This window comes from Solea senegalensis, linkage group LG17 (genome assembly GCF_019176455.1).
Source record: "Solea senegalensis isolate Sse05_10M linkage group LG17, IFAPA_SoseM_1, whole genome shotgun sequence".
In the NCBI taxonomy this organism is placed as follows: domain Eukaryota; kingdom Metazoa; phylum Chordata; class Actinopteri; order Pleuronectiformes; family Soleidae; genus Solea; species Solea senegalensis.
This window is the reverse complement of record NC_058037.1, coordinates 20,673,802-20,745,890: the sequence shown is the minus strand read 5'-3', so window position 1 is coordinate 20,745,890 and position 72,089 is coordinate 20,673,802. Positions and strand designations below refer to the sequence as shown.

At 40.9% G+C, this 72,089-nt stretch overlaps 4 protein-coding genes and 2 long non-coding RNA genes across 6 annotated transcripts in view; 2 read left to right on the top strand and 4 right to left on the bottom strand.

Annotated features, from left to right (window-relative positions):
• Positions 1 to 5,587, bottom strand: part of LOC122784477 (NLR family CARD domain-containing protein 3-like) — an 8,592-nt gene extending 3,005 nt beyond the window's left edge. The window contains exons 1-6 of the mRNA XM_044049774.1: positions 5,511 to 5,587; positions 4,838 to 4,966; positions 4,496 to 4,627; positions 4,342 to 4,420; positions 742 to 2,816; positions 472 to 645 (exon numbers count right to left, since the gene is read on the bottom strand). Coding sequence (XP_043905709.1) covers positions 472 to 645; positions 742 to 2,816; positions 4,342 to 4,420; positions 4,496 to 4,627; positions 4,838 to 4,966; positions 5,511 to 5,587 — 2,666 coding nt within the window. The remainder of the gene's footprint in view (positions 1 to 471; positions 646 to 741; positions 2,817 to 4,341; positions 4,421 to 4,495; positions 4,628 to 4,837; positions 4,967 to 5,510) is intronic.
• Positions 1 to 13,359, bottom strand: part of LOC122784333 (NACHT, LRR and PYD domains-containing protein 12-like) — a 100,622-nt gene extending 87,263 nt beyond the window's left edge. Inside the window, exons 1-3 of the mRNA XM_044049567.1 lie at positions 13,159 to 13,359; positions 8,089 to 8,181; positions 7,894 to 8,007 (exon numbers count right to left, since the gene is read on the bottom strand). Of these exons, the coding sequence (XP_043905502.1) occupies positions 7,894 to 8,007; positions 8,089 to 8,165 (191 nt within the window). The 5' untranslated portion in view covers positions 8,166 to 8,181; positions 13,159 to 13,359. The remainder of the gene's footprint in view (positions 1 to 7,893; positions 8,008 to 8,088; positions 8,182 to 13,158) is intronic.
• A 21,419-nt stretch (positions 13,360 to 34,778) lies between these two features.
• Positions 34,779 to 35,253, top strand: LOC122784385. The gene is made up of 3 exons (XR_006362171.1): positions 34,779 to 34,833; positions 34,930 to 34,987; positions 35,085 to 35,253. It is a non-coding gene; the product is annotated as an uncharacterized LOC122784385 (long non-coding RNA).
• Positions 35,254 to 38,770: 3,517 nt separating this feature from the next.
• On the top strand, positions 38,771 to 39,591 carry LOC122784387. The gene is made up of 2 exons (XR_006362173.1): positions 38,771 to 39,366; positions 39,493 to 39,591. It is a non-coding gene; the product is annotated as an uncharacterized LOC122784387 (long non-coding RNA).
• A 6,960-nt stretch (positions 39,592 to 46,551) lies between these two features.
• LOC122784543 (stonustoxin subunit alpha-like) lies at positions 46,552 to 47,784 on the bottom strand. Its single transcript, XM_044049846.1, is given in 2 exon segments — positions 46,552 to 46,581; positions 47,206 to 47,784. Coding segments are annotated over 2 exon segments (525 nt in total). The 5' UTR covers positions 47,701 to 47,784.
• Positions 47,785 to 50,633: 2,849 nt separating this feature from the next.
• LOC122784343 (NLR family CARD domain-containing protein 3-like) lies at positions 50,634 to 71,778 on the bottom strand (the record flags this gene model as incomplete). The annotated part of the gene is made up of 9 exons (XM_044049581.1): positions 71,575 to 71,778; positions 66,537 to 66,632; positions 66,182 to 66,271; positions 65,987 to 66,100; positions 62,483 to 62,611; positions 61,987 to 62,065; positions 58,397 to 60,471; positions 58,127 to 58,300; positions 50,634 to 50,700 (listed from the first exon to the last, which is right to left on the bottom strand). Coding segments are annotated over exons 3-9 (2,715 nt in total), but the record flags the coding sequence as incomplete, so codon positions are not given.
• Between the last annotated feature and the right edge of the window lie 311 nt (positions 71,779 to 72,089).

Below are 72,089 nucleotides of genomic sequence, written 5' to 3'. Positions count from 1 at the left end.
GGCTTATATAAGGGTCTGTCTAATTTGAAATCTCACTCTACTTCATATATTAAAATAAAATGGGAGAAGGAAGGAGGGATAAATATATCTGAGGAAGAATGGACAACAATTTGGAGGTATCAATGGAGATGTACCAGCTCACAGAAGTGGAGGGAATTTGGATGGAAAAGCTTGATTAGGTACTTTATTACACCTTCTCAGAAGTCTCACTATGATGATAATTCCCCTGTCTGCTGGAGGAACTGTGGAAATCTAACTTGTACATAGTTGCTAATGTGTGTTTTTCCTTTTTTCATTGTTTTTTTTTTGTCTAGGCATTTAGAGCAGACAACAGATGTGAGATGTATGCATGTATGTTTTGCCGGATGTGAATGTCTGTTTCTGAATGTCAATAAAAAATAAATTATAAAAAAATAAAATAATAATAATAATCAGAGTAGAATTATCCATATAAATCAGCTGAGCACCAACCTGAGAGTCTCCAGAGAACAGTGAGGACTCTTCAGTCCATCACACAGCAGCTTCACTCCTGAATCCTGCAGGTCATTGTTACTCAGGTCCACGTGTCTCAGACTAGAGGACACAGAGCTGAGGACTGAGGACAGAGCTTCACAACTTCTCTCTGAGAGTTTACAGCCACTCAGTCTGAGGAAGAAGACAGTGATGAACAAAAGGTTAAACATGTTTGTCTTGTGCTCTTTAGAATATGTCTTATTAATATTTATATACTGATCCACGTACAGAGCTTTGGTGGAGACTTTGACCACCGGCAGCAGCTTCAGAAGAGCCTCCTCTGAAGCAGAGTATTTCTTCAGGTCAAACTCTTCCAGATCTTTTCCTGATGACAGTAAGATGAAGACCAGAGCTGACCACTGAGCAGGAGACAGTGTCTCTGTGGACAAGCGTCCTGATCTCAGGAACCATTGGATCTCCCCCACAAGAGAACGATGGTTCAGTTCATTCAGACAGTGGAACAGGTTGATGCTTCTCTCTGCTGACAGATTCTCACTGATCTTCTTCTTGATGTACTCAACTGTTTCCTGATTGGTCTGTGAACCACTTCCTGTTTGTGTCAGTAGACCTCTTAAGAGCTTCTGATTGGTCTCCAGTGAAAGACCCAGGAGGAAGCGGAGGGACAAGTCCAGGTGTCCATTTGGACTCAGTAAGGCCTCTTCCACAGCACTCTGGTGCAGATGATTCAGTTCAGGTTTGTTTGTTTGTATGGACTGCTGGCTCGTTGTTGGTTCTTCTGACAACAGATTTGTTCCAGAGGTGATGAAGGTCAGATGAACATGAAGAGCAGCCAGAAACTCCTGAACACTCAGATGGACAAAGCAGAAGACCTTGTCCTGGTACAGGCCTCTCTCCTCTTTAAAGATCTGAGTGAAGACTCCTGAGTAAACTGAAGCTGCTGTGATATCGATGCCACACTCTGTCAGGTCTGATTCATAGAAGATCAGGTTTCCTTTCTGCAGCTGCTCAAAAGCCAGTTTCCCCAGAGACTCAAACATCTTCTTGTTCACTGGACTCCAGTGTGGATCCGTCTCAGCTCCTCCATCATATTTGACCTTCTTCACTTTGGACTGAACCACTAGGAAGTGGATGTACATCTCAGTCAGGGTCTTGGGCAGTTCTCCTCCATCTCTGGTTTTCAGCATGTTCTCCAGAACTGTTGCAGTGATCCAGCAGAAGACTGGGATGTGGCACATGATGTGGAGGCTTCGTGATGTCTGGATGTGGGAGATGATCCTCCTGGCCTGCTCCTTATCTCTGAACCTCTTCCTGAAGTAGTCCTCCTTCTGTGGGTCCGTGAACCCTCTGACCTCTGTCACCATGTCCACACAGTCAGGAGGGATCTGACTGGCTGCTGCAGGTCGTGTGGTTATCCAGAAGCGAGCAGAGGGAAGCAGTTTCCCCCTGATGAGGTTTGTCAGCAGCACGTCCACTGAGGTGGACACTGTGACGTCAGTCAGGATCTCACTGTTGTGGAAGTCCAGAGGAAGTCGACACTCATCCAGACCATCAAAGATGAAGACCACCTTAAAGTCTTCAAACCTGCAGATTCCTGCTTCTTTGGTTTCAGTGAAGAAGTGATGGATGAGTTCCACCAAACTGAACTTCTTCTCTTTCAGCACATTCAGCTCTCTGAAGGTGAAGGGAAACATGAACTGTGCGTCCTGGTTGCTTTTGTCTTCAGCCCAGTCCAGAGTGAACTTCTGTGTTAACACTGTTTTCCCAATGCCAGCCACGCCCTTTGTCATCACTCTTCTAATTGGTCCGCCTCTTCCAGCTGAGGCTTTAAAGATGTCTTCTTGTCTGATGGATGTTTCTGGTCTGTCTGATTTCCAGGAAGCTTTTTCAATCTGTCTGACCTCATGTTCTTCATTGACCTCTCCAGTCTCTCCCTCTGTGATGTAAAGCTCTGTGAAGATCTCATTCAGAAGGGTGGAGTTTCCTGCTTTAGCCACACCCTCAAACAAACACTGGAACTTCTTCTTCAGGTTTAATTTGAGTTCACGTCGACAAGCTGGAGCTCTGATTTCTGACAGAACACAAGAAAATAAATCAGTGAGTGGATCATTGAGAAAATAAGATGTTCTTCCTTTCACATTAAAAGTCCTCTTACTGTCAGCTAGCTTCTCCTGCTTCATCCTCCTTAAGAAGTCCTCTGTGATCTTCAGAAAGGCCTCTCTGCTGCTCCTCTGCTCCTCATCCTCCCTCTGACTCTCTGAGACTTCTGTGTGATCTGTATCCAGAACCTTGTGGATCTTCTTCAGCTCGTTCTTCACAAAGCAGATGATGTTCTCCTCCAGCAGCTGGAACAGAACATGTGAAGTTTAACCTCAGATGGTCAGTGACAGAGTTAAGTCCTGCAGGTCCACAGAGCAGCATCCAGACTGTCAGGACCAGGAGCCTCATGTATAAAAGAGTGCGCAGCTTTCATACTAAAAGACGGCGTACGCACAACATTTATAAAATACGTACGCAAAGAAAATCTCAGATTAATAAAACTGTGCATACGCCAAGTCCTGCGCACCTTTTCTTTATACATACCATCAAACGTGAAACTGAGCGGAGATGAATGAGGAACACACCACGCCCACCCACAAATGAATATACAAATGACTCTAAAACTCCTTCGTCCTGAAGAAAAAGGACAACTGTGGCAGCAAAGAAAGAGGGAAATAAAAGAAAAAGAAGGAAAGTGCACGATCAACTCGTCAATTTATGATGTATAAATCTGTAAAAATAGATTATTTTGGTCTGTTTTTTTTAGAATTAGTTATAAACACAAAGGACCTAAATGTCAGGGTCACAGCGACTGCTCTCATATTAATATTGATGCTTAAAAAACTGGCTGTGCATTGATAGTTGATCCTGTGCATGTTTTTTTCTGGTGTAACATGTATGTTTAGACATGACTGATCCATGTGAGCTGAATTTACAGATTATTTCAACAATCTATAAGTGTCACACGTCATCATCTACAGACATTACGCACAAAATAAGCAGACAGAGTTCACGGAGTTACTCCATGTAACCATTCATTACTGTCACTGATTGTGTTGTGGATGCTGCGCCTTTCTCTTCCGATGAAAGGCGCAGCGGTGGCGGAATAACTTTTTCGTAGTTATTTCGCTATCGTGTGGATTAAAATGGGATAAAGAAAATGTTCTACTCAACGTTCAAGTCCCGTTTTCTTGCAACAAATGTGTCTGTTACTTTATTTTGAGTTTAAAACATTATAGACTGACGTGTGTTCATGTGTTCATGTGTTCATGTCAGCAGCTGTGTTTACATCACTGTGTTACATAAAGAAAATATTCATCTGTGGAAAATTAATTTCAGTAATTTGCTCAAAGTAAATAAGTGAGTCTCCCTCTCTCACACACTCACACACACACACACACACACACACAGGTCTGTAGTGTGTGTGTGTGTGCTCACAGGATCAGTTTCGTCTTCAGTGTCCTCTCTGATGTTATCCACATATGTTCAAACGTACGTGGTGTATCAGTATTGTTTGTCACAGAAAATTCATGTTTGTCACTGTAGACACATTAATAATATTATTTTCAAACACTGTGATAAGTTTCAGAGCTTAATATTGCAGCGTCTCCACCTGACAAGAGTTTGCGGAGCTCTCGGCAAATTCTCACGGCAGCTCGAGAGTTTGCGCTGCGATGCGCAAACTTCCACGCCAAGTACATTTTTATACATGCCGTCTGTGCGTGAAAGCAAGCGTACGCCGTCTTTTTGTGCGTACGCACGGTTTATACATGAGGCCCCAGGACTCTGCTTCAGTATTAACAGTAGTGTCATGTTTGTACATTTACACACCTTAAATATGGAGTCCAGGTCTGCTCCATGCTGCTGGACAGACTGACCACTGAGAACCTCTGTCCTCTGCTGATCAACTCTGAGGAGAAAAGATTCAGTGTCATTTACTAAACAATCATTTGTTTCTACCAGGTTTTCAATGTGCTGCACCTACGATTCTTCTTCAGCCAAGTTCACATGACATGAGTTTGACAGGTTGAAGACAAAAGTCCCTGAAGGACAGTCTCTAGTGTTTGTTATGTGTGAAGTCTCAAAGACACAGTCAGAGAGGCTTGTCCATGAGTCCCTGACCAATCACAGACTCTGACTAGATTTACTGCTGGAAACGTGTTCAGAGACGAGGACAGGCTGAAGACGTTTAGTGGAGACAGAAAAACAACATTGGTCCACCAAAGAGAAGAAGAGTGTTTTTCTGGATTCAACATGTTTTGGACTAGACAGGCTCCCCCTGGTGGAGGATCATGTAAGTGTGTGTTACTATGTGTGAAATTCTTACATCAGTTCACCATGTTTTTGTCCATCCTTGAAGCTAATAAGACGATCTATAGACAAGTCACTCTTCATGGACACACAGCTGGGTCCAGGTCCAGGTCCGGCAGAGTCTGGTCCCTGTTGATGGATCGTTCTACAAACACACGACATGACATGTAAATACAACATCTGCTGTGATTGATCTCATTAAGGTTGGACAATAACACTAATGAAGATAACAAAGAAATCATAGCAGAAAGATTTAATGAATTCTTTGTCAATGTGGGGCCGAATCTGGCAAAGGACATTCCTGACTCACTCCTTCACTGGGACCACTTTGATAAGGACAGAGACACAAACCCCAGCACAATGTTTCTCACCCCAGTGACGGACAGAGAGATTAGACACCTGGTCAACAAATGCGTAGCAAGAACATCCACGGATGTTGATGACCTCGACATGAAGCTAATTAAGAAAGTAATAGTTAAAATCGTTTCACCTCTAACATACATCTGCAACCTGTCATTTCAAACAGGAACATTTCCCACCAAAATTAAAGTGGCGAAAGTAGTGCCATTGTTCAAGAAAGGGGACATACAGAAATGTACTAACTACAGACCAGTCTCAATACTACCACAACTGTCAAAAATTCTGGAGAAACTATTTAACGATAGGCTAGACAACTTCATTAACACAACCTGCTATACGACAGCCAATATGGATTCAGAAGAAACCACTTGACGGCGCGAGCTTTAACTGAGTCTGTGGAAACCATTACTGATGCTGTTGACCAGAAATGACATTCAATAGGAATATTCATAGACCTGAAAAAAGCATTTGACACCATCAATTATGATATTTTGATAGCTAAACTGGAGAGATATGGTATTAGAGGCATAGCACTGGAATGGGTCAAGAGTTATCTTCACAACGGATCTCAATATGTTAAGATGGGCGATAACACACATTGACTTGCTTGGACATAGTTTGTGGAGTCCCACAGGGGTCACTGCTGGGTCCAAAACTGTTTATACTATACATTAATGACATATGCAAGGTATCCAATATTCTGAAATTAATACTATTCGCAGATGACACTAATATTTTCTGTTCGGGGGATGACTTGAACCAATTAGTGGAAACAGTCAATAATGAAATGGCCAAGCTGCATGTGTGGTTTAATATAAATAAACTATCACTAAATTTAGAGAAAACTAAATATATGCTGTATGGGGAAAAAGGCCGTAAGACTAGTATTAACATACAAGTTAATGGACATCAAAATAAAAACATCATAATACAAAAGACTGTGGAAACTTTCCACATGGAAAGTCTCAGTCTCCGTCTCCCTCCCGCCCTCCTATGTTTGTCATTGGTTGGCTTCAGCTGTCGATCCACAGCAAGCATGAAATAAGGTTTGTGGTTGGCTGGCCGCAGTGGTGCATTCAAGTGCAATCGTACAAATGAAGGTTACTGTGACCGCCAGAGCTGTACATGCAGGGCGAGCGCGGGGGAAAATCTATATTGTTTATATCGTTGCTTTTTCGATATGAATATCTTGAATGTTCATATTTCGATATCGATACGATAACACCAGACACTTAAAAGGTAAGCTGGCCAGGAGTGTGTCCATACTTTGGAGGGCACAAAAACTATTAAACCAGAAGGCACTATACTTGTTGTACTGTGCACTAGTCTCTCCACACCTGCAATACTGTGTCTGGGGACACACTTACAAAACCACTACCTATCCCCTGTTTATACTCCAGAAAAGAGCCTTGAGAATTCTACAATATGCCAGTTACAGAGAACATACAAATCAACTATTTATCAAATCAAAAATACTTAAATTCTATGACTTAATAAAATACCGCACAGTACAGATGATTTACAGGGCTGCCAACAGAAACCTCTCTCACAATCTACAGATATTATTCCTGAACAGAGGGGAGGGACACAATCTAAGAGGCAACATGATGTTCAGGTAGAGAAGGGTAAGAACTACATTAAAATCCTTTACTGTATCGGTCACGGGGGTCAGACAGTGGAATAATCTGGACGAGGAGATGAAAAAATCAGCAAAACGGAGTGTATTTAAAAAGAAGTATGTGGAGATGACTATTAAACAATACTGAATGACCCAGGAAGAAAGTATGACAAACGTCAGGGACAGAAATCTGTAGACACCGTGTGGGAACGGCAGTGGAAGCAAATGTAACCAAACAAAAACAAGAAGTGAATGTACCCAAACAACAGCTGACATTCGGAAACACAAATGTCAACACATGAGAAGTATTTAGCTGACCCTGTGAATCGAGTCACAATGGAGAATCAATTGATCCAAGATGGAACTGCTAAGCTCGTCACTGAATGTGATCGACAAAGTGTTCTCAACAAGAAGTGCAGGTTCTAGTGAACCTAGTTGCCCAGATGGGACCTTCATGGCTGGCTACAATCGGGACGGGATGGGAGTCTGATTGACTCTCTAGAGCTAGACTACTACATCTCTGAGTGCTACCTGATGCTGAAACATGTTTGTCAAAATGTCCTAAGAAAAAGAATATTTATGTATTGTATGATGAAAATATGTATTCTGTGGATAATGGGGGCGGGACTAGATAAGCTTTTGCTTCTCCCGCTTTCCCTTTCGGTTATGTGTATTGTGTGATGAGTGATCTAACTGACATGACCGAAATATATAAATAAATTAATTAATGATCTACAGTATCAGGAGACACAAGGAAAACAGGTTTGTGTCAGAAATGGTTGAGTGTGACCCAGATGGTGCCAAACACTACACTGATTAACACATTTAAGACTTCCACATCTTCAGTCAGATCACTTTACCCAAACCCAAGCATGTGAGCCAGAACTGTTCCACAATTCTTCAACATTTCTTATTTTTTCATGGGTCCAGATCTGAGATTAAATGGGGACGGTTCTGTTTGGGACTTGGGTCCAGAATGTCTTGGGTCTGCATGGGTCTGGGTCTGAATTCTCAAATATTAGGTGTCTCTGGTGCTACATGGTGGATCATTTGAGTTGTTGACCTGTGAAGACCTCCACCCTCCATCATCTGACCTCTGTTCTTGTTTGAAGTTCAAAGGTTCATACATGGACCGGTCACTCTTCATGGACACACAGCTGGGTCCAGGTCCAGGTCTGGGAGAGTCTGGTCTCTGTTGATGGATCCTCCTACAAACACATGATGTGTAAATAAAACACTGAGCTGCGACATGGAGACGAGTCACATGATCCATGAGATCCTCATCTCACCTCTGACCCTCATGTTCCTCACACAGAGTGGTTTTAGAGGGCGGAGCTTCCTCTTCACTGGCCTTGATCTGATTCATAGCAGAGCGCCACCTGCTGGGAGAATAAAACTCGCTCATTACAAGTTCTGCTAACATGGGTGGACCACATTGACCTAATGTGGGCCGGTCAGCAAGAAGACTTTTTTTAACCACAGAATTGGCCGACATGACCCTCATTGGCTGACTGAACAATCGGCACAGCCCATTGGTTTATGCTAATAATGGACTGTCGGTCACTCAGTTACTGGTTCATTTCAAAGAGCCGTTAAAAAGATTTGACTCGTTCGTGAACGTCACAGCTCGACTTACAACTCACTCAAGACGCTGTTTGCATCACACTTTACAGCCCTTCACTGCAGGTGAGTCCACTGGTTTAACAGAAGAGCCCGCCCTCTGGTGGTCAGGTAAGAAGCTGCCCAATAGATAGATACATATGTATGTTAAACATCTGGACTTTGCTGAACGTCTGTGAAGTGATTCTGCTGCTGAACAGCGAACAAAACACAGACCAAAGTTTTCTAAAGTGTTATCTGAAGGAAATGTGATGAATGTGATCAAATAACTGCTCTGATCTGAACTTTACACTCAACTCCATCAACTGCAGTCAAATATTAACAGAATCAGATCTTATCACTGAACAATGATCTCGACACATAAACTTATACAGTTCTAACTCTAATCGACTCGACTCAGTTTAGTATCAGCCATGTTGTTTTCCATGACTTCATAGCGCAGCCTTTTTCAAATTGGGGGACGTGGAGACTCTCCAGGGGGGGCGCAAGTTCTGTTTTTTTTTTAAGTCCTAACTAAAGTTTAGCAGGCGGAACTTTTGGTCTCGCTGTAAGCTGGACTCATTTAAGTTACGTACCACAACAAAACCTACACTGGTGACAAGGTTTGGATAATAGAGAAGTTTCTGAGGGACAAAAAGAAAACTGTGCATCTAACAACAAGCCAACGTCAGCCGAACAGAACAATGACAGCATTTGTATTGTTGAAACAAAAAAATTAATTGCACAGCAAATGATTGATATTTGTAAAATATTCTTTGTTATCCAAATGTATTTATTGTTTTAAAAATGACGCTATTATAGTTATAATTGCACATTTCATATTTTTATTTGAAAATTGCTTTCTCACAAAGCAATATTGAGTTTATTTGTATCGCTAAAGCAAAAATGTCGCGGGGCCCCCGGGAAATTTCTCCCCTCCAAAGGGGGGCCCAACAGAAAAAGTTTGGGAACCACTGTCATAGTGCCTCCTCAAAGTGGGCGGAGTCATCACAGGAAGCCTGCGTGATACTATACTATAACATTTGTGTTTGTGGTTAAAGGAGGTTTTTGCTCGATCGACGCATCCCTCAGTTAGCACAACAGAACCAAAACCCGAGCACGCTCTGATCAACAACAGACCAGCAAAACCAAACAACTCTCCTCCACTACCTGGCTGACAGTCATCTTTTTCTGACTCTGCCCCCTGCTGGCAGCGTAAAACATAGTTAAATAACAGTCTTTTGTAACAGAATCTGTAAAATAGACTATAATTACTATTCAGGTGTTACACTAACACCCGATACAAAGGTGGCACTGGAATGTTAAGGCGATTTAGGATTTAAGGCAGGGGTGTCAAACTCAAATACAGAGTGGTAAATATCAAAATAAACCTTTTCCACAGGCTAATAATACATTTGAAAATAAAATAACAATAATGAATGAATCAAACATTCAAGCCTTGAAGTAGCAAGAGAAAGTGCATGAATGAAACGTTAATTATTGCTCAGTTTGCTACACTGATTTGTTTTAACACTGAATATGGAACAAGCAACGCTTATATAACTTAATAGTGCAAAATCAACTTTCAAAAAAACAAACGAAAAAACATCAATGGCATATTAAATAAAATTTAGATCAAAAATTGAATGCCTCTTTTCTATTTGCAGCCTTCTGAGGTAAATATCAACATTAACTTTTTCCACATGCTAATAAATTTGAAAATAAAATAACAAAACAATGCGCCAAAACAACAGCAGATCATTTTGGGATTTGTAGTATTAGCGGTGCCGCTGTATAATACCGGCGGGCCAGCTCTAATGTTAATTTGATATTGCCTCAAGGGCCAAATTAAATTACACGGCAGGCCAAATTTGGCCCGTGGGCCAGAGTTTGACACCCATGATTTAAGGAGTCGTTTGAAGATGGAGTGACAGATTCAGAAATGTCCTCCACGCTGCAGCGGGTCTTCACTTCCGTCTTCAGTTGTGTGGACACAGACGTCTGATGATTGTTTTTGCTGCCAAGGTTTTATAGAACAGTGAATAAAGACTGGGATTTGTAAAGTTTCAGGAATTTATTTGAAATTTTGCCATTTCTTTGAAAAATCTTGGAGAAACTGGTTTACAAAAGAATCCTTGAACACTGTAGAGTATTGAGCTGAAAGGATCAGCCAGTAAAAATCTGGACACTGGTACTGTTCATAAGTGGATTTGGAACTATGTTCATTTTCTGGTGGTGTCCAGAAAACAACATTGGGTTTTTAGATAACTGGCAAAACTTCTGGGGGAAACCTGGTCTCATGAGGAGAGACGGCGTCCATCCCACTTTGGATGGAGCAGCTCTCTTATCTAGCAGCTTAGGACATTTTATTAGAAACCCATGACAATCCAGAGGTGAGACCAGGACACAGAGTTGCAGTCTTTCATGCTTCTCTGTGCTTCTTTTCGAGCAGTCACCTATTAAAAACCCCATAGAGACTGTGTCTGTCCCTCGACCTACTAAAGTAAAAACTAAAGTAAATAAAGTAAATAAACCAATAACAAACAGAAGAGGAGTTAGACATTCTAACTTAATAAAGATTAATACCAACAATAAAATAGAGTCAAATAATACCACTTTCAAATGTGGACTATTAAATATAAGTTCTCTCTCCTCAAAATCTGTTTTAATAAATGATCTCATTTCTGACAATTGTATTGATTTATTCTGTGTAACTGAAACTTGGTTACATGAAGATGATTACGTCAGTCTAAATGAGTCAACTCCACCCACTCATGCTAATACCCATATTCCTAGAAGCTCAGGCCGAGGAGGAGGAGTAGCAGCCATTTTTAATACTAGATTATTAATCAATCCCAAGCCCAAACCAGGATATTCATCGTTCAAAAGCCTTATTCTTAATCTATCTCATCCTAGTTGTAAATCACAGAAACCAATGATGATAGTCACAGTTTATCGTCCACCTGCACCTTATTCAGAGTTCCTATCAGAGTTCTCTGAGTTCTTATCTGAGTTGGTGCTTAAAACAGATCAAATCATAATTGTAGGGGATTTCAACATCCATGTAGATGTTGACCATGATAGTCTTAGCTGCGCATTTAACTCGCTGTTGGAATCAATAGGTTTTATTCAACACGTTAATAAACCAACTCATTGCCTTAATCACACCCTCGACCTTGTTTTAACTTATGGTATTGATATTGATAACTTAAACATAGTTCCTCAAAACCCTCTCCTTACTGATCATTATTTACTCACATTTAACTGTACAATAATGAACTACAATAACATAAATAAGAAATACTGTCTGATAATAATATGAATACATTCAAAGAGACAGTGCAACCTTTATTTAACTCGGTGCCATATGTCAGTACATCTGAAGGTACCTTTTGTGATTTTACTCCCGCCCTCATAGATAACCTTGTTGATAGTACAGCAGCCTCACTGCGTACTACATTAGATTGTGTTGCCCCTCTGAAAAAGAAAGTGGTGAACTGGCGTTCCAGTGACCTAGAGGAACTTCATATAGCCTGGAAAGATGGTTTTGTAGCTTACAAAAAGCCCTACACAAAGCTAGAGTTGCCTATTATTCTTCTCTAATTGAAGAAAATAAGAATAATCATAGATTTCTTTTCAGCACTGTAGCCAGGCTGACACAGAGCCACAGCTCCACTGAACCATCTATTCCTTTAACACTGAGCAGTGATGACTTTATCAACGTCTTTGTGAATAAAATAACATCAATTAGAGAAAAAATGGATCATCTCCTCCCTCATATTGGGACTGACTCATCTTCTAGCACAAGAGCTTTAGAAGCACCAGGTGCACAGTTAGACAGTTTCTCCCCTATAGATCTCCCTGAGTTAACATCATTAGTTTCATCATCTAAGCCATCAACCTGTCAGTTAGATCCTATCCCCACCAAACTGTTTAAAGATGTGTTTCCTTTAACAACTCTATATTAACTCAAATTAATCTATCCTTATTAACTGGATATGTGCCCCAAACGTTTAAAGTAGCAGTTATTAAACCCCTTCTCAAAAAAGCGACCCTTGACCCAGATATTTTAGCTAATTACCAACCTATATCTAATCTTCCCTTTGTCTCTAAAATCTTAGAAAAGGCAGTTGCTAATCAATGATGTGAATATTTGTGCATTAATGGCCAGTTTGAAGATTTTCAGTCAGGTTTTAGATTAAACCATAGCACAGAAACAGCACTAGTTAAAGTTAGTAACTCAGATAATGGTCTAGTTTCTTTACTTGTCCTGTTAGATCTTAGTGCTGCATTTGACACCATTGATCATAATATTCTACTGCAGAGATTGGAGCAGACTCTTGGTATCACAGGTGCTGCCCTCTGCTGGTTTAAATCATACTTATCTGATAGATTCTAGTTTGTTCGTGTTAATGATAAAACCTCACGACAAACAACAGTGAGCACTGATTCCAGTGTGTAATATCACATGTCAACCAGCAGATGTCAGCATTTATACTGTGTCAGCAGAGCTGCTTCAAAAGGGTTGGGCCTTCTTCACGTTCAGAGGAACCAGGACATGTTCACATCCCATAATAAGACAAGTTTGCAGTATTACACCAGACATTTAAGCCTCTCAGTGTCACTACAGGGTCAATTCATTCTGTGTAAAAACCTCAGTCACTGAACAAGAGTCAGTGACGTGAGATTCATGAGCTTCACAGTAAAAACATCACGTCCACTCAAAGTCACGTGTGATGAGATGAGTTTAGTTTCGTTACCTTGTGAAAGCAGGAAATGATCGTCATGAAGCTGCTGAACGTCTGTGAAGTGATTCTGCTGCTGAACAGGAAACAAACCACAGACCAAAGTTTTCTCAAGTCTCATCTGAAGGAAATGTGATGAATGTGATCAAATAACTGCTCTGATCTCAACTTTACTCTAATCGACTCGACTCAGTTTAGTATCAGCATGTTGTTTTCATAGCGCCTCCTCAAAGTGGGCAGAGTCATCACAGCAAGCCTGACGTGGTTTTCTATGGAAGACTAGTAAAGGATTGTCTCCTTAATGAACCTGTTTTGCCAGTTTCCAGCAACATTTGTAGACCGTCAAGGGTGCACACTTGCTGCTCCTACATAATCATCCTGTTAACATTTCTCACTCGTTTCCATTACTCCCTTTAAATGAAATTCTTGATCCCCTAATTTCCTTAGATTATTTTTCATCACCTCTGTATTTGCCTCATATGCCCTACACCTCAAAAGTACATGTTCCACAGATTCCTCCTCTTCCTGACACCTCTCACTCAGTCATGTCTGATGTTTCCCTGCCAATTTAAGGGATTTATTCAGTGCACAGTGCCCTAGCCTCAACCTCATTATCACAACCTCCTCTCTCCTGTGTCCCATACCTACCCTATTGACCCAAACACTGTTCTGTATTTGATATAAATGCCTCCCTCTACCCTGAACATGTGCAAATGGTCAGCTGGAGACTTACAAGCATTGCTGTGGTCAAAATATATTCTAGCCAATTTAGCATTGGTATAGTGAGCTCTATGGAGCACTTTACATTGTAAAAGGCCATGTCTAGCGCATATGGATGAGGAGTGGACCAGTTTTAAAACGCTTCTCCACTGGTCGTCATCTATGCCCACCCCTAATTCCTGCTCCCACACACCCTTAAGTGATGCTGTGGGGACTGGACACAAGAGGCCGATTCTATTATAGATGGTGGAAATCAGTCTTTTCTGATCAGCATCAAGGCAGAGAAATTGGTCAATTTCCGCTTCAGGGGGGCGGTTCGGAAAGTGTGGAAACTGCTTTTGGATAAAGTGTCGTACTTGGAGGAATCTAAAAAAGTGGCTATTGGGCAGATTGTACTTAGCTGACAAGGACATGAAAGACGAAAAGGTGTCCCTCGTACAAATCAATAAGTGTTTTGAGGCCTTTGTTCGATCATGTGCGAAAAGTGGGGTCAGAGCAGGAGGGGAGAAATGAGTGATTATTCAAGATTGGAGTACGGGCCGAAGCCCTAAGCAGACCGTATTGTTTCCTCAACTGAAGCCAAGACCTAATTGTGTTGGTAACGACCGGGTTGTGCGATACGTTGTGAACACATATGGACAGCTGTGAGCAAATCACACAGAGTGTAGAGAGCAGTGGGATGATGACATTTCAGTGTGAGCCCAAGGTGGGCAGGTATCATCTAATCTAAGGAAATTAGGGGATCAAGAATTTCATTTAAAAGGAGTAATGGAAACGAGTGAGGAATGTTAACAGGATGATTATGTAGGAGCAGCAAGTGTGCACCCTTGACGGTCTACAAATGTTGCTGGAAACTGGCAAAACAGGTTCATTAAGGAGACATTATCACAACCTCCTCTCTCCTGTGTCCCATACCTACCCTATTGACCCTAACACTGTTCTGTATTTGATATAAATGCCTCCCTCTACCCTCTCTATTCCACCTCTCTTGCCACATGTGGTTGTTTTCCCCCAGATGACACTCTTAACCTCAGCCTTACTAACACTCACTTCCATTTCCACTCTTTCTTTCCTTAATGCCCTCTTTGCCAATTTATCTGCCCTCTCATTCCCCCTCACTCCTACATGCGCTGGTACCCACATAAATCCAACCTGACGTCCTCTGTTCATTACTCTAGTAATTGACTGCAATATTTCATACAACATGTCCTGTCAGCTATTAGAATGAAATGAATTCATGCTCCACAGAACTGACGAGGAATCTGAGCAAATCAGTAGCCTGTTGTGTCTGGCCTCTTCCACCCATCTTAGAGCTACCAACACTGCCAGCATCTCCACCGTGTAGACCCCCAACATATTCGATGTTCTCCTAATTAGCCCAATCCTGCTCTCTGGCACTGCCACCCCAAATCCTGTCACTCCTGTTTCAGGTTCCCTAGCCCCATCTGTATACATCAGCACCAAGTCTCCATACTCTCCCATTACATGACGTTCAAACGCACCTACCAAATCTATTTGACCCTTTCCTTTTCATTTCTAACAGATGCCAGTCTATTTTCGGGCCCTCAAGCATCCATAATGGTGTTGCTGGACTACAGACTATTGTGGGGCTTATTCTGACCGCTAAGACTCCCAGTTCATTTGCCAATTCCTTTCCTACTCTCCCTCTGATTTTCCCTCTGACTCTTCCCATTCTCCCAGCACTCCTGCAGTACCACTTTCATCGGGTCAGAATCATTGTGTCCCTTCAAATTCGCCCAGTAATTTCCACTGAGAACTGGCATCCCCAGTCATAGCCCCACTCCACCACCTCATCAATAGCCCCTTGTACTTTGCCCACAACATATGCCACATTCCTTCCTCTTTTCCACAAGGCCCCATCACCCACAAAGAGTGACCTACCTATCTCCTCTGGTACTTTTGAGAAGACGTCATTGATCATTAGTGTAAAGAGTAAAGGGCTAATCACATTCCCTTGAGGGGTCCCATTCTCTACTTAATCCAGTTGTACACCCTTCCTCTTATACCCATCTTGCACAGCTTGATTAATAATCCTTCCTTCCACATCATATCATATGCTTTCTCAATATCAAAAAACACTGCCACTACTGCTTCTTTATTTGCCTGTGCCTTTCTTATCTCTGTCTCTAGCCTTATCACTGCATCCATTGTGTTTCTTCCTTTTCTAAAACCACTTTGATCATTTGCCAGCATTTCTGGTTTTTCAAGATCATATGTTAATCTTTCTGTTATAAGAAAATATTGTTCTTGTCACTACTGTCTGTGCCTTCTTATATTGGACTAGCTGCTGCACACGATGGGTTCTTTTGAGTTGTTTAAATTCTCTGTTTCTTTTTTTAACAGCTTGACGACATTCTTCTGTCCACCACGGTACCAGTTTCCTATTTATCTTGCTCTTACTCTGGGGGATGGCTCCCTCTGCTGGCCTTAAAATTCCTGAGGTTATGTTCTCATTTATCTCCTCTATATCTCCTGAAACATCCACTCTTGTCAGTTCTTCCTCACTCATCTCCTGAAACAGATCCCATTTTGCCTTAGCGTATACCCACTTTGGGATTTGTCCACTCGCACTTACTTCCATTCTCTCTCCTACCGAACATGTCACTGGGTAGTGGTCACTACCTACAGTCGAATCCGCACAGACTTCCCAACTACTAACGCCCGCAATGACACTTGACACTAGTGTTACATCTAATGCAGACTCATTACCTGTAGCTGTGTTCACCCTCGTTCCTCTCTCATCATTAATACATACCAAGTTCCTTTCATCCATCAACTCTTCAACTACTTTCACATTTGAATTAGTTTGTATTCACACACACACACACTGAGCTATGGGCATTGAAATCTGCACACCATATTATTTTTTTTATATCTGACTAATTTATTATAACCACCTTCTCCTATTTCTCCCACACTTCCACCACTATATACTCCTGATCCTCCCCCTTTTCCAGCACCCTATATGGAATACCTTGCTTAATGAATGTGGCACACCCCCCCTTTCCTTATCACTGTATATCCATGTACCACAAAGTCTATCCTTGGTTTTAGCCATGTTTCTTGCACACATACTATATCTGGTCTTATCGCCATTTCCTTGATAAATTGCTTAAACTCCTGTCCATTCGCCAGCAAGCTCCTCGCATTCCATTGTAAAAGAATTACCATGATCAATATCAACCCACACATGTTGCATCCTGGCTCGACTGATTTGTGAGCTTCTCCCTCACTTCTTCCCATGTCAGTCCCACTAATCCCAAATGGTTCACTGCTGCTTTAACGATGAGCTGGATTTGAACACTTTTTGATTTCACTTCGGCTGTACTATTGATCACTCCTGTTATGAACCTCACTAAGTCTCTTTTAGACTTAGACTTAGACTTAGACTTCCTTTTATTGTCATTGCACAGAAAACACAATGATCTTCTCCGCTGATCTCACCACCCTCTGCAGAGACTTCCAGTCGGAGGCCTTGCAGCTCCCAGACCAGATGGAGATGCCACTGGTCAGCAGGCTCTCGATGGTCCCTCTATAGAAGGTGGAGAGAATGGGAGGGGGGAGAGACACCCTTCTCATCCGTCGCAGGAAGTGTAGGCGCTGCTGGGCTTTCTTCACCAGGGAGGTGGTGTGAAGTGTCCAGCTGAGGTTATCTGTGATGTGAACTCCCAAGAACTTGGTACTGGACAACCTCCACCGCCATTGATGAGAAGTGGTGTATGGCTGGGACGGGATCTTCTGAAGTCGACGATGATCTCTTTTGTCTTGTCAACATTCAGGAGCAGGTTGTTCACCCTGCACCAGTCCACCAGATGTCGCACTTCCTCTCTGTAGGCCAGTTCGTTGTTGTCCTGAATGAGGCCCACAACTGTTGTGTCGTCCGCATATTTCAGGATGTGGTTGGTGTTGTACCTGGGATGACAGTCGTGGGTCATCAGGGTGAACAGCAGGGGACTCAGGATGCAGCCCTGTGGGGAACCGGTGCTCAGGGAGATGACACTTGAGGTATTGTTACCCACACGGACAGACTGGGTTCTGTCGGTGAGGAAGTCCAGCAGCCAGTTGCACAGGGGGGTGTTGGGACCCAGGGGGCCCAATTTGTGTACCAGGTCCTGGGGGATGATCGTGTTGAATGCTGAGCTGAAGTCCAGAAACAGCATCCGCACGTGGGTGTTCTTGTCCTCCAGGTGCTCCAGGCTCAGATGGAGAGCAGTGGAGATGGCGTCCTCAGTGGAGCGGTTAGGTTGGTACGCAAACTGGAGCGGGTAGTATGATAGAGGCAGTATGGAAATTATGTGGTCCTTAACCACCCGCTCGAAGCACTTCATGATAGTTGTTGTTAGTGCAACAGGGCGAAAGTCATTAAGGCATGTGATGGTTGGTTTCTTGGGCACTGGGATGATCGTGGCAGACTTTAAGTCTGTGAGCACGCAGGCCAGCTGGTCTGCGCACCAGCTGGTTTTCTTCACATACAGTACATCCTGTCATCTGCTCTTAGTTGTGTTACTTGCATTTCCACAGCTCTTTGCTCATTTCTATCTTGATTCTGTGTTCTTGATACACTCACAGCTTCTGCATCGGTGATTCTTCTCTCAATTCTTATTTTTTGGATATTCGTTTCCCTTCTCATAGTCTCACAGCCACGATATGCTACACTATGAGCTCCCCCACAGCTGCAGCATTTAGGCTGCACCCCTTCCGCACTTCCCATACTCATGGTCACCCCCACAACTTGCACACCTCCTCTTCTCTTTGCAGTTCTTGGCTATATGTCCAACTCACAAACCCCAGGAACACTCTCTTGGGCACATTCTCGCCTTCAAACTCAATCATCACTGTTTCACTATCTTTTTTCACTCCATCTCTTGTCGTCTTTAGCCTTTGCGCTTCCTTTACTTTTCCACCTTTGATGCTTTTCTTTAACTCCTCCATTCTTACATTCATAGGCACTCCCATTATTACTCCTTTGCACCCTCTTCCATTTTGTGTTCCCACCCTTCTGGTGCTGACCACCTTGTTGTTCCCTATCTCTTTTAAACTTAATGCTTTATCAGTTTGTTCTTGACTATTACACCTCACCAACAGATTGCCATCACTTAGTACCTTTGCATATTGTATTTCTCCTATTTTACTGGTCAGATTTGTTGTCAGCGTGAATGGATTTATATTCTTATTTTTTTCCTGTCCCTTTTCATCAAACCTTATTATAGCAATACACTTCTCCTGTCTCACCGTTTGTGTTTGCTCAAGCCCCACTTCTTCACTCTCATTATGCTCATCACCGTCCCTTCTTAATCTCTTCTTCCCTTTTGCTTGGCTGCGTTGGTTCATACCCTTATATCCTCTCCACTCTCCCTCATTGTCCCCCTCTTCGGTATCGCTCCGTCCTACACTGAGGGTGCCGGAGCCTGCCGCTGAAGGAGCTGCCAAGCCCCTCCACAGTCAGGTGCAGTGGGTGGAGTGTGTTCTCCCCAGCAAACCACAGCATAGTGGATGGCAGAGGCCACCACAGAGTCATAGAAAGTCCGGAATAGAGGTCTGCTCACTCCGAAGGACCTCAGTCTCCTCAGGAGGTGGAGGCGATGTCCTTTGTGCAAACTTGTTCTTTGATGGAGACGTGCGCGTGGTCGCACCATCTCTCGTTAATAAACACCGCCACTCCTCCGCCTCTCCTCTTCCCAGCCAAATTCCGGTCCGCACATACCGTCTTAAACCCCTCCAGGTAAACGACCGAGTCTGGTGTCATCTCCGTCAGCCAGGTCTCCGTGAAGCAAAGCAGGCTGCTCTCCCTGAAGTCCCTCTGGTGCCGGGTCAGCGAAGCGAGCTTGTCTGTTTTGTTCATGAGGGAGCGGACGTTTCCCATGATGATAGATGGGATAAAAGGACGGAACCTACATTTCCTCTCCTGTTTCCTCCGACCAGCTCTGCAGCCCCGTCTCTTCCTCTTTAAAACCGTTGGAATCGTCCATTCCTCGTTGAGAGAGAGAGCGGTGTTGCGCAACACCAACAGCTGATCCCTGGTGTAAACATTGGATCAGCTGAGCGTGTCTGCCGACGGAGTTCCCAAAAGTGCAGAGAAGAGCATTAAACAGAATGCAAAAGTAATAACAGTGGTCTCATTGTGCGCGTGGTGGCAGCAGGATTCGACCATTTTAAGGAAAAAGCGTGAAACACGCCAGAAAAAAGGAGAAAAAAGGAGAAAAAGTAAAAAAGAACGGAGAGCCATTGTAAGCAGCAGCTGCTCGGGCAGCACCATCTTGAAATCCCTTTGGGACATATTTTGGCTTTATTTTCATCTGGGTTGTTTGTTATAGTAATCATGCTTGTGTTCATTTATTGTGATTTTTGGATAATTGATGTCTGGATGGGAGGGGCAGAGGACCTATATAAAGAGCGGTCTACCTCCCACTCGAGCAGTGTATATTGGGTTACAGAGGAGGTAACACACCTATTTTCCCTCACAACTGAATTCAATTATTTTGATTGAGACTTGTATAGGGTTTTTTTTGGACAGTTTTTGGGACAATTTTCATATTTCTTTTGATTTTCACCTGTAAATATTTTTCACGGTATGCATCTTGGGTTGGACAAATAAAAAGGGAAACAACATCTGTCGACTACGCCATCATCTTTGGGTCTATTGAGGAGTTGCAGCAGAACCCCATGACACATCTGAGAAATCCATTCATTTGACTGAAGATGGCAGCATTGTTGTTCTGTGTTAACGTCTGTTCTGTTAATGTTTGACTCCAGTTGATGCAGAGATAAGAGCTGACACTTGGTTTCCTGTTCAAAGCAGCAGTCATTTTGTGCTCAAATCAAATGTAGCAAAATAAACAAACAAAAACAACCATGTGGATATTAACGCTCTCTCACTTGCACATGAACAAGAAGTTGTCTGTTGACGTCTTCTTCATGTGTTGTTTGGGTAACTCTGTGCTAACACCCGATACAAAGGTGGCACTGGAATGTTAAGGCGATTTAGGATTTAAGGAGTTGTTTGAAGATGGAGTGACAGATTCAGAAATGTCCTCCACGCTGCAGCAGGTCTTCACTTTGGTCTTCGGTTGTGTGGACACAGAAGTCTGATGATTGTTTTTGCTGCCAAGGTTTTATAGAATGGTGAATAAAGACTGAGATTTGTAAAGTTTCAGGAATTTATTTGAATTACATAAACCTCGGAGAACACAGGCAACATCAAGACAGGCAAATACACAACCTGACGCTACCTCCAATTCTGACGCTCAGTCGTCCAACTCTCTCTGGAATAACGTGCTCTCAGTTGCATCATTATCTGTAGCCGTGTTTCCATCATGGTACAGCTCAGTCTGGTACAGTACGGTATGGTTTGGAACAGTAAAGCCCTGGGTCAGGCTTGGGTTTCCAGTACTTTTTACTCGGTAGGCGGGGTGTGTGATGTGCCAACAACAATGGAGGACATCCTTTTTGCTGTTTTCTGTTGCTGACTTTCGTGGGTCAAGCTCCACCTGTACCATACCATTACTCCCCCAGGGGAAGGGTACCGAGAGAGGTAATGGTTGGGACCGGTTACTTTGGTACTATTACACTCGGTGGAAACACACCACGTTTTGGTTTACACCAGGCTCTGATTGGCTTCTTACTGTCAAGAAGTGAACACACTGTTTTGCTATTGGAGCTCAGTCTGTACAATAACATGTTCTAACAACTGGTCTTTCCATTAGCAATGGCTCTATGTTAGCAATAAATATGAATTACTAATGCTAAAGACTGACCAAGGATTAGGAATGTTCTAAAATGAGCGTAAAAATGCAGCTGAATCAAGTTGCAACAGTTATCAAGACTTTAATAGAAGACACTGATTAAACAGTGTCAGCGTTTCACTGCTGACACAGAGACACTGAACCGAACCACACCCTAAAGCCAGGGTACAGTAGGTCAGAGAATTTGAAGTTGAAGGTGTAAAGGTGGATAGGTGAGCCGTCAGAGACTCTGCGGAAGGACAAGGTACCAGCGAGACAGTCCACATACACTCCTACTCTGTGAGAGATGGAGGGCGAGCAGATGCTAGTCTCTTTGTTGTCGTGCCACACAGAGTAAAAGTCGTCACAGCAGCTCAGACACCAGGACTGATCCTTTCCTCCAAACCTGCAGGCTTTCCTGTATCCTTTCTTTCTGATTCCTCTCAGGGTCACTGCTACGTCGACTCGTCCGTACCACTCAACCTCCCAGTGACAGCGACCATTCAGGCCATTTCTCCACAGCAGCTGACAGAAGACGTCGAACCTCTCTGGATCGTCGAGGTACAGCCGCGGCTTGGTCAACAGATCCACCTTCCTGTGGCAGTTTGGACAGTCTGAGGTTTTTATGCGTTGACTTTGGGTCCAGTGTGAGTTCACAGGAAACTGAAGCAGTTTTTCATCAAACATAATGGTTTCTGTTGATGTTGCCTACCTTGGATTCGGGAGCCTGGCCCAATAACCTCAGATCTGACCACCTCTCATCCACGTTTACGTCAGTGACACAAAGTGACCACACGAGGCAGCAGTGGCCCAGCAGCTCCTGTGTCCCCATGAGCTAAAATCACTGATTTTCTCTGTGGACTTTGGTGTGGGAGAGTGAGTGCTTTACAAAATTTTCAGTTTCCTCTCAACAAAAAAACCCCAGCTGGAAATAAAGTAAGTGTTAGAGCCATAGAAAATATAAGGCTTATGTTTGCATTTTTTGTGCTTAATTAGTTAATACCTATTTTGCTTTAATTTATAATAATTAATCATAACTGATATTTTGTTTTATTTTCATACAATTAATGTTTATTCAGTTAGATTTCTATCACAAACTGGTACTGCAGTAAATGAGCCATGCCTGTCGGCATCTCTGCATTAATTAAGTTATCTGAGCAGGAGCGACAATTTTCTGACCGTAGCTGTCATTTAGGCATTAAAAAACGTATTTTACGTTACCGACTCTTTACCGATGCATCTCAGAGAGTCTTTCTTTCCTGGAACTTTCCTGGCAGTTATATACTTTGCCATCCTTCTAAGGATTGCATTCCTCTCCTCATCTGTCCAGGGTCTTGTGGACACTTTTGGAGTAACTAGAAATAAGAGATAGATCAGAATATAGGAAAATCAGTTGATAAGTTGAGTGTTTTTTTCGGTTCTGGTCAGCGTCTGCTAAATGACATGTAATGTAATGAACAAAACATGAAATCTGAATGCTTCGGATTCAGATTCAGTCATGATTGGTTGCCACGTTGTTAGTAAAGAAATATTAATCTGATGAGATAATTTGCCATTTTTTTTCTTACATGTTTTTAACTCATTTCTGGTGTCTTTCCGATATCATTCTTTCAGTTGCTCAAAAGGATGGCATGACCTATGTGTGGTTGCTTGGTGCTTCTAGGACCTTGGGCATGATGGCGTGTGTACGGTCCCGACTACTGTATAGTGTACAGGCATGGGAACTTTCTAGCAACGAGCTCCAGAAGTTGAATACTGTGTGGAATGGTTTCCTACGTAAGATGATGGCTGGCGGCTATGCACGCAAGAATGACCCAGCAACCCTTGTCGATGGCGAAATAGATTGGGCGTTTAAGATCTCGAACAGTAACCTGTATGCACTGACCCAATCACAACCAATTGAAAACTTCGCCATGTACAGTCCTTGAGATACGTAGCCCATATATGCCGAATGATGCAATTCAGAAGAAAGTATTGTTTGACAAACGGAGGTCGTGGAGAAAAATAGAAGAAACACTTGGGGTCAGCAAACAACAGGCCCTTAAGACAATGATGATTAAGAAAGACTTCGAGCGGATGTTGGAGATCAGGTTTCCGCCGCTCTCCAAGCAGCCGTGCCCGAGGGCCGATCGCGTGCCAGATGGGAAACACTGATGATGATGATGCTTCTAGGACCTCATACTCATACATACTTGATAATGGTGGTGAGCGGCAGGCTGTCTCTGACATTGGTTTTGTAGACACACTGAGGATGGAAGTCTTGGAGCTTTTGAGGGGCATCTCATCGTCACTGTAAGGTGGCTTTGAAGAGTGGTGGTAGTTTTCGCCAGAACCACTGAAGTCAGATTCCTCTACCTCTACAAAGATCAATCATTTTGCTCTATGTTGCATCTACAGTAGGAGGTTAAGTCCAACGGATGAGACAGTTTCTCCTTGGAGGGGACAAAGTCATTTATTAGTTAGTTTGTTGTTGTTTTTTACCTTGTAGACATCTGTTACATGTGATGAATGTGGTTATCTGGCATAGAGAGTGCTCACTGTGGTTGATTTAGTTCACGGAAGAGATTCAGATGTCGTGTGAAGTGTGAATAAAAACTAAATACAGTGATTTGCCAATCATTTGACTTATATTCAATTGAATATACTTCAAAGAAGATATTAAGTGTTCGAATTTGATGACTGCAACACTTTCAAAAAAAATTAGGACAGGGGCAACAAAAGACTGGTAAATTTAAAGGAATGCTCAAGAACACCTGTTTGGAACATTCCACAGGTGAAGTGGAAACAGGTGAGTGTCATGATTGGGTATAAAAGGACCATCAGTCGTTCACAAACAAGGAGGGGGTGAGGTTCACCACTTATGAACAACTGTGAGAGCAAATAGTCCATTAGTTAAAGAAAAACCTTTCTCAATGTATAATTACAAACAATTTAGGGATTGATCATCTACAGTTCATAGTATCATCAAAAAATTCATTCATGTAATCAGACCTAAAGCGTCTTCAGTCATGTAATTAGACCTAAAGCGTCTTCAGTCATGTAATCAGACCTAAAGCATCTTCAGTCATGTAATTAGACCTAAAGCGTCTTCAGTCATGTAATCAGACCTAAAGCGCCTTCAGTCATGTAATCAGACATAAAGCGCTTCAGTCATGTAATCAGACCTTCAAATCTCAGTCATGTAATCAGACCTAAATCGTCTTCAGTCATGTAATCAGACCTAAAGCCGCCTTTCAGTTTCAGTCATGTAATCAGACCTAAAGCCGCCTTCAGTCATGTAATCAGACCTCTTCAAGTCATGTAACGACCTGCGCCTTCAGTCATGTAATCAGACCTAAATCGCCTTCAGTCATGTAATCAGACCCAAAGCCGCCTTCAGTCATGCAATCAGACCTAAAGCCGCCTTTAGTCATGCAATCAGACCAAAGCCGCCAGTCATGCACCTAAAGCCGCCTTCAGTCATGTAATCAGACCTATAGCCGCCTTCAGTCATAATCAGACCTAAAGCGTCTTCAGTCATGTAATCAGACCCAAAGCTGCCTTTCAGTCATGTAATCAGACCTAAAGCCGCCTTCAGTCATGTAATCAGACCAAAGCCGCCTTCAGTCATGTAATCAGACCTATAGCGCCTTCAGTCATGTAATCAGACCTAAAGCCGCCTTCAGTCATGTAATCAGATCTAAATCGCCTTCAGTCATGTAATCAGACCCGCCTATCATCAGCACTTCTTCAGTCATGTAATCAGACCTAAAGCGTCTTCAGTCATGTAATCAGACCTAAAGCGTCTTCAGTCATATGATAAATTAAAAAATTGAGTCTTTGATATTTGATTATTAAATATTCATGAAAAGGTAAATCTGAAAAGGTGTCATGACATGCTGGTCAAAGAAGGACATTCAGCCTGACTTATATTTGGAACAGAAAATCCCCACATGCAATTTTATTGCAAAATATAAGCTTTATGTACATTTAAAAACATGGACCTTGAGGAGAGTGGGTAAACTCGGACTGGACTCCATAAACTACAGGTCTTTTTTTCCCTCATGTTTTAAAACTGTATTGGTGATTTGTGCTATTACATTTGTATACACTGTACTTTTATTTTTTAGTTGTCACTTTCTGACTAGCAACAGTACTTTCCAGTTGCAAATATGAAAAGAAGAAAAACAGAATTTAATTCAAAATTGTGGGTGACAACAATAAAAACAGGCTGTCACAGCAACAGCAAAAAACAAAGACACTGCCTGTGAACAGGGAGAACATGTACACTCAGCACAGAAAGGAAAAGAAACAGCAATTGCCATGCCTTTAAAAGGCAAGCTTTTTCTTTACTTTAGCAATTTCATTATAGACATAGTATTTGACATCTTTCCATGTCCTCTTGTTGAGGACCGGAGACTCTTTACAGATGCACAGCTGACAGTCTTTGCTGGTACCTTCCTTTGAGCAACAAACTGTCCCATCCTTCGAAGCACCACAGTCCTCTCCTCAGCAGTCCAGGCTCTCTTTCTGGACACTTGTGGAGCATCTAGAAATCAAAAATAGATCAGAATATAGAATGGATAACTAATACTTTATGGAACACAACTCACAAAATAAATAAATAAAAACTATTTCAATTGAGTTGAGTGTTTTCTTACAAATGTTGGATATAATGATAAAGATTCTATGATCTAGCAAGTCCTTTAAAGAAAAACTGCAACTTAATTGTTGAGTTTGTGAGTAAGAAAGTAAACCTATTTTCTTTGAAATAATTTGGGGGAATATTATCTAATTGACTTCAAGAGAAGTTCAGTGTCTCTGGGAGTTTCTTTCTGTCTCAGTCCCATGCACAGTTTGCGAGTGAAGTACAGAAATAAATATCAGCCTGTTGCGTGTTATTTGCTCATCGATATAGCCCATTTTCCATTTAAAACACTGTGATAGCATACTCTGGTTTTGTCAGGGGGGACAGAGCAGAGGGCAGATTTAATGTATAAATAACTGGCTCTGTTTCAAAGACCAGTTTGTACTGATTTAATGACTTTTGGATAACTAGTGTCTCCTTCAGTGTCTTCTGAGAACGTCCAGATATTCTTTAGCTTGTTGAGACAAAAATGAGACATACCATCATCATCATGATGTTTCTTACGTTGCTTGACAGCTGATATTGTTGATGCGATGTGTTGCTCTTCTCCGTCTGAGTGTTCAGAACACTTAGGTATATATCTGGACTCACCTCCATCTTCATCACATTCTTCAACATCAGCACCACACCCATCATCATCATCGTCATCTGCAGGCTTCTTGACCCTCTTGGGTTTTGTGGTGTCTTTTCCATCTTTGAAAAGATACATCAAGGCTGTTAAACATTGGTTTCAAGTCTCACATCCTACTTAGACAATCATTATGCTTTCTTTAAGAAAATAAAACATTTGCATTTTTTCTTACTGTTGACCACAATGTCAGGATCATCACCAGCATCACGTGTGCGATTAGTTTTGACTCTTTTGCGGCTGTGAGCAGGTGGGTTTGTGGTGGATGTGCATGACAGATCTTCATCTGACAGGACAACATATGTTACTACAAACATATCTACATGTATGTTAAACATGTTTTAAAATGTTTTGTGTTTAACTGGCTAGATATGTGGATTTTTTTTGAAGAGCTAAAACATAAACACACATAAACAAGATATTTTGAGCTGAGTGCAAATCTTATTTTCATGCTAGATTCAAGCTTGGTGTAAAGAGCATTTTTAGGGTTCGAGCACAAGGTACTTAGAACCCTATTGAAATGCAAAGAATTTGTAATATTATTATTATTTTCTCTCCTGAACATGTCCGTAAAAGATGACCTCCATACAAGAAGTGGAACACCCCAAACAGGAAGTAAAGTCTAACATTTTCCGATCAACACGAAACTTGAGATGTGAGACAGGGGAACTTCCCTGAACACATTTACGGACACGCCTTTAACCCATCAGGAAGTGCCCTCTAAACTTGCCATACATTTCCCGATTCCCTCCAAAGTTGAAATGACATGCGCGGGGATGCAGCTGAAAATAACTAGTACCACATTTTTCTTAACATTTGGATAAATGTTGCCCACTTCTCATGTTCAGAGTGCCAGGACTTACCCATATCATCATGATGCCTTTGTGTTCAAGCATTCATCGGTAGATCCCCATCTGATTAGAAAGTATATATTAGTACCATCGATCTTATACATTATTAAGATGATAAAGTTTGACACATGAATGGACACCACTGTGATTGACAGCTGGTATCATTCAGAAGGAGCCTGGTTGCAGGTCCTGTGTCTAACTTATAATTGCAAATTAACAACATGGCACTGAACAAATCATGACTCTTAAGGATTCAGATGGTTGATATCATTATTGGTTGCCACTTTCTTAGTGCAGAAATATTAGTTTAAGGAGATCATTTGACTTTAATTAGAATTAAATACTTTATCTTAATGAACTTTAACCAAAGCAAACCACAAAATCTGATCTCCTGTGTACTTATCTTTCACAAGACGATTTTTTAGCACTTTAGCACAAGAATACTTAGGTGTGATGGCTGATGATCCCTTCCTTCTTGATGCTCCAGCCCCAGTATTAAGTAAATAATTGCACGTACGTGTTGGTCATTCTGTTACACTAGGTTATAGTTAATCCCTTTTTAAGTGTGTACAGTGTGATTTGAGATAAACTTAGCTGGAAAAATATCTTCTTCTCTTCATTCTTGTGTCCTGATGATACACATTTTTTACTGCTACACAGGAAATTCTTGAGAGTATTTTTCCCAGAGTAACTATTATTTTCCTCTCATTTTGGTGCACAATTTTACCAGAAGCCAATAGAGTGGGATTGAAGTAACAGAGCAAATTCTATTGAAGTAAAACAAACCACGGCCACCAATTTTCTGAGTTGAGTTGAGTTTCAGCCGCCATGACACTCGCGCTCAATCGCGGTCATCACAGACTTTAGAGGAGCTGAAAATACTACGCTCTTGGAGGTCGAATCAATAGAATGCGAGTTAAGTTCATTATTTTTTGCTTCATTTAATGTGATGGTTGAAAATTCAACTCAGTGCATTATCGGGGTTTAATGTCATATTGAATGTCATATTAAATGTCATATTGTAGCTTGGGCTAACACCACTTTTATCTATCAACGGATATATGGTTAAAGTATAAGACAGTGTAGGTTTCGTGAGCAATTGTGTTAGCAAGAGAGCAGCCGGTGCAACACGTGTATTTGACTCATGAACAGAATGCCTAAATTGGCGCTGGCCATCACTTGATGCAGCTGACTGTACAACCAGTGTGTCTTACTTTGAACAAATAACAGCCTTTAATAGATGGATGAATCGTGTATTAACGGGAGAGTGGCGGTTATGTGAGCAATTGTGTTAGCAAGAGAGCAGCAAGTGCAACAGTAGTGCGTGTGTTTGACTCTTAGCAGAAAGCCTTAACTGGCACCGACCCATGCTTGTCACTTCCGAAGCAGTTTGTGTGGACAACTAAAGTGTTTGACTCGGTTTAGCGGTAAGGCGATGGTCTATCAGCGCGGGTTTCGTGAGCTCTTGTGTTAGTGAGAATGGAGGTGTAACACATGTATTTGACTCTAAACAGAATGCCTTAATTTGCATGGAAATTTTTTTTTGCTGTATCTTAAATGGAAAGCCTTGTCTTAATGTGGGCAGATAGCCCTTTGTTGTGAGGTGGATAGCATGGAGCTGCACTTTTGGTAGGTCAATGTCGCATGTGTTGAGACTTTTTCCATTTATTACTCTGATCAGAACAATTCACTCTTTACTGCTAAAATCACTGCACATAATAAGTCATGTGTCATCTAGTTGACTGAGGTTTGAAAGTAGAATAAAGTCTACAATCATCAACATCAAGTGTCCATTGTGATAACTGGTGTGTGTGTGTGTGTGTGACTGAAAACATTTGGTTACTGGCAAGCCAAAAAACAAGAGGCATGTGTGATCTGTGACGGATTGGTGGTGTTAGTGAAGCAAGCTAGTATTATGGTAATTTATACAGTCATATGTTTATAAATACCAAACAGTTGGTATTTGTCAGTTGTCATTGATGCTTTCTTGTGCTTGTTGTTAAATGTTTACAGTAATTTTATAACAGTATTATGAATAGAGTAACCTCATCACGAGTTGAGGGACCCTAGTTCCCTTATTTAATTCATAATGATCCTCATGAATTTGTAATGTTAAAGATGGCTTTTACTAATCTGCTACCTGCAGAGGAAACTGAACTGTACAAATTCCATATTCTATTGGATCATTTACGTCTCCCCTCTGCTCGCCATATTGCACTTTCCTACGCCCATTACCCACAACCTTTCACCAAGGCGCTGGCAGCCTTAGAGCGTCAGTATGGTCAGCCACATCAACTGGCCCTAACAGAGATCCAGACCCTATTAAACCTCCCAAAATTAGCTTGTGGAGATGCTGAAGGGTTACAAAACTTTGCCGTTAGAGTAAGGTCATTGGTTGGCATGTTACAATCCCTAAAATCAAGAGAAGGTGATGCAGAACTGGCCTGTGCTTCACATGTGCAGCAACTGTTGAGTAAACTCCCAGTAGAGCTAGTTTCCAACTTTGCTAGACACACCCGCTCAGCCTCTTCCAATACTCACTACAACCTGGTGGACTTTTCTGCATGGCTGGAAGGAGAGTCAGAATGTCAGGCAGTAGTGGCACAAGCTAACAGCCTTCAAATCAGTGGTCCCCAAATTCAAAGGAGAGATGCAGGTCAAAAATTCAAATCCCCATCGGCTACCATTTTTCACAGTGCTGAACGGAGGTCACCACGAGGACAAGCTGCATCAGGATATCAGCCACAACCCCAAACGAGGTATCCTTGTGCATACTGTCAGTCAACCTCCCATTACCTCACAAACTGTGAAAGCTTGAAAGATCTGAGCACCGACAAAGTGACAAAATGGTTGAAGGAACAAAACAGATGCTGGAGATGTGGGAGGACCCACAAAGCAGCGGATTGCACCCTGAGGAAACCTTGCCCCAAATGTAATGGCCGACACCTAGGTGTATTACATGATGTAAATAAAGCCCAAACAGCATCAAAGGTGCTGTATGTGAACCCACAGAGTATGTCACCCAAAGTACTACTAAAAATAGTTAAAGTGAGACTTTTCCACAGAAATAGGACATTTGATACATATGCCATCTTAGATGATGGTTCAGAACGTACAATGTTGTTACCAGGTGCTGCTAAGTATCTTGGTTTGGAGGGAGAGCCAGAAACCCTTGAGCTGCGCACAGTGAGACAGCAGACAGAGACCCTAGAAGGCAGAACAGTAAACCTCAAACTATCTGCTGCCTCATGCCCTGAGAGAAAATTTTCGATTGACAGGGCTTTCACCGCCGACACAATCATGTTTGTTGAGCAGAGTTATCCAATTGAGAAACTCAAGCAACGCTACCAACATTTACGTGACCTCCCACTTACATCTTTCTCTAAAGTTCAGCCACACATCCTCATTGGATCAGACAACCCATTCCTCATCACACCGATGGAGAGAATCCAATATGGTCCGAGGGGAGCACCTGCTGCAGTGAGAACAAGGCTTGGATGGGCCCTACAAGGACCTACTTCTCTTGGTGAGTCATACGATTCCACCCAATGCCTATTCACATCACAAGCTAACCCTTATGCTGAGCTAATGTAGAGAAACTATGGCAGGTAGACACCCTTCCCTTCAGAAATGAAAAGTTAATCACTAGATCAAAACAAGATCAAGAAGCCATGGACCTCTTGAATGCAAAGACCAGACGATTACACATAGGAGGAACTCAACGTTATGCAACCCCTTTGCTGAGGAAGAAAAATGCACCACAACTGACTGCCCCATTTGAATCAGTGATGCCACTTCTACGCCGATCAGAGCGCAAACTTGAGAAAAACCCTAAATTGGCCGATATCTACAATAATGAGATCAACAAACTGAAGGAGACCGGTTATGTTGCAGAGCTTGATGCTGGACAGATTACAGGGTCACAAGAATCATGGTATATTCCCCATCACTTGGTAGAGCATAATGGTAAACACCGTGTTGTATTCAACTGTTCTTTTACATATGAAGACCAAACACTAAATGACCAGCTCCTCCCTGGCCCGACATTAGGTCCATCACTACTTGGTGTACTACTGCGTTTCCGCCAACATAGAGTTGCTATGACCGGAGACATTAAAGGAATGTTCCACCAAGTAAGACTCTTACCAGAGGACAAACCACTTCTCAGGTTTTTGTGGCGTGACATGAAACGGAAAGAAAACCCAACAGTATATGAATGGCAAGTCCGCCCATTCGGTACAGCATGTAGCCCCTGCTGCGCGACATATGCCGTCCAAAGACATGTGCAGGAGCACAGTAAAGGGAACGAGGAGGTGGTTGAAACTGTTCTCAAATCATTCTATGTAGATAACTGCCTTAGATCACTTCCCTGCCCCAACAAAGCAAAAGAGCTCCTCCTGAAAATAAGGGCCCTGTTTTCCACTGGTGGATTCGAAATTAGGCAGTGGGCAAGCAACTTTCCATCTGTTGTTGAACACCTACCAGCAGCTGCCAGATCAGACAGTGCTGAGCTCTGGCTGACCCAGAACCGGGTAGATCCTGTAGAGGGTGCGCTCGGACTCAGCTGGCATTGTGTTTTTGACACCTTGGGCTATAGGCACAGACCTGTCTCCTACCAAACTCTAACCATGAGAAATGTGTATAAAGTGCTGGCCTCACAATATGACCCGTTGGGCTACATTACCCCATTTACCACCAGAGCCAAAGTTCTGCTCCAGCAGCTCTGGGTAAATAACAAGCAATGGGATCAGCCAATACCTAAAAGTGACTTACAACATGCCTGGGATGAGTGGGAGAGTGAACTTCCAAATCTGGCCCACATCTCCTTTCCCAGGTGGTACGACGGTAACAACCCCCATGCTTCATCAACAGTAACAGAGAGAGAACTGCACATTTTTTGTGATGCTTCAGAAAAGGCATATGGTTCAGTAGCATATATGAAAACAACAAACGAGCTGGGGGAAACTAATGTCTCACTTGTAATGGCCAGATCACGTGTTGCCCCCCTGAAGCAGCTAACTATACCCCGCTTGGAGTTATCTGCAGCCCTGACTGGAGCCCAGCTAAGTAAACTGATCAAATCTGAACTAACGGTCCCCATTGACAGAACTTTCCTGTGGTCTGATTCCACTGTAGTATTAACATGGCTTTACTCTGAGTCCTGCAGGTATAATGTATTTGTGGCCAACAGAATTGTGGAGATACTTGAACTAACCTCAGCCAGTGACTGGAGGTATGTTGACACCAAACAAAACCCAGCAGACGATATTACCAGAGGTAAGCTGCTCAAAGAGCTGACTAGCACACATCGATGGCATAACGGTCCTGCATTCCTTCACCTCCCTTCTAGTCAATGGCCTGTCTGTCCAACCCCAGCTAAAGAGATAACCACAGAGTTGAGAAAACCCCTTTTCTGTGGTCTCACACAAACCGCTAAGCCATATGACTTACCCAATCCAAAGGAATACAGCTCCTGGACAAATCTGTTAGATGCCACCTATCAAATAATGCAAACCGCAACCTGTCTTTCAAATTCTGACCCTACAAGCATATCGAGAACCAAAGTTGAAATTGCACTAATCTCTCATGCCCAATCCCAGAGTTTCCCAGAGGAATTTCAAGCACTGAAATCCGGTAAAGAAATTTCCCCCCATAGCCGTCTGTTATCTCTTTCCCCCGAGTTTGATGAAACACTGGAAGTGATAAGAGTGGGTGGAAGACTAAGACAGATTACAGATCTTGATCCTGATACTATCCATCCCATAGTACTTGACCCTAAACATCCTCTAACACAGCTTCTGATTCAGGACTATGACATGAGACTTTTGCACCCAGGACCTGATAGAGTATTTGCCGAAATACGCTGTGCTTACTGGATCCTCCGAGGCAGACAAGCTGTTAAAAAACATCAATGGTCATGTACTGAGTGCAGAAAATGGCGAGCAAAACCAGTCTATCCGAAAATGGCAGACCTACCTTCCTCCAGGCTGAGGTTATGGAAACCCCCTTTCTGGTCTACAGGAGTAGACTGTTTTGGCCCCCTAAATATTAAACTGGGACGACGGATAGAAAAAAGATGGGGAATACTGTTCAAGTGTATGACCACCAGATGCATTCATATTGAACTATTGAATAGCCTTGACTCTGACAGTTTTCTTATGTCCCTCAGGCGTTTTATTGCACGTAGAGGACAGCCCTTTGAGCTTCTTTCAGACTGTGGCACCAACTTTAAAGGAGGAAACAGAGAACTGAGAGAGGCATTTGCTGCCATGAATCCACACCTGAGAGAACAGTTAAGTAAATCCCAGATACAGTTCCACTTTAATCCTCCAAATGCCCCTCATTTTGGCGGAATGTGGGAAAGAGAAATCAGGTCCATTAAAACTGCTCTCAGAGTAACTGTAGGAAGTCAAACCGTTTCTGACGAGGTCTTGCACACAACCCTAGTGGAAATAGAAGGAATTCTGAATTCTAAGCCGATTGGATATGCATCCTCTGACATAGCAGACCCTGACCCTATAACCCCAAATATCCTTTGGATGGGGCGGCGAGACGCTTCCCTTCCACAGGCTGTGTATGCAGACACTAACATGCTTGGACGGAGACGATGGAGGCACAGTCAAATATTAGCTGATCAGTTTTGGTCCTGTTTCATTAGAAACTACCTTCCCAACCTACAAACATGGAGTAAGGGGCAAAAGGACACCCAGAATCTGAAGGAGGGGACTGTAGTACTCTTGATGGACCCCCAGTTGCCTAGAGGCTTATGGTCTGTAGGAAAAGTATCACGCATCCTACCCAGTCATGATGGAAGGACCCGAACTGTAGAGGTTACATCTAAAGACAAGAAGTTTCTTAGACCAGTGGCCCGGCTCGTCGTTCTTCCACCACTTAAACCTAACTCTCACCACTAACTTGTGATTTGTAGAATTCAAATGTACCATTTGAAGGGGCGGCTGTTAAAATCCCAGGTCTCCACCTCACCTGTCTCCTCCTCACCTGCCTCGTCACTGCCACACCTACCTTGACCACGCCCCTAACCATATATAACCCGCCCCTTCCTCCCTTTGACCCCCCTTTTCTTCCCTCCAAACAAATCCAGGAGAACAAAGGAACACTGCTGTGAGTTTTATAGACATTCACTCATTTACTGATTCATTTGGTTGATACCACATTTTGTTTGAAGATTTACTTATTGTTTGTGTTTCATTACATTAGATTCCTGTGTTTAACCCTCTGCCTAAGAGAGGAAAGTAAGAGTGGATGCATTACTGATGTAAGTCTAGGACAACTTAATTTCTTATTGTATATTTGATTCTTATTGTATATTTGATACTTTCTATATTGTAATATTTCCTTTATCATTTTCATAGACAAAATCATCCACCATTACCCCTCATCACCTGTTTACAAATAAAATATTGGAACTTGGAAGGCTGCCTGGATCCTGTGTCTAAATGTGCACCCAACGTATGATGTTCAGCGAATCACCGCCAATATAGTCTACAGTTTTTTCAGTTAGTGAACTGCTACTCCTCTTAATAAACTAAATCAAGTTCTCATGTCACAGAACGGGACCAGCATCCAAGGGCATCTAGACAGCATCACAGAAAGCCGTCAACCGTATCTACTGGCTGTGGGAACCCAAGTACTTCATCATTGACAAACATGCCATACCATGCAAGTCACCGGACTCTCTCGCCTGTTTTGATGAGCTTTTCAAAGCTCATTTTGTCTTTGGTACGTCATATAACCACGATCTGGCAAATGTGTACAACATTTTGGAAACCACCATCTATGAAATAGATGTTGCTACCACTAAAGTGAGTCCCAGGGTTTCTGAAGTGAGGGCTCGGATGCTGCACTGAGCTGAGATGAGATGTTGTGTTTTCTCTGCAGATGTCACCAGGTGGATGTTAATTCCCTCATAAAGCACTTGAAGTTGGTTCATGGTCTTTGCTCAGGAAAGACTCTTCGTCTTAAGTATGGTCAAGCTGGTTGTTTTCAGGTTTATGGAACATTCTCTGGTTTTCAAAAGCACCTTAATACAGCAAATAATGATCATTGTTCTGATCCTGGTTCTGACCTCTGGCGAAGGCCCCTCTACAACTGAAGATGTAATATCAAGTCATTTAGAGGATTTGCCATCAGCAATTCCCCCTTCTTACCCCCTTCTTGTCAGTAAGAATCTTGTAGACAGCTGTGCTACAACAGTAGCTGAACTTAAAGAGGCAGGTGTAGCTGAAACGGTCATTAACTCTTTGGTGACTTCAATGGAAGAGATTGTTGATGATGTCTACAATTAAGCACAAGAATCTGTGAAGAAGTGTCTGTCATTACAAGAGCCCAACAAAAGTGAAATTGAGTGTAAAATCCATGAGTGTTTTGAAAAAATGGAAAATCCTTTTTGTGTGTTGAACTCAGAGAACTAAGTATTACAAAATGAAGTGGGGAAGTGTGGACCCAGTTGAATATGTTCTTGGTACAAGATTTGATACCCTGCGCAATCGGACTAGTGGAGGCTATGATCAAGTGGTGGTTACTAATAAATTTATGTACATTCCAATTTTGAAAACACTACAGTTCATTTACAGTCACCCTAATATAAAGGAGATGGTGCAGGCTGATTCCAGTCCAGGGGAAGATGTTCTCAAGGACTTGTGTGATGGGGAACTTTTCAAAAGTCATCCTCTGTTTTCAAAACACAAAAATGCCTAAAAATAATCTATGATGATTTTGAAACTTCAAATCCTTTAGGATCCAAACGGGGAATATATAAAGTAGGTGCAGTCTATTTCACCTTGCGGAATTTTTCTCCAAAATACAATTCAAGTTTAAGCAATATTCATTAGGTTGCTTTAGTTCATGCCCAAGATATCAAAACATATGGCTTTTCTAAAACACTAGATCCGATTGTGCAGGATATTAAAATAGAAAGAGGACTTTCAGACAGAATTTGATGAAGATTCACCTAAGATAGTTTTGCGAACTCGAGCACTTCATGAGGAACACTGCCAACAAATGGAGACAAATCCCAGGCTTCCCTATGTGATGGGTGTTAAACGGTCTTGCATTCTGAATTCCTTGCAGTATTTCAATACTTGTGATAATTTCTCTGTTGATATTATGCACGATATCTTGGAAGGGGTGGCACAATATGAAATGAAGCTGCTTTTACATCACTTGATAGAAAACTACACAACACTGGAGGAAATACACACAAGAATAAAGAATTTTAACTATGGCTATGTTGAGCAAGCCAACAAACCACCTGAAGTGAAGTTGGAACAGGACAGAAATGACTTGGGGTTGAATGCCATTCAATCCTGGAGTTTATTTTCCCCAATTTTATCAAAAGGTATTACAATTTTTTTGAAACACTTGATCGCAGAACACCACAGGTTATTCAAACATTTGTATCCAAACAAGGGGCTGATACCAAAGCATCATTTCATGGTGCATTACCCTATGTGTATTTTGAAAATGAGACCTCTTTTGCATACCTGGTGTATGCGCTATGAAGCGAAACATAATTTCTTTAAAAAAACGAGTTAACAGCTTCAAAATTATAACTAAAACATTGGCAAGGAATCACCAAACACAAATGGCATACAAGTGGCAGACATTTGACCCCAGCAGAGTGACAACAGGCCCTGGTAAAATGTTGTCTTTACAAGTGATGGAATGGGGCTATGAGATGGCAGAGATGCTTCAGTTACCTGTTGACACCAAGGTATTAAATGTGAAATGGGCCAAACACAATGGGACTCTGTATCGTCCAGGTTTAGTTGTTTGTGTGAGAGTTCATTGTGAGAGGCCAGTTTTTCAGCGAATCCACCATGTTGTTGTCAAAGATGAGAAATTGCTTTTGGTAACTATTTCCTTACAAACAATATGTCTCGATGAGCATTTTAATGCTTTTAAAGTTGTGTGCACAAAAGTTGGACCTCATGTAGTTGATGTCAAAGAGCTTTTTTGTCATAAAGCACTTGACATACAGACATCATATGGTAGTGATAATTCAAATTTGTTCATTGTTCCATACCATTTTCTGTGAAATGTAAAGGTGCATAATAACAATGAGCTTCCCACTCTTAGCATCACATCAAGGGAATATGGCTGTTGTGTCAATAGGGTCCATTGGCTTTTTTCTGTCTTCTTTTGCATGTTTTATGTAGTTTCATTGTATTTAATTTGAACATATGGATTCTATTTGTTGTTGAACAGGCCACAATTTTGATTTCTGATGGTATGACGTGGTGCTTCTTCAAACAAATATGCTGGAATTGACTGGTAACATGGTGGATGTGTTTTTTTAAATATCTTGCAATGTTTTTATCTGTTGCATTAGTTAGTGTAATGCAAACATGTTTTGATTTTGTGATTATTAAATGTGCTAAGGTGCTTTGCTTAATTGTTTCTGATTTATTGTGTTCAGAGAAACTTCACAAATGTCACTCCAGACAAGTGATATGCATTTCTGAATGGAGTAACATACAATTTCGTATTGAGAAGAAAACGGTTAGATAATATTAAACTATATAGTGTTGAATACAATCATATTTGAGTGAAATAGAATTCTATTTTGAGTGACATTATTCTAATAAGAGTATCATACTATTGTGTATGGAGAAGAATACAATCTGGTGAAGAGCAGAATATGAATCAGTATGGAGTAGAATATAATTCTTTCTGTAGTGAATTCTAATTCTATTTTGAGTGAAATATTATTCAGTATAGAGTAAAATACATCACCACGTTGAGGAAAGTGACTGTAGAGTTATTTTAATTTTATACAACATGGAGTAAATTATTATCATGTACAGTAAACTATGGACACTAGTTAGAGTAAAAACTACTCTGTAAAATTCACTCTTTGGGAGTAATTTTTACTCTATTTAGACTGGGATCAAATGTTATCTTTTTTAGAGTAAAATTTTCTTCAATTTGAGTAAAATTTACTCAAATTTCCTGTGTAGGGCCCTGATTTGATGCTCTACAGTGCATAGTCCATAAAGCATGGAGCACAGACGTTTACAGCACTGTGCTGCGTTTTGCTGTGCACCACATTGTCTCTGGGTGTTCATATGGCTTCCGGTGCTTCAGGTACATAGACACTTTCAGGAGTTGATTTAAGTATTTCACGTTATTAATGTGGATGTGGAGGATGTTACAGTTAAATGTTAAATATGAAGTACAAGTGTAGTGCTGTAAATCATCCACTTTATCAAGTCCGAAAGGGTTGTAGAAGTAATTCAGTACTTCAGCAGCTAGATATGTTTGTAATAGCATGCTGAAGCCAGGTCATCCTTAAGGGTACAACTTACCCACAATGTTCACTGTGTGCTGCCATTCATCCCGAAAGAAGAGCATGTTATGAGCTTTCATGGTGAACTTGTATTCTTACATTGCCAGGCATCTCTGATGCAATAGAAAACCACAGGAGCTTTACAACATTTAAATACCTTTTGACACATCAAGAGTAGCCTCCAATTCTAAACTGATAGATTTTATTGTTTATGTTATTCACATTGATGTAATAGTCAGCATATTATTTAATCATGATCACATATTTTATATCTTTTCCAGTAATAGATGACATTGTGAAAGAAGGCTGTCCTGCTCCCAGTGCAGTGCTGAAACGGAAAAGGAAAGGTGTGTTGTAATGTCAATCCATAATTGTCTGAATATGGTTTTAAAAAAAAAATATATATATATATATGTATAATTGAAGTATACCACAATTAAGTAATCAGATATTTTTGTCCATAATAGTTTTAGAGAGTCCAGTCAGCACACAGTCATAGAGGAGTAAAACGTATTCACACCGACCCGAGAGGATAAAATCCTAATGAAATAAATGAACACTTGATTAATGTAGTAGTTGATCAATAGTTGATTCATTGTTGCCACTCTAAATGAATGTGCTTACAGTTTGAATGCTCCACCTTTCATTTTAAATATGTCCTGTAGTGTGGGATTTGCATTGTCCAGTCTTGGTCATCACTCAGTCTCAGTTTAGATGTTCTTAAGTAAGAGCATAAGCTGACAGTGAATGAGACTGTGATCTTTTATTTTCCCCACTGGTCTCATTGCTACACATTTCCCTTAATTCATACAGTAAGTGTGTCCATTCTTTGTAAACAGACACGTCTACTGACACATGATTTTGGTGTGATCTTGGTTTTCAAAGACAAAAAAAATACCCTAGTCTCTGCTGTGAAGTGCTCTACTCTTCTATGAAACAGTCATTTGAATTGATTTTGATTCATTTGAGCACTGATGACTGCCCATATATATTTATCCTCTCATCCATCTCTATAGTCCATTGATTACAGTCATTTACCAATGATGCATGCAAGCTCTGTACCAGAATAACTACATATCTTCCCTTTCAGAATGCCCACATACAGTATCAGGGAGCAAAGAGTTCTACCCTGTGAAGAGGGTTGCCTAATGCAAAGTTTTAAAGGTTCAATAATCCCACACAGAGTCATTCACCTGCTGACGTTTCCTAGAACTCTCATGTTAGAGAATCTACAGTCATAAAGTGCTGATAGTCTTTATGTAATCTGTGTAAGAATCCTGAAAGAGTATTCAAGACGGAGGTATAGCCAAAGATTTGAACTGAATAGGGACAAAAATTGCAACTGGTGGAGTGGGAGCCGTGCAAGTCCTGGTATGTATGACTTGTGATCACAGCATATCTTATTTGATACCAACACTGAGAACATTCACATGCACACCAATAATCTTTGTTTATGATACTGGCAAAGTGCTCTCTGTAGCCCGACGTGTGCCTCCAAAAAATGTCGTCATCAGTCGAGGCAACTGAGACCAATGGAGACCGCGGTGCTGTCATTAGTCAGTTAACGACTCATTCCCGCAGCCCCTAGTGTTCTGGCGGTGAATTGCAATACCATACTGAAAACTGCAGCGCACTACCCCGTCTGTATGGTCACAGAGTTGGAAACTCTAAGAGTGACATAGAAATCCAAATGGACTCTTAATTGCTCCTTTAGGCCTCCTGTGGAGGGGGGTTTGAGGGTGGAGGGGTATCTACAAGGTCAGATATTTAAGCATCTGTTGCAAGATGCAATATTAAGGCTAATTTTATTACATTATCAAATGATTTTTTTTAATGCAAGGCCAATAACGTAATAAGTTATTACGTTATTGGTTTTATTACATTTAAATGATTACGTTATTGGCCGTTATCACGTTATCGGTTGCTACAGCATATAAAGAGGCTGCAGTTGTCTCAGTCAGAAATTCTAAACCATCTATCATGCTTCTCTGCTACCAGCACCATTGTACAGAAGAAAGAGGCGTATTTAAAAATGCTAAAATTGTCCATCACTGCCTTACTCTCACTATACTCCCTTTATTAGTGGATGATTAGTGTACATGCTAACATGATTGTATATGATTTCCATCCAAAAGTTAAGTTTGCAGAAAATGACACTTTGGTTCCTAAGGACAGAGCGTGTCACATACTGTACAGATTATAAAGCCCCACGAAACCAATGTCATTTGTGATTTTGGCCATATGGCATAAAAACACCAACGTGGTGGTTTGGTGGTTACCACTGTTGCCTCACAGCAAGATGGAGATTAGATTCCCCTGGGATCTTTCTGTGTGGAGCTCGCATGTTTTCCCTGTGACCCAAACAGGGATAAGTGGAAGAGAATGGATACAAGGACTTTATATGATAGTGTGCATCCACACTGTGTTCTTCTACAACCATTTCTTGACTATTACTATACTGTCATTTCATTAAATCCACTACGATACAACTATTGGGAAAACAGTCACAGGGGTCGAATGTGAGTCTTAATATGTCTTAATATGTTTTTTTGAGCATACCAAATATTGCCACCGAAAGCTGTTCATTTGCACTAAATGAAGTAATACCAAATGAAGCGTTCTTTAATATCTTATTTATTTATTTATTATTTATTTATTTATTTCGGTCATGACATTTAGATCACTCATCACATAACAGTGCAGTTCACACAATATACATAACCGAAAGGGAATGCGGGAGAAGCAAAGCTTAACTAGTCCCGCCCCCATTATCATCATACATTTCCTTCCTTTTTTTTATGACATTTTTTTTTTTTATGACATTTTGACAAAGAAAACATGTTTCAGCATCCGATAGCACTCAGAGATATGGTCTAGCTCTAGACAGTCAACTCTGACATTTATTTTATTTTTTTTTTTGTTTGGTTAACTTTGCTTCCCCTGCCGTTTCCCACAGTGTCTACAGATTTCTGTCCCTGACCTTTGTCATACTTTCCTTCTGTGTCATTCTGTATCGATTAATAGTCATCTCTACATACTTCTTTTTAAATACACTCAGTTTTGCTGATTTTTTCATCCCCTCATCCAGATTGTTCCACTGTCTGACCCCCGTGACCGATATGGTAAAGGATTTTAATGTAGTTCTTACCCTTCTCTGCCTGAACATCATGTTGCCTCTTAGATTGTGTCCCTCCCCTCTGTTCAGGAATAATATCTGTAGATTGTGAGAGAGGTTTTTGTTGGCAGCCCTGTAAATCATCTGTACTGTGCGGTATTTTATTAAGTCATAGAATTTGAGTATTTTTGATTTGGTAAATAGTTGATTTGTATGTTCTCTGTAACTGGCATAATGTAGGATTCTCAAGGCTCTTTTTTGGAGTATAAACAGGGGATAAGTAGTGGTTTTGTAAGTGTGTCCCCAGACCTCTGCGCAGTATTGCAGGTGTGGAGAGACTAGTGCGCAGTACAACAAGTACAGTGCCTTCTGGTTTAATAGTTTTTGTGCCCTCCAAAGTATGGACACACTCCTGGCCAGCTTGCCTTTTAACAGCTTGGTGTGTGGCTTCCAACTTAACATGTCATCAATAATCACTCCCAGCACTTTATACTCACTAACCCTTTCAATGTCCACTCCATTAACTTGTATGTTAATATAAAATACTAATACTTTTTTCCCATACAGCATATATTTAGTTTTCTCTAAATTTAGTGATAGTTTATTTATATTAAACCACACATGTAGCTTGGCCATTTCATTATTGACTGTTTCCACTAGCTGGTTTAGGTCTTCCCCCGAACAGAAAATATTAGTATCATCTGCAAATAATGTCAATTTCAGAATATTGGATACCTTGCATATGTCATTAATGTATAGTATAAACAGTTTGGGGCCCAGCACTGATCCTTGTGGGACCCCACAAATTATGTCCAACCAAGTCGATGTGCAATCTCCCATCTTAACATATTGAGATCTGTTGTGAAGATAACTCTTGACCCATTCCAGTGCTATGACTCTTATACCATATCACTCCAGTTTAGCTATCAAAATATCATGGTTGATGAACTAGAAAGAGAGACCATATAACTCCAGTGTTAGCTTCTCTACACTGGCTCCCCATACAGTTTAGAATTCAATTTAAAATCCTCCTCCTCACGTACAAAGCACTTAATGGTCAGGCCCCTTCATACCTGAAAGACCTAGTCTTACCCTATCATCCTAATAGACCACTTAGGTCACAAAATACAGGTTTACTTGTGGTTCCCAGAGTCTGTAAGAGTAGAATGGGAGGCAGAGCCTTTAGCTACCAGGCTCCTCTCCTGTGGAACCAGCTTCCAATGATAGTTCGGGAGGCGGAGCCTCTCTCTGTATTTAAAGTTAGACTTAAAACTTTCCTTTTTGATAAAGCTTATAGTTAGAGCTGGTTCAGGGAACCCTAAACCATCTCTTAGTTATGCTGCTATAGAACTAAACTGCTGGGGGATTTTCCGGTGGTACACGCACATTCACTCTCTCACACTCAGCATTTGATTATGACTTTTTATATGTCATTAACATTGTCTCTTTCTCTCCCTAGTTTGTGTCTTTCCTTCCTTCTCTCTCTCTCTCTCTGTATTCTCATCATGCAGGTTGCAGGATCAAGATCCAGTTTCCGAGGCTACGCTCATCGTCACCATTATTATTATTTTGTAATTAAAAAGTCGATATCAGTAACTGTATAAACTTGTAACCTGATACAGTTGTTGTGTATCTGCTGCTGGTCTCCCTCTCTCTCTTCTGTCTCTCCCTCATCTCACTCTTGTCCTTTCTCTCCCCCCATTTTCTGTCCCCCACCTCTCCACTGTCCCCCATTTTTCCTTTCACCCCAACCGGTCGAGGCAGATGACCGCACATCTCTGAGCCTGGTTCTGTCAGAGATTTCTTCTTCTGTTAAGAGGGAGTTTTTTCTCTCCACTGATGCCTAGTGTTTGCTCATTGTGTGAACTGTTGGGGTTCTCTGCTCTCTTTGATGTTGTCTATGTACAGTGCCTTGAGATAATGTATGTTATGATTTGGCGCTATACAAATAAAATTGAATTGAATTGAATTGAATTGAATTGATGGTGTCAAATGCCTTTTTCAGGTCTATGAATATTCCTATGGAATGTAGTTTTTGATCAATGGCGTCAGTAATGGTTTCCACAGACTCAGTTAAAGCTAGCGCCGTCGAGTGGTTTCTTCTGAATCCATATTGGCTATCATATAGCAGATTGTGTTTGTTAATGAAGTTGTCTAGCTTATTGTTAAATAGTTTCTCCAGAATTTTTGACAGTTGTGGTAGTATTGAGACTGGTCTGTAATTAGTAAATTCATGTATGTCACCTTTCTTGAACAATGGCACTACTTTCGCCACTTTCATTTTGGTGAAAGTTTGAAATGACAGGTTGCAGATGTGTGTTAGAGGTGAAGCGATTTCAACTATTACTTTCTTGATTAGCTTCATGTCGAGGTCATCAACATCTGTGGATGTTATTGCTACACATTTGTTGACCAGGTGTCTAATCTCTCTGTCCTTCACTGGGGTGAGAAACATTGTGCTTAGGTTTCTGTCTCTGTCCTTATCAAAGTGGTCCCAGTGAAGGAGTGAGTCAGGAATGTCCTTTGCCAAGTTCGGCCCTACATTGACGAAAAATTCATTAAATCTTTCTGCTATGATTTCTTTGTTATCTTCCTTAGTGTTTTTGTCCTTGAAGTAGAAAGGATAGCTAGGTTTTATGTTTTTGTTTTTGATCACATCATTTAGAATGTTCCATAGTTTTTTAGTATAGCTCATGTTTTCTGCCAGCAGATTACTGTAGTATTCTTTTTTGCAGTCCTTTAGGATGCTGTTTAGTTTGTTCCTGTATTGTTTGTTTCTCGTTTCTGAATGTTCTGTCCTTAATCTCATGTACTGTCTGTACAGGGTGTTTTTCTTCTTGCAGGCATTTATCAACGTTTTTGTTAACCATGGTTTCCCCTCCTTTTTCTGATTTGTGTGTCTTTTCATTACAGGACAGTGTCTATTATACAACGTGTTAAATATTTGCAAAAAGGAATCATAAGCATCATTTACATCTGTTTCTTTGTAGACCTCGTTCCAGTCCTGAGGAAAGCTTAGCCGGCCTCACTATAGGTGGTGAAATATTCACCAGACAGTGACTATTCTGACCTTTCACAGCATGTAGGCGGTATGATTTTATAATAAGTCCCTACTGATTGTTTCACGTCTCAGTACGTTGCTATGGTGGTTGCTAAGGACTCAACCCGGTATGGCCGGTAACGTGCGACTCCTCTTTTGGCTGTAATATCTACTTTTTCTTAACAAAGATAATCTATATGCATGCAATTATTAATTTGGCTGTAACAGATATCTGATATATTCAGTAGAAATATCGTTTCATAACCGTCAATTTCAGACCCAAAACTACCGGCCCAAACACTGGTGATATTCGTGAAAATAACAGCAATAAAACAACGACTGTACTTATGTAGATACAGTGTGATTACTAACTCGGCTTTACCAGATATTTTATATGTTCTGAGGAAATATCATTTTAAAGCCCTACTGTAGGACACAAAACTGTCGGCCCCAAAACACAATTTCTAGGATATAAGTGAATATAGCAGAAATAAGGCAACGTCTATGCCCTTTCTTAACACACCTTATCTAGATAGAGTATGATTACTACTTCGGCTGTACCAGACATTTCAAATATTCAGTAGAAATATCATTTCATAACCTTATTCACAACCATACTAGAAGCTTTCTGTAAGCACCAAGTTGAACGTTTAAAGGTCAATATTTAAAAGCTGGAGTTATGTGGAGTCTTCATACTGACATATGTTACTCTCCAGGCTGAGACCTTTCCAATGATGTATTTGTTTTCACTCTATGACAAAGTTATAACTTTCACATTTCATGGACACAAACCATCCAGGCTTTGTTTCAAAGAGCACTTTGAAGGACCAGTTCATAAAATTAAGCTCTTGTTTATTTGTTTGTCATTTATTTGTGGTCACACACACACACACACACACACACACACACACACACACACACACACACACACACACACACTGCTGCCTCCATCACTAAGTTCAAATGTCTTATTTTGTCACTTCAGTGTTTGAAATCCTTTGTTCAGATTGACGTCAGTGACACAAAGTGACCACACGAGGCAGCAGAGGACCAGCAGCTCCTGTGTCCCCGCAGCTAAAATCACTGGTTTTCTCTATGGGCTTTGGTGTGGGAGAGTGAGTGGATGGAGCTGTTAATCTATGACCTAAAAGAGCGTAGACTTAATCTGACATAGATTGTATTAGGTGTCAGTACCTCGTCATCAACACAACAAAGTAGATTAAAGTGATATGATGTGGTTTTTATTGATGTTGAAAATGTCATTCTTCATTAAGCCACAGAAACAGAAACCACAGACACTGATGATGTTTGGAAAGTGCAAAAACCCTCTGAGTGTCATGAGTTTCCTGTCACTGTGGACACGTTCTTCACTGTCGTTCACAGAGCAGCAGGAGGACAGAGGTCATCCTGAGGTCACGCACACTCAGTTTCACCTGCATCACAGCAGAAACCACACTTCCTCATTCATGGCATAATCTGCTCATGTGTGTTTCATTTTCCATGTGTGTGTGTGTGTGTGTGTAACTCTGAGTGTTGTTCTGCTCACACGCAGCAGGGGGCGCTGTTGTCAGGCAGCATGAAGAGGAGGAGGAGGAGAAGCAGTGCATGCTGGGACAGAAAGGCTCGTCAGTGAGAAGATGATGTTCTTCAGACAAAGAGTCAAACTCTTAACATCTTTATTTACTTTGTTTTCTATTGGATTGAAAACCTTGAATTTTATTTTATATTATTTTGACTTCTTTCTTTTTATTTTATATAAAGCATTTATTCATTTCTAATTGATTTTACTTTCTGTATCTTTTAATTTCACTTTCAAACATTCACTTTTTGTTCTTTTTATCTCAGTGTGTGTGAACCTGTGTGTTTCAGGCTGGTTCTCAGCAGCAGGGGGCGCTCACAGCGCAGGACGGCGGCTCAGTTAATGACAGACATGTTGATTTTTTAAGTCTTTATTTATTGATGGTTTCAACAAAGAATGACTGAGACGAGCTTTGACCTCGTCCACCACTGAAGCTGCTGTCTCTTCATGTCCTACAGAGGACACAGAGACACTGAGGAACCATCCCAGACCCAGAACCCAGGATAAACCGGTTCAGTGAATGTGGTCCTGAAGGTGTGGAGGTGGATCAGTGAGTCAGAGGAGACGCTGTAGAAGGACAGAGTCCCAGCAGGACAGTCCACATACACTGATACTCTGTTAAAAACAGAGGACATGATGGGTGTTTCTGTCCCACAGTGACAGACAGAGTAACCATGATCATCAGAGCAGATCAGACTCCAGGACTGATCATTATCTCCAAACACACAGTCAGAACCGATGCCTTTCCTCTTGATTCCTCTGTAACTCAGTGATATATCAACAGTTCCTCTCCACTCGACCTCCCAGTAACAGCGACCAGTCAGACCAGGTCTACACAGCAGCTGACGACAGAACTCAAATCTGTCTGGATGATCAGGATACGACTGATCTTCTGTCACATGGGTCACTTTCCTGTTGTCGTCAGACAGTTTGAGTTCTCTGTTCATTGTGTTTGTGTCCAGTTCCAGTTCACATGAATCTGATGAAGACAACGAGACACAGCTGCAGTTTATTGATGATCAGCTGATATGTTGTTAATTCCTGTAAATCCATACTTACACTTCCTGACACCAGGTTTTAACCTCTGCTCTCCAGCATGGTCCATCCTGGAGGAAGAAACAGTCTGAATGAGTTTCTGTCCAACATGAGTCCAAACTGTTGTCTTAATGACGCACTCTGGTGGACACAATGATGAACTACAAGGACAGATGTGTTTCAAAGAGAAGACGGTGGCTGTTTCTCAATACTCAAGTATGCAAGTATGTACTTGTTACTTGGGAAGTATATACTTGAGAAGTACGCTGGGAGTATATACTTGCCAAGTACAGGAGTACACAAGTATGTGGTTGTTTCTCAATACTCAAGTATGCAAGTATGTATGTATTGTTCTGCTGTAGTTCTGCTGCAGTGCTGCAGCCTCATTAGCGCCACCTACAGTGTTGATAAATGAACATATGAAATACTTTTAATAAATGCATATATATGTTGTTATTATTTTTACATTTTAAATATTTAACTTCATTTATTAATTTATTTCTATTAAAATATACAATACAAATGATACAATGTGGAAAATAGATATATTACAGCATTGTAGAGTAGTATATATATATGTATATATATATGACTTGTACAAATATATACTACTCTACATATCTAATATTTACATATTATATTTAATTACAGCTACAATGGCCGTGCGACTTTAATATAAATCTAACATTCAAAGTTAAAATAAATAAAACATTAACAATATACAAACTTTTAAACTGTCAGGTCAAAACGTTTCCATTAAAAACAAAATAACACGTCAACAACAAATCTATGGATCACACCGAGCATCTAATGACAGCGACGTCTGAGCCAGCGGATCATTTCATCAGGACAGGCCGAGGTCACGCTGCTCTGTGCCGGGCACAGTGAGCGCCGAGCGTCCGCAGAGGCGGAGCTTATCGTTTTTGTCGTTTTTGTCAGGCTTCCTTCTTCTTATGAACGATAGGTGATGAGTTGATGATGCAGGAGAAGACCCCACTGACACAGGACTTGTACCGAACAAAGGGATTTGATTTAGTCACAAGTCAGGCGTCAGAACCAAGCTCTGCAGCAGCTCGGGAGAATGTGTTCTTGCCGAATCTCCGAACAATTCTGCCTCAGAAAAGCAAAACTAACCTTATATAGATTTTCTAGCATTTTTTTCAGTATATAAAACGTCCGTTTGTCACAAATTTAAATGTGGGAGTTGCCGAAAGCCTCCTGACGCTCACAAACCAAAAATTGTATCTCTATCATCAACCGTTCTTGAAATATGACAACTTTAAAACATGCTGTTTTCTCTGCTTTCTCTGCTGATTTTGGAGAGATAGAGACAGGCGTGTGTGTGCGTGTGTGTGCGTGTGTAAGGAGCAGAGGGGACTTTGGGAGGGGCTTGTCAGTCTCTCTGTATTCTTCCACCCAAAACTTTGACGTCTAACTCCTCCCACAGTTTTGAGAAAACCCCCACACGTTATATCAAAACGTGCGGCTCGACCGGGACTTGTGTGCTATGACTTTTCTAAGCGTTTCAAGTAACCATGGCGACAAAAATCGCAAAAAACTGCCATATAACTTCCACATGCCGTGGATTTTCTAGCAAGTACGCACAAGTACGCACAAGTATGGATATTGAGAAACGGCCGGTGTCTGCAGAACCGGAGACCACAGTTTCAGGAGGCTACGCATTTACTCAACAGCGCCACCACGTGGACAACACAGAAGACAACTTCTGTTTATACATTTGAAACCCACCACGAGTAAACCAGCAACAAGTTGGCCCAGCACAAACCAAGTAAACAAAGAAAATAGATAAAATAGAGGGATTTCATTTGTATTTTTTACAGTGTATCAAATCGCAGTATTGTGGGTCTAAAAAGCATAAACTTTGTATTTGAATTACGGTTGTTTGATCGCTTGCTTGAATCGAGACCTAGTTTCCAGTGCTTTCGTGGTTTTTTCAGCTGCGCGTCACAGAGGAAACACATGGCTACTTATGCAGCTGCTGCTGCGGAGGCTCGTCGCTGTTACTGCTGCTTCCAAAACTTGTGTGTTTTCACCGTTGAATGAAGAATGAAGAACAACTTGATTGTAGCTGTTAGATGACGAACATCTCGTACACAACTCACTACAAACACCACAGAATAAAGACATCTTTACTTTAGTTTGACCGTAGACTGTTTGAAGTGGACCAGGACTGTTCTGTACCCAGTACCAGGACTTCTCACATGATGCTGCTACTCTACTACTGTGCAGATGATCTGTCCAGTTCATGGTTCTGGTCGTTTCTCAGGCTGAACTACGTGACATTCACTCGTTCTCACGAGGTGTTTAAAAAGTGTCACGAATGTTTGGTTATACTCACTGACAGAGGAAAACATAATAACAGGACATCTTCAACCTGAACCTGCTGACAAGTTTGAATACTGCTGATGAACATGAAGAGGAAGGAGGAGGAGGAGGAGGAGAATACCTGAGAGTGTCCAGTCTCCAGTGAGGACTCTTCAGTCCAGCAGACAGCAGCTTCTCTCCTGAGTCTCCTGGATGATTGTAGCTCAGGTCCAGTTCTCTCAGATGGGAGGGGTTTGAGTTCAGAGCTGAGGTCAGAGAAGAACATCCTTCCTCTGAGACCAGACAACCTGACAGACTGGAGTTAAGAAGATATGATGAACTCAGTGATTCAGAAAAAACATCTTCATCAACAAGAACCTAAAGAAGCAAAGAGTCTGAGTCAGAGTTCTGACCTGAGAGTCTCCAGAGAACAGTGAGGACTCTTCAGTCCATCACACAGCAGCTTCACTCCTGGATCCTGCAGGTCGTTGTTACTCAGGTCCACGTGTCTCAGACGAGAGGACACAGAGCTGAGGACTGAGGACAGAGCTTCACAGCTTCTCTCTGAGAGGTTACAGCCACTCATTCTGAGGAGGAGTTCAAGAAAATCTATTCACATATGTAATTAAAAAAATAATCAGGGACAGGTGAGGAGCGAGAGAAGGGTATCAAGGAGAAACTGCGAGCTTTCAGAAGGCCGTCCCCATCCTCTCCAGAAGAAGTATAAGCTTTGACTGATTTTTGAAGAGTTGGAAAGCTAAACAGAACGTGCTATATTCACCACATGATGAGAATATTTATGGGTCAATGACATGACGGCTAATTATACTGTCCAACTGCATTTTTTCTTGTTGAAAATATATTCGAGAAAAATATATTCAAAAATCATTAGGCATTTCATTTGTATTGCTACGGAAAGTGTAAAAATATCATGTGGTGTGACCGTCCAGTCATGAATCCAGTTTTGGACATTTATTTAAAATGAATCTTAATCTATTCAAATGTATTTTCTGCCCTATGTGGCATAAATTCTAAAGTGTTTTGTAACCTCATGTGAAATGACAGTGATCTTGTAATGACATTTCCCTCTTATTTACGTTTATTAAGTAAACTTTGTCCGAGTATGTCCATTTTATGAAATATCATGTGGTGCGACCATGAAGAAACCACCATTTTGGAACTTTCATTTTCAAAGCCACCCCAAGACAGGAAGTTACATCCCAAACAACTTTGCAGAGGACCCACAGAATCAGTTAGCAGGTTTGTAACTCTCTCTCATCTTTTAAAATAACTGCTTTTAAAATGGCTGGTAGATAGTTTTCAAATATGGATGTCATGTGGTATGATCTCAAAAACACAATAAATATTGATTTATTTTTACAAATTCATAATTTGATACCAACTTTTGTTTAGGTGTCCAATGCTATGCCTGTAAATGTTGATTGAATATGAAAATATCATGTGGTGCGACCAAAATATCCAATCATCATCACTAAATATCTTGTGGTGCACCAAATATCATGTGGTGCTAACCAAATATCTTGTGGTGCGACCAAATATCATGGTCACCAAATATCTTGTGGTGCATCATGTGGTGACCAAATATCATGTGGTGTGACCAACATCTTGTGGTGCAAATATCTTGTGGTGCATAAATATCTTGTGGTGAAAACAAATATCATGTGGTGCACAAATATCATGTGGTGCGCAAAATATCTTGTGGTGCTTAAACATCATGTGGTGCGACCAAATATCATGTGGTGCGACAATATCTTGTGGGAAATACCAAATATCATGTGGTGACCAAATATCTTACCAAATAATATCATTGTGAATCGCAAATATTAAATATTGTGGTGCGACCAAATATCATGTGGTGTGTGGGATACATTAAATATCATGTGCATGGTATCAAATATCTTGTGGTGCCAAATATGTGGTGATGTGGTGCTAAATATCTTGTGGTGCGACCAACATCATGTGGTGTATCTTGTGGTGTATCAAAACCAACTATGCTAAACTAAATATCGCATCACGCGTGCGCAATTAAATATCATGCGATCAAATTCGCGCGGTGATGCATTAAATATCTTGTGGTATACCAAATATCATGTGGTGCCAAATATCTTGTGGTACTCAAATATCATGTTGACCAAATATCTTGTGGTGCGACCAAATATCATGTGGTGCGACCAAATATCTTGTGGTGCGACCATTGCAGCTAGCTTTCAATGAGTTGTAGACTTATTTTAAAGGAAGTTTTGTGTTTTAATATCATTTTGATGGTTTATATATTTAAAAGGTAGTAAATTGTTATAATATTTAAAAGATAAAATTGTGCTTTTTCTTAATTTTTCATACAATTCAGAAGCAATGCTTTATGTTAAATCCTTATTGATAACATTGGCACAAAAAAATAAAGAACAAATATTTGTAACATGTCATGTTGCCATTATGTCTTTCTAAAGTTTAAAAAAAAAAATCCATTTCATTAGATGCCGCTCTCAAGCAGTGAAGACCGTGCGCCACAGGCAGCGTGTGAACTCTGACCCTGGGTACCTTGCAAGGAGAACAGTAAGGTTTATGTAAAAGCTAAAAAAAACTTTGTATTAAAAAGCAACTTGAATTACATGAAGTTATATTGTGTGGAGGGGATTTAAAATATAATACACATTTTAATTGAAATGTCAGTCTGCTGTATCTGAAAAAAGCCAAACTGTATACACTGTAGCTTGACACAATACTAAATTTGTTTCAGCTACCAGAGAAGAAAGCAGCAGGGAAAGATTCCTTATGTAGGGAGGTATCGTGCTTTTGCAAACAAGCCAAAATGAAAATATGCTCATGTTACCAGCCTGTAAAAGTTGACATGCGGAACACCACATCCAACATGGAGGAGGCCTCAACCTCACAGTCACAGAAGGGGGAAAGTGATCAGGGTTTATGTTTTGTGATTGTAACATACGATGAACTTCCATATGTAGGCCAAGTTCTTGAGGTTGTGGGAGAAGATATCAGGGTCAATGCTATGCGTACAGATCCTGTTGATCAGTAGTTTTACAAAGACACATACGAAGGTTAACATATAACAAAAGAGCTTTGATGATGCATTTTGATGACAACAGTGCTTTGATACCAACTATAACAATAAATAGATAAAAAGAGTTACAGTTTTGCCTGCTGGAAGGTTTTACAGTCAGGGAGTAAGAACTTATTCACGTGAATAAAAGCTCCAGATGCCATATTCTACTATAAGAAAGATGTCATAGCAGTCATCTCTGAACCTGAGCCAACAACTTCTCGCTGTTCTAAATTGAGAAGCCAAGACTGGAACAAGTTTAAAAGTTCCTGGGGTTAAGGAAATACCTAAACCATATCTCCAACATTCATATAAGAATGAGGATGATGGTATGAATAGTTAGATGTCTTCAAGTTTGATGTGTCTGAGTTCATCTTGTTCCTTACTGATTTGTGAAATGTTTACAAAAATTCACTTCAACACAGTATTTGTAAAAGAATGGCAATGAAAGTTAATGTGTTAACCAAAATGAAATTAAATGAAAAGTGTTGAAAAGAGATGTTTGTCTTCAATATTTAAATTAATAAAATCTGTTTTAAACAAATGAATTGTCTCAAGTTATGTCTATTGATTTGTAAGAGATTTAAGCTGGTTTCTTCAATATTTAAATTAATAAAATCTGTTTTAAACAAATGATTGTCTCTTATTCTATTGATTTGTAAGAGATTTAAGCTGGTTTCATCATGTGGTGCGACCACCCATCATGTGGCGCGACCATTAATAGCAATAACTGTAGCAAAATAAAAAAAGTGATACCTTCTTTCTGTGGCAGAAACTTATTCACTGATGGGGTAAGATGAAGTTAGTGGGATTTTGTTTACATTTTCATTATTTTTATGCATTTTACAGGAAAAATTAGCATGCAAACTACATGCAAAACGGTGACCATGACTTTAGAGGAATGAGGATTATATCAGTATGTATGACAATTCAACAGAAATCCAAATAATTAGTTTCTAGACACATCATTTTACTAAGAACTTGTGAAAAAAGGGTAAATATGTTGATTAAATAAATACATTTTTAAGATGATTGATGGTCGCACCACATGACATTTTGGAGGGTAACGACCAATTAATTTACGTGAAAAACCACCAAAATATCGTAATTCAAGATTTTAACATGTATGCATGTACACATGACATTGTAAAGCTTTGACCAATTGCAATAGAAATTCATATTTATCATATTTTTAAATTGACCTGTTAAAAAACCTTATATGTCATTGACCCACATACAGGCGAGGGTTGCTGTATAAGGACACATTTTCTGTGGAATGAACAGAGACCTTTTCTTTTCTTTTTTAGAGCGCCATGGTGGGGGCCCTCAGCCCACAGGTGGGAGAGGCTTTCCCTCACAGCTAGATATTTTATCTAGCTCAGGCCAGGGTCTTTTCTTAGAGACCCCGGCCTTGGGATCACTCTTTTTGTTTGTCCTTTTTTCTATTTCTTGCTTATGTTTGGTGTTGTTATTTGTTCAGGGAGCAGATCTTTCAGTTTTCATCTTGTTAAGTTTGTTGGTACACTTACAAGTAAATAAGTATGGCTAGTGACAAATGAAAATTCATTTCGTTTAATGTCAATAGGCTGTTGAATCCAGTTAAACGTAGTAAAATCCTATCTAAAGTGAGAACAGAACAAGCCCATGTGGTTTATTTACAAGAGACCCATTTGACAGACAAGGAGCATATAAAGCTAAAGAAAAGGGGCTTTACAAATCTGTTTTTTTCTTCATACAAATCAGGGCATAGAAGAGGAGTTGCTATTCTCATTTCAAACAAGCTACATTTTGAAAAAGTATTCGAAATGGGTGATAAAGAGGGCACGTTTATTTTAAGTAAGGGGTAAGATAGATGGGAATCCAATTACAATTGAATTCCAGTCTGTTGAATGATCTGTCTTTTAAGGCACAAATTAAATCAGAAATGTGTCTCTTCTTAGAATTCAATGATACTGGAGAGGTTTCACCTCCCATGTTATGGGATACTCTGAAGGCTGTTCTGAGAGGGAAAATTATAGCAATATCGTCATTTAAGAAAAAAAATAGGAATAAAAAGTGAGAGGATTTCAAAAACAAGCTAAAAGTGCTAGAAGGAAAACAGAAATTAGATTTGGCACAGAATACATTGAGAGAAATTAGACACACGAGGAATGAAATTAATAATTTGGCTACACAAGAAATCGAGAAAGATTTAATGTTTCTGAAACAGAAACACTACGAAAGTGGCTCCAAATCTATGAAAGTATTGGCATGGAAATTGAAAAAAAGGATAGCCGAAAATACAATTCATAAAATTAGGGATCCAAGGACAAAAGCGATAAAAAATAAACTAAATGAAATTCAGGAAGCTTTTGAAGTGTTTTACAAAACCTTATATTCTGAAGTCCCAGGTGGGAGTGTGGCCCAAATTGACAGCTTCCTGAATTCCCTAGATTTACCCACTCTCGATGAAAATCAAAATAAAATGATGACTGCAGATATAACTGAAGAAGAATTAAAAGTTGCAATTGGTAGACTTAAATTAAGCAAATCACCAGGATCTGATGGCTACACGGCAGAGTGGTACAAGGAATTTAAAAAAGAACTAATACCTGTTTTACTTCCTACTCTGAATTGGGCTTTAAAAAATGTGCAAACGCCACCCAGCTGGAAGGAGGCAATCATTTCAGCCATACCAAAAGAAGGCAAGGATAAAGTGGAGTGTGGCTCTTTTAGGCCAATCTCTGTTGTTAATGTGGACTATAAATGATTTACTTCTGCTATGGCCAAACGATTAGAAGAATTCCTGCCGACACTGATACATAATGATTAGACAGGTTTCATACACCAACGCTAAACACAAGACAATATACCAAAGACACTACATATTATGGATCATATACAAAGAAATCAAACTGAAGCAATTGTGATGAGCGTAGATGCTGAAAAGGCCTTTGATTCGGTTAACTGGATTTTTCTCTACAGAGTGTTGCATAGAATTGGCTTCCACGATACAATTATTAAAACCATACAGGCACTATATGACAAACCTACCGCCAGGGTCAAGGTCAATGGATATTTGTCAAATAGTTTTACCCTAGAAAGGGGCACCAGACAGGGCTGTGCATGGTCACCACTGCTCTTCGCATTATATTTGGAACCACTAGCTCAGTACATCAGACAAAAAGAAGATATTAAGGGAATCATTATTAAAGGGACGGAATATAAATTGGCCTGTTATGCAGATGATATTTTGATATACCTTGCGCAACCAACTCACTCTCTGCCTAAATTGATGCAAGCATTTGAACAATATGCCCACCAAGAGAAATCAAAAGTAGCTACCCCTTGACATGGCAAACAGAGTCCTTTAAATACTTAGGCATCAACCTACCAAAAGATCTTACAAAATTATCGGAATATAACTATTCACCCATACATAGAAAAATAAAGGATGATATAGCAAGATGGAACTTAATTCCCTTCTTTAGCCTTAGTTCAAGAATTGACTCTATTAAAATGATTATATTGCCAAGACTTTTATATTTATTTCAAACATTGCCAATAGAGATTAACCAAAACCAATTTAACAAGTGGGACAAACTGCTATCCAGGTATATAGCAGTTCGCCTCAAAACCTTACAGCTGGTTAAACAAAAGGGAGGATGAGGATATTTTAGATATTTTTTATTTTGCAGCGCCCTCCATCCCCATACAGGCAATTTTAGCTGATAATAACTTGCAAACCCACATAAATAACATTGATAATCCATGGGTGGCGTGGACCCATAAAGTATGGAAAATTATTATAAAAGAACATAAACTTGAAAATGATATTTTGGCTCTTAAATGGTGTGCTTATGATTCGGATTTTAGACCTAATAAATTGGATTCTAGATTTAAGGACTGGATAGCTAACGGTATAACAGCCTTATGTAGGGTAATGAAAGATGGAAAGTTACTCAGTTTTGAAACGCTTAAAAGGACACATGTTTTAGAAAAACAAGACTTTTATAGATACCTGCAGTTACGGCATTATGTCAATACAAAGATGAAAAATCTAACAAAGATAAACACATGTCTAATTCAATCATTAAAGCTATTAATAAAACTGTGTCAGGCTTATATAAGGGTCTGTCTAATTTGAAATCTCACTCTACTTCATATATTCAAATAAAATGGGAGAAGGAAGGAGGGATAAATATATCTGAGGAAGAATGGACAACAATTTGGAGGTATCAATGGAGATGTACCAGCTCACAGAAGTGGAGGGAATTTGGATGGAAAAGCTTGATTAGGTACTTTATTACACCTTCTCAGAAGTCTCACTATGATGATAATTCCCCTGTCTGCTGGAGGAACTGTGGAAATCAAAATGCTGACCACTACCATGTTCTCTGGAACTATCCTGTCATTAAGGGCTGGAGAGGGATACATAAGGCTCTACAGGAGATCTTTACCTGCGAAATACCCCTCGAGAGTAAGGCTATGCTTTTTGGACACATACCTGAGGAATGGCTGAAAGGGGATAAACATCAACTAAATATCTTGCTGGTGGCCTGCAAAAAGGAAAGCCCAACTTTAAATTTATGGATGGACATTACAATGGACATCTATAAAATGGAGAGGATAACTGCATTTGTTAACCATCAATTGGAGAAATTTGCTTCATACTGGGGGAACTGGGTCAAATATGTCACACTCCATAGACCTGATTTTATTTTTATAAACCAATGACTGTACTACGAAAAGGATCACTCCCTAACTTGTACATAGTTGCTAATGTGTGTTTTTCCTTTTTTCATTGTTTTTATTTTGTCTAGGCATTTAGAGCAGACAACAGATGTGAGATGTATGCATGTTTGTTTTGCCGGATGTGAATGTCTGTTTCTGAATGTCAATGAAATATAAATTATCAGAGTAGAATTGTCCATATAAATCAGCTGAGCACCAACCTGAGAGTCTCCAGAGAACAGTGAGGACTCTTCAGTCCATCACACAGCAGCTTCACTCCTGGATCCTGCAGGTCGTTGTTACTCAGGTCCACGTGTCTCAGACAAGAGGACACAGAGCTGAGGACTGAGGACAGAGCTTCACAGCTTCTCTCTGAGAGGTTACAGCCACTCAGTCTGAGGTAGAAAATAGTGATGAACAAAAGGTTAAACATGTTTGTCTTGTGCTCTTTAGAATATGTCTTATTAATATTTATATACTGATCCACGTACAGAGCTTTGTTGGAGGCTTTGACCACCGGCAGCAGCTTCAGAAGAGCCTCCTCTGAAGCAGAGTATTTCTTCAGGTCAAACTCTTCCAGATCTTTTCCTGATGACAGTAAGATGAAGACCAGAGCTGACCACTGAGCAGGAGACAGTGTCTTTCTGGACAGGCGTCCTGATGTGAGGGACTCTTGGATCTCCTCCACAAGAGAACGATGGTTCAGTTCATTCAGACAGTGGAACAGGTTGATGCTTCTCTCTGCTGACAGATTCTCACTGATCTTCTTCTTGATGTACTCAACTGTTTTCTGATTGGTCTGTGAACCACTTCCTGTTTGTGTCAGTAGACCTCTTAAGAGCTTCTGATTGGTCGCCAGTGAAAGACCCAGGAGGAAGCGGAGGGACAAGTCCAGGTGTCCATTTGGACTCAGTAAGGCCTCGTCCACAGCACTCTGGTGCAGATGATTCAGTTCAGGTTTGTTTGTTTGTATGGACCACTGGCTCGTTGTTGGTTCTTCTGACAACAGATTTGTTCCAGAGGTGATGAAGGTCAGATGAACATGAAGAGCAGCTAGAAACTCCTGAACACTCAGATGGACAAAGCAGAAGACCTTGTCCTGGTACAGGCCTCTCTCCTCTTTAAAGATCTGAGTGAAGACTCCTGAGTAAACTGAAGCTGCTGTGATATCGATGCCACACTCTGTCAGGTCTGATTCATAGAAGATCAGGTTTCCTTTCTGCAGCTGCTCAAAAGCCAGTTTCCCCAGAGACTCAATCATCTTCTTGTTCTCTGGACTCCAGTGTGGATCCATCTCAGCTCCTCCATCATATTTGACCCTCTTCACTTTGGACTGAACCACTAGGAAGTGGATGTACATCTCAGTCAGGGTCTTGGGCAGTTCTCCTCCATCTCTGGTTTTCAGCATGTTCTCCAGAACTGTTGCGGTGATCCAGCAGAAGACTGGGATGTGGCACATGATGTGGAGGCTTCGTGATGTCTGGATGTGGGAGATGATCCTCCTGGCCTTCTCCTCATCTCTGAACCTCTTCCTGAAGTAGTCCTCCTTCTGTGGGTCCTTGAACCCTCTGACCTCTGTCACCATGTCCACACAGTCAGGAGGGATCTGATTGGCTGCTGCAGGTCGTGTGGTTGTCCAGAGGCGAGCAGAGGGAAGCAGTTTCCCCCTGATGAGGTTTGTCAGCAGCACGTCCACTGAGGTGGACGCTGTGACGTCAGTCAGGATCTCAGTGTTGTGGAAGTCCAGAGGAAGTCGACACTCGTCCAGACCATCAAAGATGAAGACCACCTTAAAGTCTTCAAACCTGCAGATTCCTGCTTCTTTGGTTTCAGTGAAGAAGTGATGGATGAGTTCCACCAAACTGAACTTCTTCTCTTTCAGCACATTCAGCTCTCTGAAGGTGAAGGGAAACATGAGCTGTACGTCCTGGTTGCTTTTGTCTTCAGCCCAGTCCAGAGTGAACTTCTGTGTTAACACTGTTTTCCCAATGCCAGCCACGCCCTTTGTCATCACTCTTCTGATTGGTCTGTCTCTTCCAGCTGAGGCTTTAAAGATGTCTTCTTGTCTGATGGATGTTTCTGGTCTGTCTGGTTTCCAGGAAGCTCTTTCAATCTGTCTGACCTCATGTTCTTCATTGACCTCTCCAGTCCCTCCCTCTGTGATGTAGAGCTCTGTGAAGATCTCATTCAGAAGGGTGGTGTTTCCTGCTTTAGCCACGCCCTCAAACAAACACTGAAACTTCTTCTTCAGGTTTGATCTGAGTTCACGTCGCCAAGCTGAAGGTCTGATTTCTGACAGAACACAAGAAAATAAATCAGTGAGTGGATCATTGAGAAAATAAGATATTCTTCCTTTCACATTAAAAGTCCTCTTACTGTCAGCTAGCTTCTCCTGCTTCATCCTCTTTAAGAAGTCCTCTGTGATCTTCAGAAAGGCCTCTCTGCTGCTCCTCTGCTCCTCATCCTCCCTCTGACTCTCTGAGACTTCTGTGTGATCTGTATCCAGAACCTTGTGGATCTTCTTCAGCTCGTTCTTCACAAAGCAGATGATGTTCTCCTCCAGCAGCTGGAACAGAACATGTGAAGTTTAACCTCAGATGATCAGTGACAGAGTGAAGTCCTGCAGGTCCACAGAGCAGCATCCAGACTGTCAGGACCAGGAGCCTCATGTATAAAAGAGTGCGCAGCTTTCATACTAAAAGACGACGTACGCACAAAATGTATAAAGTACGTACGCAAAGAAAATCTCAGATTAATAAAACTGTGCATACGCCAAGTCCTGCGCACCTTTTCTTTATACATCCCATCAAACGTGAAACTGAGCGGAGATGAATGAGGAACACACCACGCCCACCCTCAAATGAATATACAAATGACTCTAAAACGCCTTTGTCCTGAAGAAAAAGGACAACTGTGGCAGCAAAGAAAGAGGGAAATAAAAGAAAAAGAAGGAAAGTGCACGATCAACTCGTCAATTTATGATGTATAAATCTGTAAAAATAGATTATTTTGGTCGTTTCTTTTGGAATTAGTGATAAACACAAAGGAACTAAATGTCAGGGTCACAACGACTGCTCTCATATTAATATTGATGCTTAAAAAACTGGCTGTGCATTGATAGTTGATCCTGTGCATGTTTTTTTCTGGTGGAACATGTATGTTTAGACATGACTGATCCATGTGAGCTGAATTTACAGATTATTTCAACAATCTATAAGTGTCACACATCATCATCTACACACATTACGCACAAAATAAGCAGACAGAGTTCACGGAGTTACTCCATGTAACCATTCATTACTGTCACTGATTGTGTTGTGGATGCTGCGCCTTTCTCTTCCGATGAAAGGCTCAGCGGTGGCGGAATAACTTTTTCGTAGTTATTTCGTTATCGTGTGGATTAAAATGGGATAAAGAAAATGTTCTACTCAACGTTCAAGTCCCGTTTTCTTACAACAAATGAGTCTGTAACTTTATTTTGTGTTTAAAACATTATAGACTGACGTGTGTTCATGTGTTCATGTGTTCATGTCAGCAGCTGTGTTTACATCACTGTGTTACATAAAGAAAATATTCATCTGTGGAAAACTAATTTCAGTAATTTGCTCAAAGTAAATAAGTGAGTCTCCCTCTCTCTCACACACACACACACACACACACAGGTCTGTAGTGTGTGTGTGTGTGCTCACAGGATCAGTTTCGTCTTCAGTGTCCTCTCTGATGTTATCCACATATGTTCAAACGTACGTGGTGTATCAGTATTGTTTGTCACAGAAAATTCATGTTTGTCACTGTAGACACATTAATAATATTATTTTCAAACACTGTGATAAGTTTCAGAGCTTAATATTGCAGCGTCTCCACCTGACAAGAGTTTGCGGAGCTCTCGGCAAATTCTCACGGCAGCTCGAGAGTTTGCGCTGCGATGCGCAACTTCCACGCCAAGTACATTTTTATACATGCCGTCTGTGCGTGAAAGCAAGCGTACGCCGTCTTTTTGTGCGTACGCACGGTTTATACATGAGGCCCCAGGACTCTGCTTCAGTATTAACAGTAGTGTCATGTTTGTACATTTACACACCTTAAATATGGAGTCCAGGTCTGCTCCATGCTGCTGGACAGACTGACCACTGAGAACCTCTGTCCTCTGCTGATCAACTCTGAGGAGAAAAGATTCAGTGTCATTTACTAAACAATCATTTGTTTCTACCAGGTTTTCAATGTGCTGCACCTACGATTCTTCTTCAGCCAAGTTCACATGACATGAGTTTGACAGGTTGGAGACAAAAGTCCCTGAAGGACAGTCTCTAGTGTTTGTTATGTGTGAAGTCTCAAAGACACAATCAGAGAGGCTTGTCCATGAGTCCCTGACCAATCACGGACTCTGACTAGATTTACTGCTGGAAACGTATTCAGAGACGAGGACAGGCTGAAGACGTTTAGTGGAGACAGAAAAACAACATTGGTCCACCAAAGAGAAGAAGAGTGTTTTTCTGGATTCAACATGTTTTGGACTAGACAGGCTCCCCCTGGTGGAGGATCATGTAAGTGTGTGTTACTATGTGTGAAATCCTTACATCAGTTCACCATGTTTTTGTCCATCCTTGAAGCTAATAAGACGATCTATAGACAAGTCACTCTTCATGGACACACAGCTGGGTCCAGGTCCAGGTCCGGCAGAGTCTGGTCCCTGTTGATGGATCCTCCTACAAACACACAACATGACATGTAAATACAACATCTGCTGTGACTGATCTCATTAAGGTTGGACAATAACACAAAGGAAGATAACAAGGAAATCATAGTAGAAAGATTTAATGAATTCTTTGTCAATGTGGGGCCGAATCTGGCAAAGGACATTCCTGACTCACTCCTTCACTGGGACCACTTTGATAAGGACAGAGACACAAACCCCAGCACAATGTTTCTCACCCCAGTGAAGGACAGAGAGATTAGACACCTGGTCAACAAATGCGTAGCAAGAACATCCACAGATGTTGATGACCTCGACATGAAGCTAATTAAGAAAGTAATAGTTAAAATCGTTTCACCTCTAACACACATCTGCAACCTGTCATTTCAAACAGGAACATTTCCCACCAAAATTAAAGTGGCGAAAGTAGTGCCATTGTTCAAGAAAGGGGACATACAGAAATGTACTAACTACAGACCAGTCTCAATACTACCACAACTGTCAAAAATTCTGGAGAAACTATTTAACGATAGGCTAGACAACTTCATTAACACAACCTGCTATACGACAGCCAATATGGATTCAGAAGAAACCACTTGACGGCGCGAGCTTTAACTGAGTCTGTGGAAACCATCACTGATGCTGTTGACCAGAAATGACATTCAATAGGAATATTCATAGACCTGAAAAAAGCATTTGACACCATCAATTATGATATTTTGATAGCTAAACTGGAGAGATATGGTATTAGAGGCATAGCACTGGAATGGGTCAAGAGTTATCTTCACAACGGATCTCAATATGTTAAGATGGGCGATAACACACATTGACTTGCTTGGACATAGTTTGTGGAGTCCCACAGGGGTCACTGCTGGGTCCAAAACTGTTTATACTATACATTAATGACATATGCAAGGTATCCAATATTCTGAAATTAATACTATTCGCAGATGACACTAATATTTTCTGTTCGGGGGATGACTTGAACCAATCAGTGGAAACAGTCAATAATGAAATGGCCAAGCTGCATGTGTGGTTTAATATAAATAAACTATCACTAAATTTAGAGAAAACTAAATATATGCTGTATGGGGAAAAAGGCCGTAAGACTAGTATTAACATACAAGTTAATGGACATCAAAATAAAAACATCATAATACAAAAGACTGTGGAAACTTTCCACATGGAAAGTGCAGTTTTATTGATGAGAACTCACTGTGAGACTGTGTACACAGGTACCATGTCTTTTGCAATGTGGCCTGTTATAGCGTCTGTAACGCCTTTATGTCTGGTGGACGTCGACTCATACGGTGTAACGCTAGTGAACGCATCATCACTTAACACTTCTTTTGGGATGACTGAGAAGTCCCCGGTGTTTCTCTCATTGTAATACACTCATGGTGTTGTTTCAGGTGGTGAAACATGTTTGTTGTGCTACCTCGCTTCGTCGCAATTTTCGCCAAGCACGACCTGCACAACACCTCGCTCGGGTTGACATCATCCTTTTTAAATCCAAAATACCTCCAAATAATGGAGGATAATTTATGTTTAAGCACAAAATCGCCACCGGCCGCATTATCTTCCGCGCTCATGTCACTTTTCTTTCCCGCCGTGTGTGTGTGTGTGTGCGCGCGTCTCAGTCTCCGTCTCCCTCCCGCCCTCCTATGTTTGTCATTGGTTGGCTTCAGCTGTCGATCCACAGCAAGCATGAAATAAGGTTTGTGGTTGGCTGGCCGCAGTGGTGCATTCAAGTGCGATCGTAAAAATGAAATTTACTGTGACCGCCAGAGCTGTACATGCAGGGCGAGCGCGGGGGAAAATCTATATTGTTTATATCGTTGCTTTTTCGATATGAATATCTTGAATGTTCATATCTCGATATCGATACGATAACACCAGACACTTAAAAGGTAAGCTGGCCAGGAGTGTGTCCATACTTTGGAGGGCACAAAAACTATTAAACCAGAAGGCACTATACTTGTTGTACTGTGCACTAGTCTCTCCACACCTGCAATACTGTGCAGAGGTCTGGGGACACACTTACAAAACCACTACTTATCCCCTGTTTATACTCCAAAAAAGAGCCTTGAGAATTCTACAATATGCCAGTTACAGAGAACATACAAATCAACTATTTATCAAATCAAAAATACTCAAATTATATGACTTAATAAAATACCACACAGTACAGATGATTTACAGGGCTGCCAACAAAAACCTCCCTCACAATCTACAGACATTATTCCTGACCAGAGGGGAGGGACACAATCTAAGAGGGAACATGATGTTCAGGCAGAGAAGGGTAAGAACTACATTAAAATCCTTTACCATATCAGTCACGGGGGTCAGACAGTGGAATAATCTGGACGAGGAGATGAAAAAATCAGCAAAACTGAGTGTATTTAAAAAGAAGTATGTAGAGATGACTATTAAACAATACTGAATGACCCAGGAAGAAAGTATGACAAACGTCAGGGACAGAAATCTGTAGACACCGTGTGGGAACGGCAGTGGAAGCAAATGTAACCAAACAAAAACAAGAAGTGAATGTACCCAAACAACAGCTGACATTCGGAAACACAAATGTCAACACATGAGAAGTACTTAGCTGCCCCTGTGAACCGAGTCACAATGGAGAATCAATTGATCCAAGATGGAACTGCTAAGCTCGTCACTGAATGTGATCGACAAAGTGTTCTCAACAAGAAGTGCAGGTTCTAGTGAACCTAGTTGCCCAGATGGGACCTTCATGGCTGGCTACAATGGGGACGGATGGGAGTCTGATTGACTGTCTAGAGCTAGACTACTACATCTCTGAGTGCTACCTGATGCTGAAACATGTTTGTCAAAATGTCCTAAGAAAAAGAATATTTATGTGTTGTATGATGAAAATATGTATTCTGTGGATATTGGGGGCGGGACTAGATAAGCTTTTGCTTCTCCCCCTTTCCCTTTCGGTTATGTGTATTGTGTGATGAGTGATCTAACTGACATGACCGAAATATATAAATAAATTAATTAATGATCTACAGTATCAGGAGACACAAGGAAAACAGGTTTGTGTCAGAAATGGTTGAGTGTGACCCAGATGGTGTCAAACACTACACTGATTAACACATTTAAGACTTCCACATCTTCAGTCAGATCACTTTACCCAAACCCAAGCATGTGAGCCAGGACTGTTCCACAATTATTCAACACTTCTTATTTTTTCATGGGTCCAGATCTGAGATTAAATGGGGACGGGTCTGTTTGGGACTTGGGTCCAGAATGTCTTGGGTCTGCATGGGTGTGGGTCTGAATTCTCAAATATTAGGTGTCTCTGGTGCTACATGGTGGATCATTTGAGTTGTTGACCTGTGAAGACCTCCACCCTCCATCATCTGACCTCTGTTCTTGTTTGAAGTTCAAAGGTTCATACATGGACCGGTCACTCTTCATGGACACACAGCTGGGTCCAGGTCCAGGTCTGGGAGAGTCTGGTCTCTGTTGATGGATCCTCCTACAAACACATGATAGGTAAATAAAACACTGAGCTGTGACATGGAGACGAGTCACATGATCCATGAGATCCTCATCTCACCTCTGACCCTCATGTTCCTCACACAGAGTGGTTTTAGAGGGCGGAGCTTCCTCTTCACTGGCCTTGATCTGATTCATAGCAGAGCGCCACCTGCTGGGAGAATAAAACTCGCTCATTACAAGTTCTGCTAACATGGGTGGACCACATTGACCTAATGTGGGCCGGTCAGCAAGAAGACTTTATTTAACCACAGAATTGGCCGACATGACCCTCATTGGCTGACTGAACAATCGGCACAGCCCATTGGTTTATGCTAATAATGGAGTGTCAGTCACTCAGTTACTGGTTCATTTCAAAGAGCCGTTAAAAAGATTTGACTCGTTCGTGAACGTCACAGCTCCGACTCACAACTCACTCAAGACGCTGTTTGCATCACACTTTACAGCCCTTCACTGCAGGTGAGTCCACTGGTTTAACAGAAGAGCCCGCCCTCTGGTGGTCAGGTAAGAAGCTGCCCAATAGATAGATACATATGTATGTTAAACATCTGGACTTTGCTGAACGTCTGTGAAGTGATTCTGCTGCTGAACAGCGAACAAAACACAGACCAAAGTTTTCTAAAGTGTTATCTGAAGGAAATATGATGAATGTGATCAAATAACTGCTCTGATCTGAACTTTACACTCAACTCCATCAACTGCAGTCAAATATTAACAGAATCAGATCTTATCACTGAACAATGATCTCGACACATAAACTTATACAGTTCTAACTCTAATCGACTCGACTCAGTTTAGTATCAGCCATGTTGTTTTCCATGACTTCACAGTGCAGCCTTTTTCAAACTGGGGGGCGGGCCCCCCTGGGGGGGCGTGGAGACTCTCCAGGGGGGAGCGAGTTCTTAAGTCCTAACTAAAGTTTAGCAGGCGGAACTTTTGGTCTCGCTGTAAGCTGGACTCATTTAAGTGACGTACCACAACAAAACCTACACTGGTGACAAGGTTTGGATAATAGAGAAGTTTCTGAGGGACAAAAAGAAAACTGTGCATCTAACAACAAGCCAACGTCAGCCGAACAGAACAATGACAGCATTTGTATTGTTGAAACAAAAAAATTAATTGCACAGCAAATGATTGATATTTGTAAAATATTCTTTGTTATCCAAATGTATTTATTGTTTAAAAAATGACGCTATTATAGTTATAATTGCACATTTCATATTTTCCCCTCCAAAGGGGGTCCCAACATAAAAATTTTGGGAACCACTGTCATAGTGCCTCCTCAAAGTGGGCGGAGTCATCACAGGAAGCCTGCGTGATACTATACTATAACATTTGTGTTTGTGGTTAAAGGAGGTTTTTGCTCGATCGACGCATCCCTCAGTTAGCACAACAGAACCAAAACCCGAGCACGCTCTGATCAACAACAGACCAGCAAAACCAAACAACTCTCCTCCACTACCTGGCTGACAGTCATCTTTTTCTGACTCTGCCCCCTGCTGGCAGCGTAAAACATAGTTAAATAACAGTCTTTTGTAACAGAATCTGTAAAATAGACTATAATTACTATTCAGGTGTTACACTAACACCCGATACAAAGGTGGCACTGGAATGTTAAGGCGATTTAGGATTTAAGGCAGGGGTGTCAAACTCAAATACAGAGTGGTAAATATCAAAATAAACCTTTTCCACAGGCTAATAATACATTTGAAAATAAAATAACAATAATGAATGAATCAAACATTCAAGCCTTGAAGTAGCAAGAGAAAGTGCATGAATGAAACGTTAATTATTGCTCAGTTTGCTACACTGATTTGTTTTAACACTGAATATGGAACAAGCAACGCTTATATAACTTAATAGTGCAAAATCAACTTTCAAAAAAACAAACGAAAAAACATCAATGGCATATTAAATAAAATTTAGATCAAAAATTGAATGCCTCTTTTCTATTTGCAGCCTTCTGAGGTAAATATCAACATTAACTTTTTCCACATGCTAATAAATTTGAAAATAAAATAACAAAACAATGCGCCAAAACAACAGCAGATCATTTTGGGATTTGTAGTATTAGCGGTGCCGCTGTATAATACCGGCGGGCCAGCTCTAATGTTAATTTGATATTGCCTCAAGGGCCAAATTAAATTACACGGCAGGCCAAATTTGGCCCGTGGGCCAGAGTTTGACACCCATGATTTAAGGAGTCGTTTGAAGATGGAGTGACAGATTCAGAAATGTCCTCCACGCTGCAGCGGGTCTTCACTTCCGTCTTCAGTTGTGTGGACACAGACGTCTGATGATTGTTTTTGCTGCCAAGGTTTTATAGAACAGTGAATAAAGACTGGGATTTGTAAAGTTTCAGGAATTTATTTGAAATTTTGCCATTTCTTTGAGAAATCTTGGTAGAAACTGGTTTACAAAAGAATCCTTGAACACTGTAGAGTATTGAGCTGAAAGGATCAGCCAGTAAAAATCTGGACACTGGTACTGTTCATAAGTGGCTTTGGAACTATGTTCATTTTCTGGTGGTGTCCAGAAAACAACATTGGGTTTTTAGATAACTGGCAAAACTTCTGGGGGAAACCTGGTCTCATGAGGAGAGACGGCGTCCATCCCACTTTGGATGGAGCAGCTCTCTTATCTAGCAGCTTAGGACATTTTATTAGAAACCCATGACAATCCAGAGCTGAGACCAGGACACAGAGTTGCAGTCTTTCATGCTTCTCTGTGCTTCTTTTCGAGCAGTCACCAATTAAAAACCCCATAGAGACTGTGTCTGTCCCTCGACCTACTAAAGTAAAAACTAAAGTAAATAAAGTAAATAAATCAATAACAAACAGAAGAGGAGTTAGACATTCTAACTTAATAAAGATTAATACCAACAATAAAATAGAGTCAAATAATACCACTTTTAAATGTGGACTATTAAATATAAGGTCTCTCTCCTCAAAATCTGTTTTAATAAATGATCTTATCTCCGACAATTGTATTGATTTATTCTGTGTAACTGAAACTTGGTTACATGAAGACGATTACGTCAGTCTAAATGAGTCAACTCCACCCACTCATGCTAATACCCATATTCCTAGAAGCTCAGGCCGAGGAGGAGGAGTAGCAGCCATTTTTAATACTAGATTATTAATCAATCCCAAGCCCAAACCAGGATATTCATCGTTCGAAAGCCTTATTCTTAATCTATCTCATCCTAGTTGTAAATCACAGAAACCAATTATAATAGTCACAGTTTATCGTCCACCTGCACCTTATTCAGAGTTTCTATCAGAGTTCTCTGAGTTCTTATCTGAGTTGGTGCTTAAAACAGATCAAATCATAATTGTAGGGGATTTCAACATCCATGTAGATGTTGACCGTGATAGTCTTAGCTGCGCATTTAACTCGCTGTTGGAATCAATAGGTTTTATTCAACACGTTAATAAACCAACTCATTGCCTTAATCACACCCTCGACCTTGTTTTAACTTATGGTATTGATATTGATAATTTAAACATAGTTCCTCAAAACCCTCTCCTTACTGATCATTATTTACTCACATTTAATTGTTCAATAATGAACTACAATAACATAAATAAGAAATACAGCTACAGCCGGTGCCTGTCTGATAATAATATTAATACATTCAAAGAGACAGTGCAACCTTTATTTAACTCGGTGCCATATGTCAGTACATCTGAAGGTACCTTTTGTGATTTTACTCCCGCCCTCATAGATAACCTTGTTGATAGTACAGCAGCCTCACTGCGTACTACATTAGATTGTGTTGCCCCTCTGAAAAAGAAAGTGGTGAATCAGATGAGACGAGCACCATGGTTTAACTCCAATACTCGTGCTCTTAAACAGACGTTACGTAGATTAGAAAGAAAATGGCGTTCCAGTAACCTAGAGGAACTTCATATAGCCTGGAAAGATGGTTTTGTAGCTTACAAAAAAGCCCTACACAAAGCTAGAGTTGCCTATTATTCTTCTCTAATTGAAGAAAATAAGAATAATCATAGATTTCTTTTCAGCACTGTAGCCAGGCTGACACAGAGCCACAGCTCCACTGAACCATCTATTCCTTTAACACTGAGCAGTGATGACTTTATCAACGTCTTTGTGAATAAAATAACATCAATTAGAGAAAAAATGGATCATCTCCTCCCTCATATTGGGACTGACTCATCTTCTAGCACAAGAGCTTTAGAAGCACCAGGTGCACAGTTAGACAGTTTCTCCCCTATAGATCTCCCTGAGTTAACATCATTAGTTTCATCATCTAAGCCATCAACCTGTCAGTTAGATCCTATCCCCACCAAACTGTTTAAAGATGTGTTTCCTTTAATTAACAACTCTATATTAACTCAAATTAATCTATCCTTATTAACTGGATATGTGCCCCAAACGTTTAAAGTAGCAGTTATTAAACCCCTTCTAAAAAAAGCGACCCTTGACCCAGATATTTTAGCTAATTACCGACCTATATCTAATCTTCCCTTTGTTTCTAAAATCTTAGAAAAGGCAGTTGCTAATCAATGATGTGAATATTTGCGCATTAATGGCCTGTTTGAAGATTTTCAGTCAGGTTTTAGATTAAACCATAGCACAGAAACAGCACTAGTTAAAGTTAGTAACTCAGATAATGGTCTAGTTTCTTTACTTGTCCTGTTAGATCTTAGTGCTGCATTTGACACCATTGATCATAATATTCTACTGCAGAGATTGGAGCAGACGCTTGGTATCACAGGTGCTGCCCTCTGCTGGTTTAAATCATACTTATCTGATAGATTCCACTTTGTTCATGTTAATGATAAAACCTCACTACAAACAACAGTGAGCACTGATTCCAGTGTGTAATATCACATGTCAACCAGCAGATGTCAGCATTTATACTGTGTCAGCAGAGCTGCTTCAAAAGGGTTGGGCCTTCTTCACGTTCAGAGGAACCAGGACATGTTCACATCCCATAATAAGACAATTTTGCAGTATTACACCAGACATTTAAGCCTCTCAGTGTCACTACAGGGTCAATTCATTCTGTGTAAAAACCTCAGTCACTGAACAAGAGTCAGTGACGTGAGATTCATGAGCTTCACAGTAAAAACATCACGTCCACTCAGTTACAGTGTTGTTTTTGTCAATGATGACAAAATAATTTTGTTGACGCCCCTTTTTTTTAGTAGAGTCGGTCGCGGCGCACCACCGGCGGAGGAAATTTCATTCTGCCCAACAGTAATCTCCATTACTTATTGACCTAAATGGATTTGTTAAAAGACTATACTTCTTTCTTTTTTTAAACTAAAACTGATTAAAACGTTTTTGAGTTTGACTAAAATTGGACTAAAACTATCACATATAGAAATGACTAAAACTAATCAGCGTTCTAGTCCAAAAAAACGTTTTAGCTCAGTTACAAAGTTCTTTTTCACATGTGTGATGAGATGAGTTTAGTTCTGTTACCTTGTGAAAGCAGGAAATGATCGTCATGAAGCTGCTGAACGTCTGTGAAGTGATTCTGCTGCTGAACAGCGAACAAAACACAGACCAAAGTTTTCTCAAGTGTTATCTGAAGGAAATGTGATGAATGTGATCAAATAACTGCTCTGATCTGAACTTTACACTCAACTCCATCAACTGCAGTCAAATATTAACAGAATCAGATCTTATCACTGAACAATGATCTCGACACATAAACTTATACAGTTCTAAGTCTAATCGACTCATTTCCCATCAACTGCTTCCTTCTCAGCCCCAGAGGCACCTCTCCCATCTCTACCTGTAACGCAGGTACTGGCGTTGTCTTAACAGCTCCACTGCAGACTCTCAGCGCCTGAATCACATCCAGCTTCTTAAGCCTTGATCTAGCAGCTGACCCATAGGCAATGCTGCCATAATCAAACACTGATGGTATTAAAGCCACATACACTAGCTCCCCAACTCCTACCTGTCAAACATCGCAACACATTGATCACTTT